Here is a 65,026-nt window from a genome sequence, read left to right as displayed (position 1 = left end):
AGCTAATAAGACGAAGAATCGGATTTCTAGCAAGAGAAAAAAAATACTGACTTGGACAATAATTGACACACAGCAATAATTCACTCCCAACATGTTGAATTGTTAAAAAATTAACCTATGGATTAGTGTTGCCTAGGATCGTGCATGCAGTAATAAATAAATATTCTTATAGCATTAATTTTTTCAACACCAAAAAAAAAAAAAAAAAAAAAAAAAAAAAAAATGCTGAAACCCACGGAATCCAAAACTTCAAGTGAATGTACGATTTTTTTTGATTCGTATCCTATGCTTTACACACCTATTTGATAAATAAATTAATAACACCTTGATCTGCTCCTAGAAACACATTTCCAATCGACTCTTTTTTTTTTTTGGGGGGGGGGGGGGGCAAAATTATGTTTTGTTGACCCAAAACTAAATGAGAAGTGGCAGTGCTAGTATTTTTTTTTTCTCAGCTCAGAAAAATTTTGCAAAAAAAAAGTGATTTCAACGCACTATAAAATGAAACTGGTCTTCTTATTGTATATTTTAATTTTGCAAATGTCCAAAAAGAAAAAAAAATAGTACCACAAATTATTATATAATTTATTTGCTACAGTTGTGATGTGATAAAATATGTATGGTGAAGAAAAAATGACAAATCTATATGTAAATGATATGCAATTACTCATAATTAAAGTTTTGGAATAATTTTTAATGCTAAAACCACTCTTTTCCAAAAAGTGATGAAACTAGTGCAAAAGGACGGTAGTAGTAACAAAACTGCCTACCAGAATTTGAGTAGCAGAAATCGATGTGGAAAGCTAACGAATCAGCCATTGTTTTCAGAGATACGCTAACATTCTCTGAAATGAAATGAGCTAATCACCTCCGGCTACAGTGAGTTTTCACTGAAATTCATGTAGATATCTAATACAATAATAATCTGCTCACGCACTTCAATTTTGAAGTCAATACCAATACATGCTCTCTTTTGCTTCAATCCAATCTATATAATAAGCTATATATGCACTCCTTGGAATACAAAAATTAGTACTTGTTTTTTTGGGGGTGAAAAAGATTGTAAACTTTCTCGGTCACATGCAACCTAGATGATATATGCTCTTACACAAGGTAAAATGGACTTTGGTGTGTCTTGAATTAGAGCAGGACTTAGGTACAGTACTTAGGTGCTGTTCTTTAGGTTCCCCTTTTAAGATTCTATCATGTGGATTTTTTCTTATAAAAAGAAAGTGTATTTTTTAGTTAAGTAGTCATACGGTTAAATCTTAATAGGAGAATTTAAGGAACAACATCTAAGGTACTGTACCTAAATTTTATTCTTTGAATTAATAGATGCCCTTAGTACAATCATTAATAATAAATTTTAAGAAAATTTTAATACAATTTTTATGGTAAATATAAAATGAAATAATTAATTGGTTTTTTTTATCTTATAAAAAAATTTAAAAAATATTATCTAAACCAATACCTTTAGACATTCATCAACTTGTCACTTCTTCAATTGATAGTGAAAAATGAGCGTGGTAATAGCATTTGTATCAACTCATGCAAACATTTATGTTTAGTTTAGTATAAAACCTAATTTACTATTTTTACACAATCACTCTTTAAAACCACCCATATTACTATATTAGATTATCTATTCTAAACATTTATTTTAATAAAATGTTTATTTTTATTATTTCCTTCAACATTTTCATTATTTTCTTCTAGAGAGAAGAATTTTAATAAAATACTCATTTTCCACCACTACAATAACTATATATATTTACACGATACTGTTGCTTTTCTATAATTACACATCTTTACATAGTCTAATATGGGTAATTTTTTAGAATTGAATTTGCAAAACTTAGTCATTGTGCATTATTATACATGGACTAAAGTGAGTGTTCAAGAATTTAGTTTCAACACTTTATTTAATTTATTATATAAGTGGTATATATTAAAAAAAAGTTATACTTTAGAAAAAAAAATGTACTTTCGTTATAACAATGAAAATAAATTGATGTTTCAAACAAGGCAACTTTAATAGAATACATAACTTACAATAAATAATTACTTCAATAAATTCCTTTAATGCCCAATAATTAGAATAAAAAACTTAAAGAAGAAGTTGCTTGTTTTAATTAAAAGCAAAATGCTTGGGATTTTTTTAAAGAATAAAAAGGCTTAATTAAATGAATTTTCCTTTTTTTTTTTTTCTTTCCATAAACAATCCATGTCAGTTTGACACATTCTAAAACATGGTACCAAAATTGAGTTTAATTTCTCTGGCTATTCACAAACCCAAACCTCCACTTGATAAATTGATTGCAGCAAACAGATATGGTTGGCTAAATGAAAATGAAACCCATTGTCCACCGGCATGATTTAATATGTCCAATATCAAATATGCATATTGCCACGAACAATGTAGAGGAGTTAATATATGAAGTGACACATCGTGCCCACGAAAAGAAAAAGACAACGTAACAAGTGCTTTATTAATTAAGGATATTACATTTTTATAAATAAAAAAATTAAGGGAATTACATTTGTTTTTCCATTTTCAGCCTAAAGAATATGAGTGTAATACACATGACCATACATGAGTTTTTAAGTTTATTTTAAGTTTTTAACCATCTTCTTCTAAAAAATATAAGTTTATTTTAATCATATGACTTTATTAAGTAATTTAAACAACACATGACTAATATTACATAATTCATTTGATCAAGAGCACATGTTTTTTCTAAGTATCAAAAGAACATTTGAATTGTGACTTAATGACTAATTAATGAGTAGAATATAAATCGAATTAGGGGGAGAAAATCTACCCATAAATTTAAAATGGATACAAGGATCTCCACGTACGTAATTGCATGATTATAATAGTCAACAGTAACTTAAGGCCACAATTGGCTTTTTTTCTTGACATTTTATTAAGTCACATCCTTGATTGGAGGGTCAATGTTTCTTTATTATTTCATTGTTCTAAAATTTAATACTAGGTAAAAAAAAGAGAACATAACAGAGGTTGAGAGTCCAATCTTGGCAAGGTCCTAGCTTTAGAAACCACTCTTCTACTTAGTGCCTGTTTTGGATGCACTTATAAGTCAGCTTAATATTTATTTTTCTTACTAATTGCTAGTTTAATATGAATTACCTACTTATTTTTCTTACTAATTGCTTGTTTCATGTGAGTTACCCACTTTGAAAGCCATGCAATTCTTAAAATAAGTAAAAACAAAACAAAAATGTTATATATAAAAAAAAAAAAAAAAAAAAAAAAAACGCACTTCAATTTTGAAGTCAATACCAATACATGCTCTCTTTTGCTTCAATCCAATCTATATAATAAGCTATATATGCACTCCTTGGAATACAAAAATTAGTACTTGTTTTTTGGGGGTTGGAAAAGATTGTAAACTTTCTCGGTCACATGCAACCTAGATGATATATGCTCTTACACAAGGTAAAATGGACTTTGGTGTGTCTTGAATTAGAGCAAGACTTAGGTACTGTATTTAGGTGCTGTTCTTTAGGTTTCCCGTTTAAAATTCTATCATGTGGATTTTTTCTCATAAAAAAAAAAAGTGTATTTTTTAGTTAAGTAGTCATACGGTTAAATCTTAATAGGAGAATTTAAGGAACAACATCTAAGGTACTGTACCTAAATTTTATTCTTTGAATTAATAGATGCCCCTAGTACAATCATTAATAATAAATTTTAAGAAAATTTTAATACAATTTTTATGGTAAATATAAAATGAAATAATTAATTGGTTTTTTTTATCTTATAAAAAAATTTAAAAAATATTATCTAAACCAATACCTTTAGACATTCATCAACTTGTCACTTCTTCAATTGATAGTGAAAAATGAGCGTGGTAATAGCATTTGTATCAACTCATGCAAACATTTATGTTTAGTTTAGTATAAAAACCTAATTTACTATTTTTACACAATCACTCTTCAAAACCACCCATATTACTATATTAGATTATCTATTCTAAACATTTATTTTAATAAAATGTTTATTTTTATTATTTCCTTCAACATTTTCATTATTTTCTTCTAGAGAGAAGAATTTTAATAAAATACTCATTTTCCACCACTACAATAACTATATATATTTACACGATACTGTTGCTTTTCTATAATTACACATCTTTACATAGTCTAATATGGGTAATTTTTTAGAATTGAATTTGCAAAACTTAGTCATTGTGCATTATTATACATGGACTAAAGTGAGTGTTCAAGAATTTAGTTTCAACACTTTATTTAATTTATTATATAAGTGGTATATATTAAAAAAAAGTTATACTTTAGAAAAAAAAATGTACTTTCGTTATAACAATGAAAATAAATTGATGTTTCAAACAAGGCAACTTTAATAGAATACATAACTTACAATAAATAATTACTTCAATAAATTCCTTTAATGCCCAATAATTAGAATAAAAAACTTAAAGAAGAAGTTGCTTGTTTTAATTAAAAGCAAAATGCTTGGGATTTTTTTAAAGAATAAAAAGGCTTAATTAAATGAATTTTCCTTTTTTTTTTTTTCTTTCCATAAACAATCCATGTCAGTTTGACACATTCTAAAACATGGTACCAAAATTGAGTTTAATTTCTCTGGCTATTCACAAACCCAAACCTCCACTTGATAAATTGATTGCAGCAAACAGATATGGTTGGCTAAATGAAAATGAAACCCATTGTCCACCGGCATGATTTAATATGTCCAATATCAAATATGCATATTGCCACGAACAATGTAGAGGAGTTAATATATGAAGTGACACATCGTGCCCACGAAAAGAAAAAGACAACGTAACAAGTGCTTTATTAATTAAGGATATTACATTTTTATAAATAAAAAAATTAAGGGAATTACATTTGTTTTTCCATTTTCAGCCTAAAGAATATGAGTGTAATACACATGACCATACATGAGTTTTTAAGTTTATTTTAAGTTTTTAACCATCTTCTTCTAAAAAATATAAGTTTATTTTAATCATATGACTTTATTAAGTAATTTAAACAACACATGACTAATATTACATAATTCATTTGATCAAGAGCACATGTTTTTTCTAAGTATCAAAAGAACATTTGAATTGTGACTTAATGACTAATTAATGAGTAGAATATAAATCGAATTAGGGGGAGAAAATCTACCCATAAATTTAAAATGGATACAAGGATCTCCACGTACGTAATTGCATGATTATAATAGTCAACAGTAACTTAAGGCCACAATTGGCTTTTTTTCTTGACATTTTATTAAGTCACATCCTTGATTGGAGGGTCAATGTTTCTTTATTATTTCATTGTTCTAAAATTTAATACTAGGTAAAAAAAAGAGAACATAACAGAGGTTGAGAGTCCAATCTTGGCAAGGTCCTAGCTTTAGAAACCACTCTTCTACTTAGTGCCTGTTTTGGATGCACTTATAAGTCAGCTTAATATTTATTTTTCTTACTAATTGCTAGTTTAATATGAATTACCTACTTATTTTTCTTACTAATTGCTTGTTTCATGTGAGTTACCCACTTTGAAAGCCATGCAATTCTTAAAATAAGTAAAAACAAAACAAAAATGTTATATAAAAAAAAAAAAAAAAAAATAGTAACTGAATTACGGAAAAATTGGGTTTCAGAATTTGCCAAGTTAGGCAAAGATTCGTAAAAGAAAAAAACATCAAAACAGTCTACGAAATTCAAAAATTAAGCTAGGTAAAAAAAAAAAAATTACCCCCCCTAGAAAATAAAAATTACGAAACTTACGAAATTGCCTAATGAAATTGTCCAACTAAATTAACCTGAGCTCCTCTCTCCAAATGAAAGACACCACTAGATCAGCTGCCTGAAATCAGGGCCCACGTGGTTGTGAATCAAGTAATCATCACCACCGTTGGTTACATCGAACACCATATTCTGATGATGATGATGAAGAAACTGTTGCTGCTGATGATGCTGATGCTGTTGATGATGATGATGATGATGGGTCCTCATCATCTCTTTCTGGCGCCTCAGCTCGAGGACCTTACGGTGCGAATTCGAATGCTTAGTCAGCATAAACGTTGGGCTCGCAGCGGGTCTGTATTCGGGTACGAGCCGACCCGACTTGTACCTCACTCCGCAAGCGTTACACAACGTTTTTGGGCCCATGGGCCCCGTCCGCCACTGCGGCGTCTTGTCCGTCGCGCAATGCAGGCACTTCCGCCCGTCTCCGCCGCTATCGACTCCGTCTTTCTTCTTCGAATACGCCGCCACCTTCACCGTTTTCTTCGCGACGGCGAAGTCTCGGTCGAGGTCCGAGTACGGCGGAGTGAGTGACGGCGACTGCGGCGGTGATGACGACGGGGATTGTTGAGAGAGAACGAGAAGGCGTGACGTCCAGTTGCATGGTGCCGCACGTGACCGCTTGCTTCGGGCTTTGGCTGGGACCGACATTTCGGGGCGAAATATCGGACTGTTGCTGTTTCGGTTCGACGGCTCGTGTTGTGGAGTCGTTTCGGACGTTTCGTCCACGGTTCGGGCTTTCATGCCGGATATCATTTGCAGTTTCTGCAAGTCCTCGCTTGAGAACGATTCCTCCACGAAATTCGATAGCCATTCCAGCTCAGCTAAATCGTCGTACTGTAACAACCACAACAACAACAACAACAACATTAAACATTAAAATTAGTCCCAGAATTACTTTTAAAAAAAAATGATAGCGTAAAGGGTTTGTTATTCTTTGATAAAGAGAGTGAATTAACTTATTTTCAAACATGTTGCTTTAGTTTTGCGTTAAAGAATTCAAATATGTTAGCTTTGGTTTCAAACATTAAAGTTAATTCTCTCTTCTTTTGAGCATGAACATAAATTACTTAACCCGTATCTTAAATTACCCAGCAACTAGTTCTGACGGGTAACTGTTATCTTTAAGTTTTACTAGTTTGAGGCGAGTTTAATGGGCTTTTCTTTACGTTATTAAAAACAATAATTCTGATATAAGCTAGTGAATTACCGGCACACAAAGGTCGCTGGCAAAGTTGGCGTCAGGGAAATTCCGGCAGCCAATGTCGGACACAAAATTGGGGTCACAGCCCGAAAACGAGGAGGAATTGCAGCTGTCGACAATGGTGACAGTGGAAGAATCCGTGGAGTTTCCGGCGGTGGTGGTGGTGGCGACTTCAAAAGGAGTGTCAGCAATGACTGCATCGTCGTCATTGGAAAAGTCGAGGAGGTCCTCCACCATGAAATGGTCTCCTCCTCCACCTCCGCCGGCTGCTTTATTGTCGATTGAGAGGCGCTTTTCGGTCACGAATTGTGTGCAAAACCCGCTCTGATATTCAGGTGCTTCCATTTTTGTCTTTTCCAGAATTAAAAAAGAAGAGGGGGCTATAAGCTAGCTAAGGATATGGGAGTTGTGTGTGAGTAGAGAGAGGAATTTAGTGCGAAAAAGTGTACGGGTTGAGAGGGAGAGAAAGAGAAAATGAAAGAGGTGCGTGTGAAGAAGTTGTGGTTTTGTGGAGTGAGAGGGTTTATTTGCGTTTGAAGGGGACAGGCAGACAGCTAAAATGGAGGATTTTGACGAAGAAAAACTAAAGTTTCGAGATATTAAAATAAAAAACTAAAAAAGAAAAAAAAGTTATAAATAAACTATAAAAAATATAGATATAAAGAGGCTTTAATCGTGTTAAAAGAAACGAGAGGGAAGTATTTTGAGAAGTTACTTCGATACCCTTTTTTACTATACACCTTTTAGTGTTTAGCGTGTGACAGATATGTTAGATATGATAATTTTTTAAATATTTTTTACAAAAGTTGAATTGATAAATTTTTATTTATATTAATTAGATCATAATATTATTTACCATGTTATTTATCATGCTTACTATAGTTTTGTCCTTTTAAGGGTTTGGGAAGTGAGAAATGGTAGAACTTTTATGATTGAAGGCCAATAGGATAGATTATGGGGCAAGTGTGAGAATGTTGAATGTGGTGTTATGGTCCACGTTATCTTTAGGCCTATAGCAATTTAATGAGCTTCTTTTTCATTTATTACTCACCCTATTAATGAAACCCAAGAGCTAACTTCATTTCTATGAAGTGGCGTTATGTAATTTGATAAAAACGCTGTTTAGGGGCATAATGGTTGTTGAATTAACGTAAATAAACATCAGCTACAGTACAGAGAGTGGTATATTTTCTTTTTTGGTTTTTACTATTTCTTATAACAACGACAGCTAGTTTAAGATGTTAGAGAAGGCGAGGACGGTAAATATACATAATTTAAAACTGTTAAGTAATGAAGAAGAAGGAAAAAAAAAAAAAAAACCATCAAAATCCAAAATAGGTAAAACGATGTGCTCAGTTTAACTCCTCCTTGGGAACCGATCAAAACGGTTGAAATGTTCAAATCAGTTGTGTATATTGCAGGTGAGTCTAATTTCGTAGGGTATAGAATTTGTATAGGTTTGTTAAGGACAACAAACCCTACACATTCTCCATTATTTAGTGGGGTCCTCCTATTGCGTCTTAACCATAATTTTTTATTTTTTTTTTTATTTTTTTACACACACCACACCACACGTGGATTGGTTGATGATGGTGATGATGATAGCCTATTTTGTACAAACAATAATCACAGCAGCATGCCAGCATGGATAAAATTTTAATCATTACTACCCAAAATGCATCATAATATTTTTGTACCTTTGCTTACAATACCAGCCATTGACAATATGAGCAATTATGTAACAAAAGTCTTGGCAAAATAATATTAGGGTAAAAAAAAATGTTAAACCAAAAATGTTTTATAAGTGAATAACTGGGTAAGTAGCTTACTAGACCAATAATTAGAGAATATAGATTAGATTATTAACATGTTAAATCAATAATAATGATAATAAAGTGTTCAAAATTCAACCCCATAGGAACCGATCTAGCAGGTTTGTCGCTGAGGCTTGTGCATTAGCTTCCAAGAGTTGCAGCACAGCCCGATTCCTCTGCTTTAATTTTCATCGGGAGACACGCAGTATATTTTCTTTTCTTTTTTTCTCTTTTTTTTCCTCTGAGTCTGATATTCACCTAATATTAAATTTGTTAAAATATTTTTAACCCACTGTTTAATTCTCTATTATATTCAAAACCCCAGTTGCAAGCACGATAGGTACAGCTCACTTGGTGGTAAGATTGCCGGGTCTAGATTTTCCCAACGTGTCCCCTCTTCTCAGACCCTGCCATTGCCATTTCAATTTTTCACTTTTCACCTTATAATTACTTATTAATTATTGACTATAGTACCACATAAAAAAATGCCACAAACCACAACTATTATATGTGTCAGTCTGTAACTTATTGCTATCACTTTCACATAAATCTTCTACTTTTTTTTTCGCTACTCACAATCTGTCATATAGATAGTTATAGCATAAGTTATGGTATTTTATGAGGTCTTAGAATTTTTGCTTTTCACCCCTTGCCACGTCGAACTAAAAACAAGTCTAATTTCATATTTCATAAGAGTAATGTTAGAATTTAGAACATGGAAATTTTTCAGAAAGTTTTTTTTTTTTTTTTTTTTTTTTTTTTTTTTTTTTATTTGCTTACATGTATTTTTTTTTAGGATTTTGATTGTGCAAAATATATTGTAGGGCCGGGGAGCTTATGATCCGGCCCACGCTCTATCCGGGCTCTGGGCCTGTGCCGAGGATGTAGTATGTCGAGGACGAGTGATCAAAGGCCGATGTATTAAGGGGAACATCTGAGGACGACCCTATCCTCGGCACTCCAGGACTTCGATGAGAAGAGCAACGTCTTGGTGAAGGCTATCCTCAAACAGCCCCCTGAAGGGGATATGAGTAGAATAGGGCCACGTAGAGGTACGGTGCAAAATTGGTTCAAGGAAAATACATCTCCTCCGCATTAAATGCACCTGCCAGTGTCCTGATCATGTTAATGAGAAAAGATACTTGGACGGTGTGACTTCGATCATCGCAACTAACAGAAAGCAAGAGGGGACAGCTGATGGGACGGGTACAGAAGTAAGCATCTGCCTGATCAACAAGTGGAGGGCTAAGATCAGCCAAGAAGGACTATATAATGTAAAAGTTAGTGCACCAAGAGGGGACTGGGAAAAATGGCCAAAAACCAGAGCCTCCCAGCCCGCCTCCACGTGAAAGACTCCTAGGGCGAACACGATTTAAACCATGTATGAACACCACGAAAAACCCGCTGTCTGGTGACCAAGGCTTAGCCTTTCAAACCCACGCTCTATAAATGATATTGTTTGGGCCTTTTTCACGTGCGAACCCAACACTGTTACGGGTCGTTACGAATCGTGTCCTTACATATATATTTTTCTTTGTCATCATATGTTAAATATAGATATTCTTAAAAATATGGACATATAATGTAAAAGTGTAAATATTTAGTGTTTGGAATGTACGTTAAAAAGTGTAAAGTAATAAATTTTTTTTTTTTTTTTTTAATAATATGCTCTATTGGGTTCTAATGGGGGAAGGTATTACGTATCATGAGAGAAGTGTGATATATCCCAGTTACATAAAATAAAAATCAGTCTAGCAGACTGTATTAATATGATAAAAAATAAAAAACAAAAAACAAAAAACAAAACCCTACCTTCTACTTCAATGTAATACTCAAATTTGTGTTAAGTATTAAATTCATTGAGGTAATTAAGCAAAAAGACCCTTGTAGCTTACTACACTTAAAATCTAAATAAAAGCATGTTCAAACAACTTGTGCACACAAAATTTAAAGCGTTTGTGCTATACCCTTGTTCCTTGCTTTTGTGATTTATATCTCGAAAAATTCTGTGACTTGAAAACAGAATTAATAAGACAATGTTCAAGAACAAAATTGTGGGTTGATCATGTCACAAATTTGAGAAAGAAAAAAAGAAGAAGTAAGTTTTATCAAATTCTTGTTGTTCAACCAATTTTTTAGAAAGCTAATGTTAATTCAAATGAAATTAGGGATAATTAAACCACTGCATACAGATTACAAAAGTTAAGGATTGTTTAAATCATCGTGCACCTTTGATGCGGTGATCACTCCACAAGTATAAATACTTGTAAGGTGTGGAGAGTAAGGACCGGAATTCAAGTCTATTGGAAAGAGTTTCACACACATTTTAAAGTAAAAATTTTATTTTGTAAAAAAAAAAAAAAAAAAAAAATGATAAAGATTGTTTAAAGTTTAGCTGATTACAAGTTGTTAAGTTAGGAACCTAGTCTTTACGACTGTCATGTGTGAGACACCCGTCGGTAAGTTAAACCCACTGTAGATGTCTGCCTGTGACACGTGTCAAACATCCAGTAGTGCATCTGATTAAGTGGGGCCCGAATTGATTACACCAATCCCTATGCAAGTCCTCTTAGAATAACGGATAAGGTGTTAGTGTACCTATTTATTACTACCATGAGATTTTTTCTCTTATATATATATATATATATATTTATATATACAAGTTTTTACTTTTTTTGCTTGAATTAAAAGGAAAGCCTGAAAAAGAGAGGGTACCTGGGTCGTTGCTTGGAGTGGAGGTTTTCATTTTTTCAGAGACTTTATTTTATTTTTAAAATTTTTTGTGGGTTTTATTTTTTATTTAGATTTTTACTAGTTGTTATTAAATATTGTAATTTTAGTATTATTATTATTATTAAAGCAATATTTAAGATGTACGGGTTCGGACATGCACGTGATAAGGTGTCAGGGAAGCATGTGAGAGTGGTTCACTCGTGTCAAAAGCCAAAACTGACGGTGGTCAAATGACACGTAGCGAGAATCTATTGGGCCTTTGCCTTTTTCTGGGATGCTTCGACGGGGAGAGGTGGAGGTGGTAGCAGCAGCCAGCAGATACATACATTGCTCTCTTTCTTTTTATTAGCTTTTATTCGATAACGTCAGAGCCCGTGCCCCACGCAGTCACGTGAGTTATGGGCAATGCACGTGCGTTCCTCTCCCCTCATCTTTGATGGGCGGTCACCACTCACTACTCACTAGTCTAGTCTACACCATTTATTCCAACTTTGAGTGAACAATGTCCCTAGTTTTATGACTTTACTAGTAGTAGGCCCACGTAATAGATATAAACTTTTATGTTGATATTTTTCTTTCATTCTTTTTTCATTAAATTTGATGGTACTTCTTCCAATAACACGACAAAGTTATCATCGTAAGAAGTTTGCATCGTGAAGTTTAATTTTGTCATATTAACTATTTTGATTATTTATATGAAAATATATGTTGTAGGGATAAATGACCCAGAAATGAATACTGGGTCATGGGCTGTGTCCAAGGACAGGCAGACATTAACAATGACATACAAATTGGTGGGTTATGGATGAAGTTTGGTAGTAAAGAATTGAGAGTGTAGTCCGAGGAGAAACACCTCATTGGCTAAGCAAAGTAGAGGTCAAGGGTTTGACCTCTCACCAAGATTAAGGCACTAGGCAATCATATTGGTAAGGATAGATATCAAATTAGGATAAGACAAAGCAAATCTAAGAAATATCTAAAAGGAAAGCTGCTACCACCACATTGAATGTTCCACAGCTAATTCTCTGGTCGCATTAATATGGAGGTGATATCTGATCAGTAACATTCAGCTTTACAGCTATCCACAAGAACCTTAGGAAGGGACTAATAGGACAAGTATCAAGGCCAACAATCTAATCTCCACATGTAAGGGGAAATATAAAGAGAAAAAATCTCATTACAAAGGGATCATAAGAAAATCTAGAGAAAAGACATTGTGTAATGAAGAACTGTAATTGTGCAAGTCCAAGTGAAATATATAAGAATTGCCTTTCTCGGACTTTGCTGAGGAGGATTTCCTAGCATAAAACTGTTTATTCTTACTTTCTAGTATCATTGAACCCACTATGATTGTTGTCCAACTCATAGAAATCCAGTTTCTAGCCCACTCTTTACAAATTCATTATATTGAGCTCTTTGGGCCTTTGTCCTTTTCACTTTTGGGCCTGAAACTCAAACATGCCCTACATATATGATTATTGTTTCTATAAAAAAAAATGATTATTGTTGTTAGAGAATGGAAATGACAAAGGAATTTCTATCATAGAATATTGAATAACTTATACATTACAAGATGAATTTCACATGTCAATAGAAAAAACTTTCATTTGGTCATGTTTCATCATAATTATAGCAATCTCCTAATTTCTATCTAACTTAGAAATTGGTTTTTACATTCAAATTGTATCATATCAAAACACTAAAATTGTGTAATTCACTCAAAAACTAAAATACTAATATCAAATAAGGGGGAAAAAGAACATAAAGAAAGATAATGACACAAGTCCTTATATTAAAAATAATAATATTACTTTTTATAATTTATATTTTATAATAAATTCATATTTAGAATGTGTACTCTTGAGTCTCAACTCAAACCCATCTTTTTCCATTTTTAAGTGCACCAAAATGGACTGAAGAGGACCAAATTTGACAAAATGGACCGAAGTAGACTAATAGACTGAAATTGACCTAGTTGGACCATATGAACTGAAGTAGACCGAAATGGACCGACATTAACTGACTGGGCCAAAGTGGACCGAGGTGGATCGAAATGGTCCGAATAGACCAAAGTGAACCTAATTATCAGCCACATCACTTTTTTTTATAATTGATTTGTTCTTCTAATTTTTTAAATAATATTAATTATATTAACTAATTTAATTTACACATTCATCTTGGATGATTTTGTTTCCTAATAATATCTTGGACGGTTTAATATATTTAATATTATCAATAATTTATATGAACAAATTAATATAAAAAAATGGTGATATGACTTAACAAAAGCGTAGCAACATTAATTGTTACACTACAACTTTTATATATTATTATATAAATTTCTCCCTTTTCGTAAAATTATTAGATATTTCATAGGAATATTTATTCAATATTTTATAAGTATAACAAGGTAGCATTTCACCATATCATATAATAGTAATTATAAGGACTCAATTTGTAACGACCCCAAAATGATGTAGGGTTCGCACATTAAGAGCCCAAACAATATAATTTGTAGAGCGTGGGCTTGAAAGGCTAGGCCTTGGTCACTGAACGGTGGTTAGTCATGGTACTCGTGGTGGACATGCAGAGACGAGCCATGGTTGTCCGTGGATCTTGCCCATCAAGCTTAATGTTCATATTCTTCCTTTTTCTATCTTGGACCCCCCCTCTCTTTGGCGCCTAAGTCTTTACATTATATAGCCCTTCACGGTTGATCATAATCCTCCATCTGTTGATCAAGCAGGTACCTATTCGAGTACCTGTCCCATCAACCGCCTCCCCTTACTTTCTGTTAGTTGCAATAACCGAAACCACACTGTTCAGGAGTCTTTTCCCATTAATATGGCCAAGACGTTTGTGGGCGCATTCAATGCGGAGGTGTCGTCTTTTCCTTGAACCACTCCCACTCTGTACCCTTATGTGAGTCCCATTCTACTCACTTTTTTTTCTGGGGGTACTTCGGAGGCTGCCTTCGACGACATGTCTCTCTTCCCTTTGAAGTCTCGGGATGCCGAGGACAGGGTCATCCTCGGCTGCATCTCTAGGCTGTTTGGTCTTTCACCACTTGTCCTCGGCATCTACTCTCCTCGGCACGGGCCCTGGGTCCTAATGGAAAGTGGGCCGGGTCATAAGTTCTCTGGCCCCACAATAATTCTTATTGATTAATTCCATTGAAGAATCCACTATTAAGAAGATGGATTAACATGTTGCTGTATTCCCGTGGTACCTAAAAAATTTTCCTTTACAAAATATAGTAACATGGTACTTCCTTCCAATGATAGATATCATCATAAACTGGTTTAGTATAACTTATCATTATGTATAAGGAATGATCGTTGTTTAATAAAATTCAATCTTGCCACCAATGCAATTAGTGGCAAAATAAGGGCATGACATTTTTTTTTTGTTCGTAATTCGATAGTTGAAGGAGGAAAAATTTGAATCCTAGATGTCTGATAGAGAATAGAGGATAGAAAATAGAGAGAATAAAGAGTAGAAAGAAGATCCAAGAATGAGAGAGAGAGAGTAATGCACTTTCTTATTTTAGATATCCCTCTTTACAATCAATTCTGGCTACTTATAGTACAATTCTGTTACACCAGTAACTACCAAGGTTTTCAGACCCGGACCGTTTATTGAACCGTAAAAGGGAGAGGTTTAAGGTTTTTGAGGTCGAACCGAAATCGAACTGGAGTCGAACCATGATAACGTCATAATTAATTTAATAATTAATTAAATCCTAAATATAGATATTAAATTTATAAAACTAGCAAAATTGACTAATATATCTATATATGTGAGGGAAATTCAATGACTTTTAAGCATATATTTAATAAATAAATAAGAAAGTTAATAAAATAAAATAATAACCATGAAAACATTAAAATTTATGATTAATTTTTGAAATAAAGTTGAATATCTTTGAAGGATTTTAATTATAATTTTTTTTATTCCTTGTAAGAGATGGATAATTTAATTAAGTAGAATAAAATTGTGTTAAGTTGTTTTTTTTTTTTTTTAAAGAAAAAAAAAATTGCTAAGGGGTTGGACCGCACGGTTCTTACCACCAGTTCGTGCGGTCTAACCCCAGTTTTAGGGGTTTATGAAATTGCCACATATGCTCGGTTCTTTATGCTTAAAAAACCGATTTTCATCCCGATTCCCGGTTTTCACAGTCCAACCTCCCGGTCCAGTCCGGTTCTGAGAACTATGGTAACTACTCCTAACTAACTAATACCAACTAGGCAGCCAACTCAGCAATTAAGGCCAACTGCCAATATAACTAAGTAACTACCAATGCTTATCACACCAGCAAGTGATTATCACTTCAGCTTATCATTCTACAACCTTTATCAATCCTTCCCCCTTAAAAGACCTTGTCCTCAAGGTCCTCTTATCACCCTTCCCCTCTTTAAAGAACCTTGCCCATAAGGTGGGGAAACTAGTGTTGAAGCTTGAAAAGGGAATCCCATTCCATAGCTTGACCCTACCACTGAAAAACTAAGAACTTGCTAGAATATGAATATGAATTGTGAAAAAGTAAGAATGGTGAATTGGAATAGTAGTTGTTGTAGGCCACTTCAAAGGGACCTAGACCTCCACACACACACACACAGATGCACTAAGCAATTGGTTTATTCTTCATAGATATTTAATGTTGAATTACAATTGTGTATTTATAGGAAAATAGCTCTAATCTCATTGGTCTACATGGCTAAAAATAATTGGCTAGTTAATTCAACATGTGCTCTATAAATTAAGCCATGTGTTAGATGAGCTACATGTGCTCAAATCCTAACTAACTCATCATAATCTCAACTTAACTAACTAAAGGGATTACAACAACTATGAGGAGATTACAAGACATATGACATAATTTGGGGTTCGTGTCATTTCCCTCCCCTTTAAAACACCTTGCATGTTCACAAGGTGTTGTTGTGGTTGGCATCTTCATCAAAGGAGATCTTCCAATGGATCAATATCTTAGTGACATTTTAATCACCATATTCATGCACTTCTCTTTGACAAGCACCCCCGTGTACATGAAGGTTCTTTCTTCGTAGATCTTCAAACTCTCAAATTATTGAGCCTTCAATGGTTCTTCAATCTTCAAGATCTCATTGATTCTTTGGACCTTGAAATGTTCTTGGATCCTCAAGACCTCATTTGATTCTAGAACCATTAGAATTGTTGGTGCTTGCATATTTGATTATTGGATCACCGACACTTGGATTGCCAATTCTTAAATTGTGGATTGTTGAGTGAGAACCATGATTGGTGCATCAAGAATTGGTTTTTGGTCCTCTGACATGAAATTCACGGGCTCTTGCATCTTAGATTCTTGGGTGGTAGTCTCCATTGATTCATTAAGGATTGGTGCTCAAAACCAATCTTGTAGGGCGCATATGAAATGCACCCAATTTGTGCACAAACTCGATGCCTCCACATCTTGGAATTATTCCCATGCTTCTCCTTCCATGTAACAAGAGGCAATGGAAACCATGCGATGTGATGGTTTTTTTCTAGAGCAAAGAATTCATGGAGCTTGACAAGCTACCGAAAAGGATCTTCGCATTTGAAATAAATCTCCATTAAAGCCTGATGAGTTGCAATGGATTTGGTCATCTCAAGATCGATGACTCTAATACCACTTGTTAGGAACCTAGTGGTTCCTAATGGAGATGGATAGGAATTGTAGGAAATTGACTTAATTCATGGTAGTCACTCCATCCCCCTACAATTCCTACCCATCCCCACTAGGAACCATTTCTAACAATATCTCTTTTAGAAATACCAAGAAGTGCCAATCAATTAAGTTACAAGGCTTTTACAGTGACATTAAAAAGCATGAGAAACGCAAATATAAAAATTATCCGACACAGTAGTTATTAATTTCGGCAACAATGCCTGGAATAAAGACAAGTGGAATCAGAGCACAAGAAGCGAAAGCCACATGGATGGAGTAAACCATTGATAATTGTCAAGCCTCAAGTAGATTAAAAGGTCTTGTGGGAGGGACGAATCTTTCCCCAATCAGGTATTGTTCGCTTTGGGAATGGGCTAAGGGCCGATGCCACCCTCACAGATTTGCTCAATCCCACATCAGGGAGATCAGACGCCTCCCACCCTTGCCTTATAAGCATTGAGCCTAAGGAAGGGTGTACCAATCATGTGTAGTCTCTCTCCGATGTGGGATTGAGCAAATCTATGAGGGTGGCATCGGCCCTTGGCCCATTCCTAAAGCAGACAATATCTGATTAGGGAAAGATTTGTCCCTTCTGCAGGTCTTACTTTCAAGAAGAGGACACAACTCTTCATTGAAAAAACCGTTGATATATAGATTACTATCTTGTTATTGTATTTTTTTTTTTGGTTGTAGAATCCTCTTATTTTGTAAAATTTAGGAAGTTCTTCATGCAAGTAAGTAGTTTACTTCTAACATGTTACCTTGACAGACTAACTTGTTACCTTGTTAAACTTGATTAAACTAGGTTTTTTTTTTTTCAACTTGATTCAAGTTTTTAATTTTTAATCTTGTTAGATCCATAGTTCCTTATTATCGATATTATTCCACGTATAAGCTATTTACTTTAGCATCAATGTGCCGTATTTGCATTATGACCCAACATAACTTTGGTTTACTTAGCTTCCTAGTAGTTGATAACTTAGAACTTCAATCAAATTTCAGTTCTCAGTACTTGAAAACTCAAGATCTTAATTATTATTTAGCCATCTGCTTTCAATTGATAATTGTTACTCACATCATCTTCAATAATCACATCAATTTAAAAATTCCTCTTGATTGAGGCATCGCATATTCCTTTTGAAACGAAATCAAATCCCCAAATTTACATCTTAAGCAAAAAAATCAAAGCCTAGCAATGGTCATCAATACACCTATAATCACACTAATAAGAAAAAATTAAAATGATCTTAAACAAGTATCATGTCACTCTAATATGTACCCCTTATCCCTGCAATTTTATTATTTTGGATGGTTTAGGCTGTGTTTGGTTCCCGTAAAATATTTTCCGGAAATGCTATTTTTGGAAAAGAAAAATATTTTCAAGTGTTTGGTTGCATTATGAAAATTGTTGTAGAAAATATTTTCATGTGTTTGGTTCTATTCTGAAAATGCTATTTTCCTACAAATTTTTCACATTTTCTCAACTATTTTCTCAGCATCCAAACAAATTTTATTACAGAAAATTTCAAAATCACAGCCAAATCCCAATCCACATAACAAATCACAGCCAAATCCCAACACCACACACCACCGAAACTCCAATTCAACCCACGGCAGCAAACTCTGACAATCAAAAGCCACAACCACCTAAACGCCACTACCACACCACCACAACAACAACAAAAATCAAAATCACAGAGAAAGAGAGATCGGTGGGTCGAAGGCGAGATCGCGCGGAGGTGAGATCGAGCGGAGGCGAGATCGAAGGCGAGATTGAGCGGCGCGGTGCTGCGATCGACGAGACCGATGCAATTTGGTGCGTGCGATCGTCGAACTGGAGCTCGAGGTTCGCTAGCAACGTCGAAGGTGTGATCTGGGCTCTCTCTTCTTCCTCTCGCTCTCTCTCTCCCTTGGTCCGAAAACCATTTGAAGTGAAAATAGGAACGGAAATGAATTTCAGTGGTCAAAGCTTCTTTTTTACGGTCAAATGAAAATGATTTTCGGAAAATTCTATTTTCAAAACCAACCAAACAGCCTATTTTACGGAAAATGATTTCCTGAAAGCGTTTACCACCAAAACAAACGCACCCTTTGTTAGGGTAAATTACAATTTATCTCTTGTAGTCTGATCCTTTCATAGCTTAGTACTACAATTGTATGGTTTATTGTTGTTCAAACTTTAGGGAATAAATCATAAATGTGAAAATTGCAATTGGAGGTTGGGCACTTTTTTTTTTTTTTTTTGCTTAATGTATGGGTTAGGCACTTACCTTCAATCTTGAAGCAAATATTATTGGGGTTTGTTAAGCCCAGCTTTGGGCCTATGGATGGTCATCGAAATAATGTTTGTAACTTTGGGCTGACCTCACCCCCGCCGCCCCACCAAGAAAATGAATCTAGAGAAATCAAATTTTTCACATTTGTCTGTACAAGCTATTTGATTTTTTTTTTTTTTTTTGGAGAAATAAACTGACAGCTAAACACACACTTAATTACATAGTAAAAATGGTGCTAGTGGTGATCCATGCAAAAATAATATTGCTACAATTTTTTTTTTAAAATTAATTAATTATTTAGTTAGAATAATAATAAGGGAGGGAGAATTTGAAGTTTTGAACCGTAATTTTCCTAATTAAGAGAGAAGACTTTGTATGAAGTTCATTCTTCATCCTTACACTTTGAAAGCATTTTAGTTTATGTCCATCCATGAACTAACTTTAAATTTTATCCTATTTATCCTAACAACATTAGATAAAACTAGCCTTTAAGCACGTGCTCAGAGGTTCTTCAATTTTTTGGTAAAGGTTAATAATTTGTATTCATTATAATTTAGAGTATTTATTATAATTTGGGATTACTACATTTTCCAATTACAAAAAAAACCTAGGGGTGATGAAAAATTATGTAATATTGCATGGCAGGCACTAAAAAAATTAATCAAACCCAATAACCACAAAAAAAAAAAAAAAAAAAAAAAAAACAAAACAAAAAACAAAAATATAATTCATTCCCACTCTTTAAAAAAGAGTCATTAATTAGAGAAAATATTAAACAATTATCAAACTGACCAAATAAAAGAAAAGTGTAATCCTATTTTGTACGCAGTATTTTTGTGGAAGTTAAAAGATTTTTTTTTTTCTTTCAAACTCTAAATTACATAAAAGAATAAGGTTTTTTTGTTTTTGTTTTTGTTTTTTTTCCTAAACTCTAAGTTAGCGTTCAGCTAAATATTTTGTTGAAAAAAAAATATCAAAAAGTAATTTGAGTTCAAGTAGAACTCATTTTTTTTCTTTGAAATATTTACGTTTAGAAATATGAGTTCAAATATAAAATTCTCTTTTAGAAATATAAGAAAATTCATGTTTAAAAATATGAACTCATATTTAAAAATTTTAGTCCAAATAGAAATCAAATATTTTATATTCATGTTTTCAATATGAGTTCTTGTGGTTGCACGATTTTCCTGGCCCAAATTCTATTGATCAGGCCTTGGCCCAAGGCGCAACCCACAATAAATACTTGTAGAGGATGGGTCAAAGAACTTAGCTTCAGTGAGCCTATTCGATCTGATAAATGGACAATACTGTTGCAGAAAAATAAAAGCACAAGAATGGATCTCTAACGTGTGATTCTATTTCTTCAGTTCCGAATACAGTTTTTCGTCCCCTTTCTTTGAGGTATTCCACTACATTATATAGTTCTCCTCTTCTCATCTCAACCTTACACTTGTTGATCATCTAAGCATCTACTTGAGCACCTGTCCCATCAGACGCCCTGATCACTCCCTTTGTGAGTTGCAGAGGCCAAGGTGGTACTGTTCAGGGGTCTTTTCCTCATTAATGCGGCCAAGAGGGTGGTTGGGGCGCAATTAATGTGGCGGTGGCAGCTTTCCATGAGATATTTTGGATTTTATTCATTTTATATGTTGGGAGGATGAACTGAAGTGGTTGGGGAGAGTTCCTCGTCTGGGCTTCGTAATGTCCGAGGAGGAGTTACTCCTCGGACAGGTTTCCTTGGCGCTATTGGACTAAGTAATGCTTTATCTGTGGTTTCTCTTCGGACAGGACGCTCCTCGGACGGGCATGAATTTGGACTAGCCTATTATTTTTGGGCCGGGCCCCACAGTTCTAATATAAGTTCAAAAAAATTTCATGCTAATATGAGTTATATGACTTCAAAAGGTAAATATAAGAAGTTATATTTGAACAAAACAATAGGAATATAAGAAAGTGTGATGTGAAAGTGTTTTTTTTTTTTTTTTTTTTTTTTTTTTTTTTTTTTTTTTTTTAAGATAAGATAATGATATGGAAAGAATAATGATAACAAAGTAAGAAAACCAAATATAGAAAAGCAAATACTAAATGACAACTCATAAAAGCAAACGTAATAGAGAGAATTCAATACGCATGAGGCGTTCTAAGTAGAGGTCATAAAAGATACTTACATTTTTGTTGTTGACTACACTGCAAGTTCAAAGGCCAAATAGTTCGTTGGAGATGGAGGACAAAACACACGAAAATCTTGAAGATCAACACCCCAGTGCATGTTCCTTGAAGTTATACCAAAATCTTGAAGATAAACACCCCAGTGCATGTTCCTTGAAGTTTAAATACAAAAATCTTAAAGATAGGCACCCCAGTGCACATTCCTTGAAGAAATATGTGAAAGAAATTAATAATGGTGAGGTTGAAATATGTGAAACAAATATTTGATTTGTTTCCAGAAAATAAGAAGTTGTTCATGAATTAGAAAATCAAAATAGAAAAGACCAAAGTATATTGACATACACATACCGTTGAGCAGAAGTAAATTTGAGTAGAGCAAATAGAAAAAATGATGATAATGGTGAAAAGAAGACTAACAAAATTGAGAGAATTGGAGAACTGAAGAAGAAGCAATTTGAGTTTGAAAATCAATGTGAGTGTACCGGGAGTGTGGTCCTATTTTGTAGATAGTGTTTTATGTGGGAGTTTCCATTTAGAAAAATGATCCAACCAAATTGTGGTGACACGGTTAGCAATTTGAAAACTAACAGGAGAGTAGTAGTGTCTAAATTTAAGGGATATGGATGAAAAGTTATAGCGATAGTTTTATTGTATGAAAAATAAAGAAGAACCGTTATAATTAAAAAAAAGAAGAAGAATTGTTATAAAAAATAATAAATAAAGAAGAATTGATTTGAAAAAAAAAAAAAAAACGTGGAGGGAGTATGAGTAAGGGAAACTTGAATTCAAAAGAGAAAAAAAAAAGGAAAAAAAAAAAAAGAGATAACGAAAAAAAGAGTGAAAAAAATAAAAAAAAAACCCACTTAGGGGAATTGTTAGACATGGGTTTAAAAAAAATGAAATAGATAACAAAAAAAAAAAAAAAAATTAAAGGGTAAACCTTAATAACAGGGTAGATAACTCTTTTTTTTTTTTTTTTTTTTTTCAATTAGGTTTTCTAATTTAATTTTTAAAAAGAAGTTAAGAAAATAGTTTAAATAAATTGTAATATATATCTATTTAGTTTTTTTTGGATAAACTTGAGGATGTTTAAAAAAAAAAATTTTGATTTGAAGATAACTTTTTTTAAAAGGAAAAAAATAATAACAAAGGTATAGTTGCTTTAAAGAAGTGGGTTAGTGGGAGAGTGATCTTATTTTGTAGGAAATGTTTTAGGTGAGAGTTAAAGATATATTTTTACTTTGTTATCCTCAAGTTTTGGTCCTGCTTAAACATAGGCTGTAGGGGTATTTTGAAACACACAAAAATCCAGTCCAAACAGGTGCAGCCCCTTAAATAGTAGTATAGATAACGTAAAGCATTTCATTAAAAAAAAAAAAAAAAAGTCACAACACATTGCACTAAATAATTGGTTACGACTCACACGTTGTACTGGATGTAAATTGACACCAACACCCCTCTCCTTCAACGCAATCGGCCCAAATCAACCAAAAAAACAAGTTTTTCTAGGGTCACACCATTCAATGACAGCTTTAGGAATTTTTTTTAGGGTGGATATTAAAAAAATTTAAATTATACAAAGTCTAATAAAGAGATAACTTGAATTAAATATATTAGCGTCACAAAAAAAATAAAACCCATGCAAATACATAATGTATTACAAATTTTCAACTAACAAAGAGAAAAGAAAAGAAAAGAAAAAAAAAAAGGACTGATAATAGATAAAATGAAGACTGAGAATGCTAAGATGAGAGTTCTAAAGTGAGAGAGAGTTTGAAATGATAATAGGGAAGAGAAAAATAAAGAGAGAGGAGGGGAGGGGGGAGAGAGAGAGAATATTTATTACAACTAAAAACCGAGTTGCTAATTAAGGAGAGCAAAATTGTTACAATTGCAAAACTAAAGAAAACATAACTACCATTACTACCAAGGGGAACTCACAATCATAGAATTTCTCATGATACCCTTTTTCAATGAAAAACGAAATTATGAATTATTTTTATTGAATTGGTGTACGAGTTACATATTTGAATATTATGGGTTTTCATCTTTTTACTTTTGAATAGGCTTTTTGTTGAATAAAAATTTTCACTTGTTATTTGGTCTAAACTTGTTTTTATTTGGGTTATTTTTGTTATTATTTGGACTAATTTTTATTGATGTGATTTAAGCCTTTTTAAGGGGTTAAGTATTATGTTTGGGGGCCAAAATTATTTTTGAAGTAATGCTAGGTCCATAACATTTTTTAATAAATTTTACGTGAAAAACTATTATTGATGGGTAAAAAAGTGATGTTAGTATTTGGTCTAAATTAGAATTAACAATAACTTAACACATATGATTTGTTGTAAAATCAATGTGAAAATGTTATGAATGTAGTATTGCTCTTATTTGTCTTGAACCCAAATTTTTGTGATTCTCAAATAAGGGTATTCAACATTTTTATTATAATTATCACAATAGGTTAGTTTAGTATGTATATATATATATATATATATATTGTAAATGTACATATACATTTTTTTTATAAGTTAGATTGTTGGGTCCTGTGTCCACTCTCACTTAAACATAAAGCCGCCCCTGACACCATTGGTCACAAGACTTGCAACTTGATAAATATGTACCAATTTTAACTACATGAATCCATCACACACATGTCAAAATTATGACAAAAGCTGTATCCATAGACTTAAATAAATAAATAAATAAATCAAATATGAGTTAGGGCTTATTGCTTAATTAAAACCTCTAAATCCTCTTATGTAAAAAAAAAAAAATAAAAAAAATAAAAAAAATTAAATAAGATGAATAAGTTTACAATTTTTATATTTGGTTTGGGTCAGCCCAGCTCAGAGCATTCACATCTCAAAATTCTATCCTATCTTATTTTATCATCCTAAAAAGTTACTTTATCAATTATACCATACCATTTTACAATACTCTCGGCATTCTAACTTTTATTTTACAGTACAACATATTAAAATAATATTTCTATTCAATAAAATAATATATCCCAAAACCCAAATAAAAATAAAAACCAAAAAACCGATGAGAGAGATGATAATTGATAAAGTAAGTTAATAAAATATTGTGGGGCCAGGGAACTTATGATCCGGCTCACGTTCTATTAGGGCTCAGGGCCCATGCCGAGGAGGGTGTGTGCCGAGGACGAATGATGAAATGTCGAGGTGTCAAGGGGGGCAGCTGAGGACGACCATATCCTCGGCACTCCAGGGCTTCAAGGGGAAGAGCAACGTCTCGATGAAGGCTATCCCCAAACAACCCCCTAAGGGGGATGCGAGTAGAATGGGGCCCACGTAGAGGTATGGTGCAAAATTGGTTCAAGGTAAACACGTCCCCTCCGCATTAAATGCACCAGCCAGCGTCCTGACCATGTTAATGAGAAAAGACGCCTGGGCAGGGCGACTTCGATCATTACAACTAACAGAAAGTATGGAGGGACAGCTGATGGGATGGGTACAGAAGTAGGCACCTGCCTGACCAACAAGTGGAGGGCTAAGATCAACCAAGAAGGGCTATATAATGTAAAGGTTAATGCACCAAGAAGGGGGTTGGGAAAAATGGCCAAAAACCAGAACCTCCCAACCCGCCTCCAGGAGAAAGACTCCTAAAACGAACACGATTTAACTATGTATGAACACCACAGAAAACCACCGTTTTGTGACCAAGGCCTAACCTTTCAAACCCACGCTCTATAAATGATATTGTTTGGGTCTTTTTACGTGCGAACCCAACGTTATTACGGGTCGTTACAAATCGTGTCCTTACAAATATTATTATTATTTTTTTTTAATTGAGCTACAGTGCAAATTTATCTTTAGAATTGCACTGTATTACTATTGCAATAATTGATTTTTAGAAGGTAGAATTACACTATAGCACTATTGTAAAATTTTTTTTGCAATAATTAATTTTTACAAGTCCGGATAGGTGAGAGTTTTAGGCTTTCATACTAAGGGAGTGTTTGGTAGAGTAGTTTGAAAAAAGTTGTTTGTAAATTTTTAAAATACGTGTAGGTAAAAAAATGTGTGAAAATATATGTAATGTTGTTTAAAATATGAAAAATGTAAGATCAAGATTGTCCACCAAACAGGCCCTAAATTTTCCCCGACATATGCTGTTCCCATCGTGAACGCTCTTACAACCCTGCTTTCCGGTTATGTTTCGGTTGGAAATACCGAAATAGAAGACGCTGTAAGTGAACAACAGAGAGAGTCTGAAAGAGAAGTGAGAACGATCGAACTATACAGAATCTCGAGATTCAAACAAACACTAGCAATCAATTTCAGAAGAAAAAGACTGCTACTTCTAGTGTCATTGAAACCCTAACAAACCGACAAAAAAACTCAAACAAATCCGAGAAGATCTATCAAACACAGAGGGAGAGAGAGAGAGCGAGAAGAGAAGTGTGGATAATAAACATTCAATAGTGGAAAGATCCGATGGAATGGCTGAACCAAATGGTGTCAGAGCCCTATTATCTCTCCCATTTCCTCACTTTCTTCTCCTACTTCATCCTCCGCACCTCCACTACCTCCCTTCTCTCTCCTCACCTAACTCATCATCTCCTTCATCGAGTACTCTCTCTCTTTCTCTCTCCATTTTTTTTAATGGTGATAATTACTTGTGCTTTGGATTTTGTTAATTTCTTCATTTCTCACCGTATAGGAAATTCAAGCGGTTCTGGCATTTTCTGTGTTGGCTCTTTTGAAGGTATTTATATATATTTTTTTACTCTGCTTAGTTGTAAATAGTTTATATTACTATGTAATGTAACTCACATTTTTGTCAAATTCATATATTGGATTAAGAAAGGATGCACAAAATTGGAGCTTTCTCTATACAAATTCTGTGTACAAATTATTCTGTATTTTTGTTGTGAAAGCCTTACAAAATATTCTGTACTGACTCTCTGGATATGCTTGATAAAGCCGCTTCATTGTGTACACAATATTTGAAGTGGCTAGGATTATAGGAAAGGTTTATGTGTTGTTTGACATGTGCATTGTGGAAAGTTCATGTATCTTCTGTTATAGCCACTTTTTTGACTGTATTAGTTTCGTAAGGTTTTTAATTCTTAGCTTTTTTCGTGTTTGCAACAGTTGGTTAGACAAGAAACTTGGGAGGCCTTTATTGCTGACATGCTGTTTTTTGCAAAGGTGTTCATCTCTCACTGCCATTTCCTGGTTTTGCTTGGTTCTTATAATATATGCAAGCATGACTGTTAGTTATCGAATCATTGATCAGATGTGAATACTTAAACTTGTATTTGTACCAAATGCATGCTTCTGCAGGAAGAATGTATAGTTTTTAAGTATATATTTATGTTTATTTTCAATGTTGTACTTCTTGTCTCTTATTTGTAATCTCAGTTGCATTTTCTTTCAGGTTTTTCTTGTCGCTCTTGCTTTGGTAATTGATTACCACCTGGCTCTTTGGTACTTGGGGGCATTTTTTGGTAGGTACCTTTTTTCACGTCTTTTGCTTTTGCACATTAACTGGAGAAAATTTGTTGACATACTAATAACCGGGTTGCTTTGTTTTATTTAAATGTAAGGTTTGGCCTCATAGTTTTACTTAAGTTTGTAAAAGTTATTTGAATTTATTATGATAGCAGTCTCTTGCATGTTTCTTTATGATATGAATCTTCTCTCATTTGATAGTATGCCTTTGATAACAATATGGTATTATAGAATATTCATCTAATTGTCAATGAACTCTAGCTCAAATTGCATATCCTCCCCTTGAAAGAGTAAAGTGGAGGGTGAGGTCATGAGTTCAATATCTTCCAGGTGCATGTCTAACCAATAAAAAAGAGTTTCTTCATTTAATTGTAATGAAAAAACATAGCTGAACATAAGCTGTTTGATGAGTCAAATTTTCTTGGATACTAATAGGTTTGATCATTTTGATCAAAATGCTTATCTGGTGTGGTGTTCTCTTTGCAGTGATATATATTCTAACCCAACAGCCTGCCTACCAAGGACTAGGTAACAAATGAATATAGATTTTTCATTTGTTATTATTATTATTATTACTCTGGGTCAAACTTCTTGTTGATAAAATGCACTTGATAAATTCATGAACGCTTGTCTTTACAATTCAATAAACCTAAAATATTTTCTTTTTCTTTTTAATCAATTCTTTAGGTACTTCAAGTAAACTAACACCGTTGCAGTTGGAAGCCTTGCTGACAGAGGGAAACATATCAAGATTCTGGCTGGTTGGTTCTAAATACTTTTTTCTCAAAATTCATAATGTTTAACAATTTCAACTTTAGAAGAAATTTTCCTTTTATGTCAATTAATAGGGAGACAGGATTTTGAATCCATTTCTTTACTAACATCTACCATGTATAGGAAAACTACCCAATAATTGTATGCAAAATATAGGCTATAAAACCTTAGTTAGGAGATTAAAATCCCAAGGTCTAAGGTATGATTGAAAATGCAATTGAAGAGGAGTGCAAAATACAATATCTCCCCCATAATATAAACCAACCAAGGAAAGCGACCCTTTTTTGGTTTGGCCGGAGGGGGTGGGGGGGTGGGGGGTTGGGGAATAATTTTAGCTTTGTTCTGTTCTCTTCAGACAAGGCTTGCCATTATGCCAGCTATGGACATACCTATTCCATTACCAGCAAGCCCTTTTCTTCACAATCTTTTTGTAGGTTTCCTTAGGTGTGCAGTGCTAGGCAAATGTCCAGTTGGCCCTCACTTGGTCATTTGAGGTACTGTCTTGGGGCATGAGATGCTTCCTTGCTAGTGCTTTTTAGTTATGATGTGCTTACTATTACGATGGGGTGACAGACTGACATTACCTTCTTTTCAATTTTCAAGCAACCCTGGAGTTATTTGTCTTTATCAATAAGTTCTAGCTCAAAATGACACTTTCTTTTCCCATAAGAATGGGTGGAGGGTAAGGTTGTGAGTTTGTCCACTTGGTGTGTGTATCTTACCGATCAAAATACTTTAATTCATTTTCTGCACTTGTATATAAGTATCCTTCCGTATATGTGTGTGTGTGTACATGCATGTAGACATGTTATATGTAGTAAATTTATGAGACAAATTTGTAAAAGATAGATTCTTCTGTTGTTTATATAGGCTGAATAGTGATGCACATTGTTTCATGGTTATTATTTTTGTAAGACGACATGTATGTTCAATATCATTGGTACATTCCTCAATTTAAAGAGATGATAGAATGGGTGGCTTAGGTTCCTGCATGGGCCTACCCCTCATGTTTTTCAATCCCTTATAAAACTCCATTTTCCATGGATTCACTTGACTCTAAATAAATTATGCCTATATTAAGGCCCAAAATTATATAGAGTTTGAAAACGTGCCAGTGCTCATTAACAGTTAACCTCACAAGTAATACTCATAGTCTATATTCATTTTGAGATTGAATGACTCATTTTTTATTTACATTTTTTAAAAATATTTTGGATGATTAAAGAATTTACTTTGGCAGGTAGAATTTCGTGCATCGTGTTCACCTGCTAGCATATGCACAAGTCGGTGCTTTCCTGAGCTCTCAATTACGTACGTTTTTGCCTTACATGGATCTTGAACTTGATAAAAAGAACAAAACAATAAGAAAAGATTATTTCCCAGCAACTTGTGAGTTGTAGAACAATAGCGTTGCCTTTATTGCAGTAATCAATATAAGCTGTTATTACCAATTTTAATGTGTGCCTGTGCATTCCTGTGGCAGGTATTCAAACAAAAAATTATCTTTTGGAATAGTTGACCTTGGACTCTTCCCAAATGCAGCTGAAAAATTTGGAATATATCTTGGTGGTAAAATATCATTAGTTTGGAAACTGTTCAAGTTTATATCTCAGTTTCACTATTATACATGTATTTTTAGTTATTTGTATGGGGATAATGTACTTGCAGGGAGCATGGGTCAACTTCCTACATATATCTTATTTGAGAATGCAGCTGAGGTTGCACGTATTCCACAGTTGGATTTTGAAGCGAAATCTTCTCGTCCTCCCATAACTAAGGTTCATTCTTTGTTTAATTTAATTCTTGTCAATTGAAACCACCCCATCCTTCCATTCCCCCCCCCCCACCCCACCCCACCAAAAACCAGGTTATGGGATTGTCAACTCCTGGCTTCTTACAGTTTGTTGTCAATTTCAATCTATTATTTGGTACAGGTTTCTTTTATTTATTTTCAATCTATCATGACCCACAAATTTTTGGTACTAAGACTTGGTTGTTGTTGTAAGACTTACTCCTTGTCCATAAGGTTGAGGTCATGAGTTCAAGATCCACTAGGTGTGTAACTTACCAATTTAAAAAGACGCCATAAGGGAGTGAAATCCTTGTTTTAAGCTCGTTTCTCTTGGAAACATAATTTTTTAGCAGGGGTGATCACAGGTCAGTTTGGGTTGGATTTCATATAAACTCGTCACTCAATATAATCATGTCGGGTGAAGGGTCCTTGGACCCGTAGTAATAAATGAATAAGAATGTTCACAAATTCTTATAAATTGGATCTCTAAATTATATCCACAAACAGCAAGAAGAAAAAAAAAACTTAGATCTACAAAATAAATCTAAATCTAAATCAGTAGGGGAAAAAAGATACAGCAAAATCTGTAAATTATATACACAAATAGGCCTCCCCCCCCCCCCCCCCCCAAAACACACACACACACACAAAAGAAAAGGAAAGATTCACAATATCCCAATTGGACCTCAACCTTAATTTCATGCTCAAGGCGACAGCCGATGGGGATGTAAACGACAACTGAGAACCTAAACTCAAGGACCCCCATCTTCCCTCGACTCAACTGATAAAATAAGGTTGGCAAGGCAATTTGAAGGTAAGGTGACTTTTGCTCAAACGATGGTTATTCGACGAAAGGTGACTTTTGCTCAGGTGATAGAGGTTCGATGGTGATGAGTTTGTGAATAATAAGGAGAGCCTTGAGCTTTCAAGTGAGAGAGACAGGTCCATTAAGTGAAAATGTAAAAGAAGATAAGAGATAAGGTTGCATTTGGCCAATTAGAATCCTCCATGTGTGAGGATGAGATTACATGCATCCAATAAAAATCAAGTCATGTTGCAAGTATGTGTATATTAAATTCAGTCAGGGTGAGTTTCCTCAGGTGGACTTCAGTAAAACCTAACATCTGCCCGAATTCACTTTTTTGTAATTGCATGACCTGTTGCCGACTGAATAAAACAAAGGGCCTGCCTTGTCTGTCTTCTGATCAGCCAGGTGAGCTAGGTCTTTGATCATTCCTACTTTTTAGTATTTTAGGTAGGGAGTAAGGTCTCTGACACCCCTAGCATGAGAGCATGAACTAAAAAGAGTTTCTCTTTTGTTGATTGCCCACCAGCCACTCCAACAGATCTCCACTGCTGTTGTCTGAAGGCAATCTTTGGAGATCCCTTTTGTGTAGGGGGAGTCTTTCAGCTCAAGTCAGTTCATCAAATCTTTACAATCTTTCACACTGTTGTCTACAATTCACCAATGGCCTAGTGGCATGTCCACCTTTATGGTGGTTCAACGTTTGGGGTTCAATCCCCAGTAACTTCACCTATAATAAAAATCTAGTGTCTACAATTCACCATGGATGGATCAAGCTTCTTTTATATTGAATCAAATTTGTTTGAAGTCAACGTTTTGGCTTTTTATCTATGGAAGAGGGGGAAATGTTTTAAGATCAGGGGCAAGGAATTCATTGAGACATATAGCGGTATAGGCAGAGGGATAGTCTTTATGGACACTGCTTTGGGGAAAATTCTTAGATTAGATAACTTACATAGAAGAAGGAAATAAATTGTTGTGGAATGGTGTTGTATGTGAAAGAAGGCTGGGGAAACTGTTGATAATTTACTGCTACATTGTGATATGCAAACCATATATGGTCTCCAGTGTTGTGTTTGTTTGCGGAGCAGTGGGTTATGCCTAATAGAGTGGTTGATTTGCTAGCATGTTGGAAGGGGAGATTTGCTAAAATACTGTAATGGTGATATTTGGAATGCAATACCTCTGTGCATTACGTGGACTATTTGGAGAGAGTGCAACAATAGGCTATTGGAATGATTGAACGAACTATGAAAGATCTTGTGATGATCCTTTTATGTTCTTTGTATGAATGGATGGCTGCTTTAACTGGCCATTCCTGCTTTAATATGAAAATTTTTTACTTACCATTAAATTATTGCTAGAATATGGATCTAATATATTCGGACCGCATTGTGATTTCATGAATGAGCCATAATGTTATTTGACACTGAAACTACCATGCGACTTAAAATTGACTTAAAACTGTCATTGTGATTTCATGAATGAGCCACTATGATTTAATTATGCTTCCTGTTGAGGTGACATGAAATACTAATAATTTGCTCCTGGATAACATCTGTTGCAGAGACTTCTTTCTCGATATTTTGAGCTTGATCGGCTCCTCCTTGAGTATATAAAGGGTAAATAGTTCATTCAAATTGCTGTCTGACATATACCCGACAGTTTCAATTATTCATTTCAATCATATTCTTAAGTCTTAACTAGCCTTGAGAATTGAGATGTAAAGAACATAATTTGTTACTTATAAAAACAAGTAAAGAACGTAACAAATTATATAGTTCAGTTTTTCTTGTTGTATGATATTTTTCCCATGTAATGGTTTGATGAGTTTGTTATCCTCATTGAACCATCTTCATTGGCTGCTTAGTTGTGGCGGCAGTTTGATTGTATAAGATCATATTTGAAGGAAGATAGAAGATACATTTATCGAGACACTGACTGCTTCAATGATTTTTAGTGGCGCTATTCAATAATTCATGCATTTAAATTTTCAGACTGGAGAGAGAGAAATAGATAAAAATAAGAAGTGGAAAATGTAGTTAATGCCCTTAAGGTTTGGGCTAATTTCAACCAAGTCCAAGACTTTTCTAAACTGACTAACTTGATTCTTAAACTGAACTTAGTCCCTAAACTATTACTCATTTTCCTCACAGTGATTAGGACTAAGTTGGTTAGTTTTGAAAAGTTTTGGATGTAGCTAGCATTAGCATAAACCTTAGGGGCGTTAATTGTATTTTACCCATTATTAAGAAAACTAATCATTGACGGAAAACTGTGCTTTGAGCTGATGTTTGGATGCTTTCTATGCCCTGGGTTCTTTAAACTAGTTGGGTCTTACTTAAAATTCTGGTCCATTTCCACATTAGTATAGTGGGACATGTCCAGCCCAAGACTAAACTTGATTGGGGTATGACCCACTTCTGCCTACCTAAATATCAAATAAAATGTTAGGCCAGATATGTAACCTTTATTTCGTGGGATCCAACTGAGAAAGCTGGCTAGGTTCCTCGTGCTTCAATAACTTTTCAGCCTCCTTCCCTTTTCTAATGTAGGCTTTTATCCAAGTACTTAGCTAACTCTTTAATCATCTCAACTTTACCTCAGCTTTATTCAGGCTTCCCATTGTAATATATTGGCAAAGCCTTGGTTCACGTCAAGCTCGGTTCGAGTTGGGACCATATGATAATTCACAAAGATTGGGCTTCATGGGTTGAGCTAAAGCTTAACTAATGCCTCTGAAATATAGTGCGCAAACTTTATCCTTTGTCAAAGCTGCATTCTTGCAGCTCTAGAACTTAGAAAATGATAACAACTCTAGCCTTTCTTAGCTTGTAGGCCCATAAGATAGTATATAGTACTAATTGGTGGTATCTTGAGCATTTCAAAAAGAATTTCTGGCTCCAATAGTGAGAAAGTTCTAATCAGATACGACAATTTGAGCATTTTAAAAGAAAATGTAATGAATGATCTAAATGCATTTGTTTATGAATTATTTTAAGAAATTTTTTGTAATTTTTATAAAAATGGTATTAAAATTTTTCTGGATAATTAAAAACAAAACCCATGTCAGAGCCGCATGATGGGACCCACGATTAACACTTTAAAAATTAAATTAAAAAAAAAAAAGAAAAAAAAAAACCGAGATTTGCGTGACACAAAGTGCCGCCGCCGAATATTCTCCTTTGAAAATTTAAAAATCCAAAATGAGGGAGAAGGGGGGGGGGGGGGGGTTGTGACCGTACCAAATCATTGACAACCCAGCAGGGCCTAATAAGGTGGGCCCAATCTGAAATTCTCTATTTCCACGCCTCCTTGTAGGGCCCTCCATTTCGTTGTCGGCCCACGCTGAGGCCATCCCCCACCACCACTGCCACTTTTCTCACTCCCCCATTAACTTGTGCTTCGCGATGTATAGCCTTTAAAAAGGATATATAAAACTTGTGCTTGGCGTGCCTTTACCCCCCCACCTATAATATTATTTTTTACTTTGAGGTCAAAATTTTAGTGAGAGGTCTTGAATGAGTTGAATCTTATCATCTTATATTTCTTACTTCAATGTATTTATACTATTATTTTAGAAGTTGTAACTATACTTAAGGAAGTTTATTAATTGATCCACAAATCACATGATTCAATTTAATTTGATAATTTAAAATACAACACCTAATTAATTGAATCTTCTTTTCTTTTCTTTTCTTTTTTTCATCATTTTTAGTTACTTATATGAATAGTCTGAAAGATATTTATAACTCATGCATCATGTGTATGTCAATAATGCTTCTATTTGGTGATGTAACAACCTCTTCTAGCACTTTCCTCAATGACCAATTGTAGAATGGTTACTTCAATCCGACAAATAAAAAGAAAGTAGGATGTGTTCTTTTTAGGATCGGTCATTTTCTCACAATTCTCTCAACCAATAAGTCTTTATTTACAGGGATGAAATTAGAAATTTTTGCTTGAGGGAGCCAACTCTTAATTTTTATAGGTGATATAAAAATGTTTAATAGTTATATAGGTAATATAAAGGATTTTTAAATTTTGTTGGAGGGATGGCCCCCACCTTGGCTATAGTTCTCTCCCTACTTATGTTTACTAGTTACAAATAATGCATGAGTTATATAGATAGGCACTATATTGGATTAAATTTTTTTTGTTTTTTTGGAGAATCGAATTGGATTGTACTTGATAATAATTTTATATTTTTAAAAAGAATTTTGTTTGTTTAATTTCAAAAAAATAAGTGTAATATAAAAGAGGGGGAAAAAAAGAAGACATGTATTTTAAGGCATCCTAAAAATTTAAAAAAAAAAAAAATGTCTTAATTGGAGAGGGGGGGAAATTACTAATTAGCCTGAGGTACTAATGAAAGCAAAGACTAGCATTTTGGGAGTCCTTAACTACCCCGTAGAGTTATTTGGTCATGATGTAATGGATGTTGCTTATTCCAAATTAATTTCTTGGAAGTACAACCCCCCCACCCCCTCAAAAAAAAAAAAAAAAAAGAGTTCTCACACTCACACATGACATGAGCTCCAATTTTATTCATGCATGGCATGTGTATCAGAGTCAAATTCTTTGAAGCTCACATACTGTTACTAAAAAAGCTGACAGCTCTAAAACAAGTAAACATATATAAATGTAAGAAACAATGATGTTCCTTGCTCATTAAAAAACAGAAGGAGGAAAACAATGATGTTTAAGTATGCATAATCACTTAAACAATGATGTTTAAGTATATGCATAATCACTTCTGTTGGCGTTTACATAATTACTTCTATATATTGGCTTCTACGTCTACATATGCTTCCTTTTTCTCTCTTGAAAGTTGAAACACTAATAAAATTTCATATCCGCTATTCACTGCCTTTTATCTGCTCTAATTTTCTTTTGTACACGTAACGCAATACTGGTGTAGGGTGATAAGTACTTAGAAAACGAGAAATGGTCAATGATCGTTCACCAAATCACCAAAACAAGTGCATTGATTCAAGGACAATCTCATCATTAAAATGACAAATTTTTTCTTCCATACCAGTTTTTGATACTTTTTTTTTCAACAGGAAAATAGTCTCCCCAACTGTTTAAGATGGAGAGAATATATAATAGAGTAAAGATTTGATAGTTCACAAATTTAAAGGTGAATATTTAGTCAACAAAAAAAAAAAAAAAAAAATTAAGGTGAATATTTTACGTAATATGGCATCATGTGCACTCATAGATTCAAGGAAAACAAAAATCGGAACTATTAAATTGTTTCTCTTTATTTTGAGGTAAATGGAGAGCATCTTAATCCAAGTAGTAGATGATGCATTTAGTATGGAAAAACTTGTCCACATCTTTCATCATTTAAGTCTTATTAGAAGGACGACCATACTTGGTAGGGACAAATCGGAAGTTTGAGGAGTTCCTTGAAACCAGTAATGATCTTCTTATGGAAGAGTGCAATACTTGGGAGCCTGGGACATGCATCCTAAATTTATGGGATAGCGATATAGATCCTTGGATCTATGCCTTCTAAGTAACATGCTAGAACTTTGATCACGAACATATGACAAATACTATATTTGACTTAACTAGGGATAATTGTCGAAACTATAAGAGGAATCATGTAAGTGTGACTGTCAATGTAAGCTGCCAACTCCAAGATTATGAGGTATGGGAGAAGAACCATAAAAGAAGCTACTTCTTCCATACAAAATAAACATGTGAATATTAACTTAAATATTATAGAAGTTTAGGTCGGTTGTCCATTAGCTCGACATGGACAAATGATAACTATTTTCTTTTTCCCTTTTCATTATCATCAGTATTATTAATATTTATATATATATATATATATATATATTTTTTTTTTAATTTAAAAAATGGAGTCACTAGTGTAGACTTATCGGCTCCATGGCACGTGGCAGCAATTGATAATATTACGTATACCACCAGAACCTTGATGAGACTATGATGTTGTGGAAGCTACAAGAAAACCAACACGCTGCTTTCTGAATGGAAAAGAAACTAAACATGTTAGTTTCTGAATAAAAACCTCCAATTCACAAGGGGTTCCTTAAATCCACAAAGTGATAGGGTTCTGAAATTCACCAAAGAGAAATAAACAAAGTCTGTATTTTTATAAATCTGAAAACTGAATTGCCTTGAAGGCTACAATATGTTTAAATAGTAAAAGAAACTCTAGGGTGGCTATGAAAACGCCCAGAACTCCTAATCTGCGCTAATCTAGTAATTAGGTGGTAAAATAGCTATTTTTGCCAAATACAGCAAAATTTAGATAATTACAGAAATTGAAAATAGCGTCTCTAAAAGACGTTCCAAAATAGACGGGACCTTATTCTAACTTTTAAAGTAAAAGTTATTGAGAAAAAACAAATATTATCATAAATAGCAAAAATATGTTTTCAGGGCCTTAACGACGGAATTTGCTTAAATTTGGGTGACACACGAGGGTTTCGAGTTTGGAATAGAATGTCATTTCTCTTCAACTTGCCAAATCTCATGCAAATCCACAAAGTGATAGGGTTTTGAAATTCACCAAAGAGAAATAAACAAAGTCTGTATTTTTATAAATCTGAAAACTGAATTGCCTTGAAGGCTACAATATGTTTAAATAGTAAAAGAAACTCTAGGGTGGCTATGAAAACGCCCAGAACTCCTAATCTGCGCTAATCTAGTAATTAGGTGGTAAAATAGCTATTTTTGCCAAATATAGCAAAATTTAGATAATTACAGAAATTGAAAATAGCGTCTCTAAAAGACGTTCCAAAATAGACTGGACCTTATTCTAACTTTTAAAGTAAAAGTTATTGAGAAAAAACAAATATTACCATAAATAGCAAAAATATGTTTTCAGGGCCTTAACGACGGAATTTGCTTAAATTTAGGTGACGCACGAGGGTTTCGAGTTTGGAATAGAATGTCATTTCTCTTCAACTTGCCAAATCTCATGCAATTCCGACATTATTGCTCTGATGGCCTCTATTGGCACCTCGCTTGATCTTGCGTTGTAACTTCTGACGCCTTTGCTGCTCTAGAAAAGCTTGTGCTGTCTGTTCTACCTCAGACTATCTTTGTAAGAATAAAACATTTGTTGAAGTAGTAATACTCAAACTTCTCAATTCCTGTCAAATATAATGTAAACTAATAAGAGAACTTCTACCACCGAACCACACTCATACAGTGGTAGAATTATTAATAATTTAAACGAGCATCTAAGTGTGCTTAACTAGGATAATTGTCGAAACTAAAAGGAATCACGTAAGTTTGACTGTCAATGTAAACTGCCAACTCCAAGATTATGAGGTATGGTAGAAGAACCATAAAAGAAGTTACTTCTTCCCTACAAAATAAACATGTGAAAATTAACTCAAGTATCATAGGAGTTTAGGTTGGTTGTTCATCAACTCGATATGGACAAATGATCACTATTTTTTTTCCCATCATCATTAAAATTATTAATATATTTTTTAAGTAAAAAAAAAAAGGGTCTTTGGTATGAACTTATTGACCTAACGCCACGTGATGGTAATTGATAATATCATGTATACCATCAAAACTTTAATGAGGTTATTATTGTAGACATCATATGAAGTAATACGAGAACTTTTACCACCAAATCACATTCTCGTAATGGCCAATGGTAGAATTATTAATAATTTAAATGAGTATCTAAGTGTGTTTTAATTACTTTTATTGTCATGTATTGTTGTAACAAATAAAATAATTTTATCTAAATTATCATAGTGAGACTCAATGAGTTGGAGTAGCCTTTATCCAAACCAAAATTCAGAATAAAATTGGTGTACTTTTAATAATAAAAAAAGGGTTTGTTATTAGGGTGAGAAAGTGAAATTGAGATACGGGATTGGGACATAAATATATTGTTGTTGGATGAGAGAAGAGGAAGAGACAGAGGTGTGTGGTGTCACAGTAAAGGAAGGCGAGAGGAGAGAGAGAGAGAGAGAGTGTGTTTTTAAAAGGTAAAAAAGCTTCGTAACGTTGACGAAAGGAAAACACAAAACACAAACACAATGCGAATTTACCACGCTTTCCAAGACGAGAATGTCTACTCTTTTGGCGCGGACTCTGTCACGCCGAAAGAAAGTGACACGCGTTCCATTTCTAGTGGGTCCTCATTAGTCATTTCACATAACATATATATACCTCACCCTTCTCTTTTGTTCGGCGGAGGAGGGGGCTGTGTTTGTGTGAGAGAAGAAGCACCGTAAGTAAGTGGTCCCCACCCTCCTTCCTTTGTTTGCTCAGTTTGTCTGTCTGACAATAATAATACATATGATTCTTTGGGATGCGTGTCAAAGTATGTTTTGTTTCTCAGCCATATCAAACACATGCTGTCCCGTCATCATTTTTTCTCTCTCTCTTTTTAAATTTACTTACCAAAGTTTTTGTTCTAATCTCTCAGTTCTCATATGGATTGGTCGAGTTTGTCAAGTTAAATTAAAGTGTTAAAATCTAAGATAGTGTTGATTTATCTGAGCCACTTTGATGGGAAAATTTACCCAATTGTTTGAAATTTTGTTTTTGGATGAGACTGGGTCTTGTTTCTTGTCCAAATTCAAATGGTTTGAAATGTTCATCTCAACCACTTCAAGCACGTAATGGGTTCCTTCATTTGTTAGATAATGATACATGTACCCTTCTATGATACATAAAATGGGTGAAAAGGAATTTGAGAAAACTACAAAAATGTACGAGGTTTAGAATTGTCGGGAACCTTAGAGAGATATCATCCAACCAAACTTCATACACTCCATGAGTTTCAAGATTAATAATTCATGATGATGTTGATGTAATTAAGTGATCAAGCTAAAATCAAAGGAACTAGATTGTTATTGTGGTCAATTAAATCTCCAAGACGTTATTCAGGTCGGTTAGAGGTTTTGATTATAAACTATGGGTGTGCCGTTTGTGGATTATCCATATAATTGAACAATTCAAAGATTTTTAAGCAGTAGATAGTTTTGACAATAAATTTATCTACCAAATGGCAAATAGAGGTTAGGATTAAATGTTTTAATCTAGATTGTAAAATTTTTATTATTATAGTAGATTGCTTATTTGGGATACTTTACCCTGTAATGATTTTTTCTTTGGAAATGTTTTCCTTGAATTTTCCATTTTGTCACAATCAAATCTCCAAGATGTTATTAACGTCGGTTAGAGGTTTTGATTATAAACTATGGGTGTGCCGTTTGTGGATCATCCATATAATTGAACAATTCAAAGATTCTTAAGCAGTAGATGGCTTTTACAATAAATTTATCCACCAAATAGAGGTTAGGATTAAATGTTTTAATCTAGATTGTAAACTTTTTATTATTATAGTAGATTGCTTATTTGGGATACTTTACCCTGTAATGATTTTTTCTTTGGAAATGTTTTCTTTGAATTTTCCATTTTGTCACGATATTGCTTGTCCTTTGCATATTATGGTTATCTTTTTGCAATTGGTGATAGCTTATGTTTAACATTTTAATTTTTAAATATTAAAACCTTTTTTTTTTTTGAAAGCTTAAATATTAAAACCTAATTGGGCAATTGGCTGAAGTAAATAATATGCTTCATAACTTGGATCTAGTCAATATAATTTCCAAAAGGTCGGCCATTCTAAGATAGTGGAAAATGGATGGAAGTCGTATTCAAACGTATTTAGGAGCATTTGAAGAATTTGGATAATCAAGCATCATCATGTAACAAATTAATTTGGCATTTGTAAGTCCATGTTTTATTTAATGGCTAAAAAGATTTTTTTTTTTTTGAGAGAGTTTTAACCTATGACGTTCGCTTTTGATGATAGCTTTTTATCAAAAGACCAAGACACCAATCAGTTTTTGGTGTAGACGGGGATTGAACCCCAGATCTCTCAAGACACCAATCAGTTTTTGGTATAGGCGCGGATTGAACCCCAGATCTCTTATACAACTATCAGAGACTTTACCAGTTGAGCTAACTAGAACCCACGCTAAAAAGATTCTTTTGATAATAAAAAGACTAAGAATTTAATAATATATTGTTTTAATTGAAACAATGATGATTTCCTTTTTATGAAATAGTAAGAACTTTTATTTATGAGATTTGTATTTTGAAACAATTATGATTTAAAAGGGTATGATAGAATTGTCTACACTCTTGTGGAACTAAAAAGTCAATGGCTCTGCTCTGAAAACAGAATATGGAAGTGAGATTCCATGTCTTGACACAGTTTGGTGGTGGTGACTTGTTTTTCAAGACAAGCATAGGGCTGGTGATGTGATTTAGAATTTCTAGGAGTAGAAAGTGCGTTTGGTGGGAAAGAAAAACAAAAGAATTGATGACGGTGGAAGAAAAATTGAAGACACAAGATAGAAATTAGAAGCAATGTTTTAATTTACAAATTGAACCATTTATAAATATATATATATATATATATATTTATATAAAATTCAAAGATTAGGTTATGTTTTGAAGTCAAATCGGAGATGTAAGATGGTAATGATGTCATAATTCATTTAGTACTTATCTAAAAAAAAATTTTAAAAAATAAATCTATAAAAAAAAAAAAACAGCAACCTTATATTTTTAGAAAAATATATACTTCTATCTACAAACAAATTTAAATGATTTTGAAAGGTATTTTCACAACATATATAAGAAATAGAGAATAATAAAGCATAAAAAATTAAAATATAATTGATACCAGAAAAAGAATAAGTTGTAAGTTTCACATTCAATCATGTCAAATACATAAATTAACAATAAATGTATATAATTTTTGTTATAGTATTTCTATCAAAATATTATATATATTTATTTTTAAAAGACATGTCCTTAGTAGTTGGCTTGAAAATTGGACAAATATATTAGTTTTTTTGAATTTAAATTAGTAATTTTTTTAATAATTTGATAGTTACAACAATAAAGGAGGGAGAAATCAAACATTGGTTAGTTGTTAGTTAAGGTGAGGAAAATAAGCCACTAAGCTACATGGCTCCTAGCAATTTTAAAATATTACAATTTAAGAAGAAAATGTAGGTTAGTTGTTAGTTCGTAAGGAAAATTTGAGTCACTGTATTTTGGGTTTAAAACTTAACAATCAAAATATCAGCAAAATTTTTTCCAAACAAAGTGTGAATCGGTTTAACGATGTGACCAATTTGCTATAAATCTGCATATTCAATTTGGTTTATATAATCTAGTTTGGTAATAAGTTCGAGTTTGTGTTTAATATAAGGTTAATGAACTAATTTTAAAATTTTAATATTAAGCTCGACTTTTTTACATGTCTACAAACACTTATATGAAAAATAATACTAATATCTTTGTCCATTTCTTTCTTCATCTTATTTATCTTCTTCTTCTTCTTCTTTTCTTTTCTTTTCTTTTTTTTCCCCCTAAAAGCATTCAACATAATTTGATTCTCACTTTTTTTTTTTTGGGTTAAATTTAACTGACTTCCTCCTACTCCTTATTGCATTAGCCTATCTACACAATAGCTAAAATTTCTCATTATTCATGTAGGGAAATAAATTTGCTATTGTTTTAGATATGATATTGTGGGGCCAGAGAATTCGCGGCCCAGGCCCACTCTACATTAGGGCCCAAGGCCCAAGCCGAGGAGAGCCTTTGCCGAGGATGACCTCATGCTCGGCACCTCACGAAATGCCTGAAGAAAGGGGCAAACTGAATATAGGGGCAGGGCAAGGAAAAAAGCTGCCAACATCATAATACAAAACCCATTATCTGACAAGCCCATACTCTAAACCATGCCCTTTAACTTTCCCAACGACCCCAAACCACTCTAGGTATGGGTTGACAGGACAGGTCTGCACCCCAGAAAAGTGAAACTTACACGTGGACTCTAAAGGGGGAAACAAACACTAGTATAAAAGGAAAAACCCCCCAGAAGAATGAAGGACGCCCCTCCCCCGGTGAAAGGGAGAAAGGGAAGGATATAAGGCTCCTCGGACTCCGTCTAAGGACTTAAGTCCTACAACCCGTACTAATGGAGGGCTTAGCTCGTCAAGCCAGGCCCGCCCATATAAAACTTCCATAGAAGCCACGATTAAACCGTCCACCTGTGCCCAATGTCATGCCTTTCAAGCCCACTCTCTACAAATCATATTGTTGGGGCCCTTTGCATACGAGCCCAGCGTCATTCATGGGTCGTTACAAATCGTGTCCCTACAGATATGATTTGAACTTATTGTATCATCTTCATAATTGTTTCTCTTTATCATTAGACTAAGATACTAATGGGTTTCTTTTCGATATAAGTGTGAGATTCAATCCATTATGTGAGTGATGGCAGTAAGTAGGATTTTCCAAAAATTCGTTTAAACCGACCCAGCTGCTTGACTCGGGCTAACTTGTAGGGATTTGAGTGGTTTCGACGGCAAGAGGTAGTCAATGAGAGCGGCTTGAAATCTTCAAAAACCAACTAACACAGGTCTCAAAGGGCTTCCAAACTAGGCAAAAATATAACAAGCTCTATCAAGATATGGTAGAGATACCCATCGCCCTTCGTTGTACATCATTGTTTAGCTTCAACTGACTTTGACCACCATACATGGGGAGATCAAACAATCAAAAATGTGGTTCTTTGCAATCAATGACAGTTTTTGCTATTTTCCAATTGATGTAATTGAATCTAGTTGCAATTTAAGCCCTAATCTCACTCAACTCAACCCATGGATAGGTCTAGCTTTGAGTGGTGTAGCCTGTAGGTAACATTAAAATTTTGGTACACAGGTCAATGTGAAAAATGTGTTAAAAAAAAAAAAAGTGAATAAACTTTTGAAAGGAATTTACCTTAAGCAATGTGAATGCTGAATGGTAATCAACTATAAACAAAGTTTAAATAAAGTAATAAAACCAATATGGCAAATTGGCTGTTGGCACAGCTCGGGTGGTGAGGAGCACGTTGTAAAGTAATGGACACAGGATCACGCGTGCGGGGGCCACAAAAAAATGTGAGCCCACACGTATGGACCACACACAGATATGGTCCGCTGGCGTCTAGCTCACGCTACACAACCCAATACCCACTTGTCATTCTTTCTAAAGCTCAAACCTCAAACTCAAAAAAAAAAAAAAAAAGTTAAAAATTTATTGGTGGTACCTTTTTCTATGCTACTAGCGGGAGTGGCGGGGTACGCTGGCACTTTTCCCGGCCCACATCTTAATGTCACCGCTGTTGACATTGTTAAAAAAACAAAATCAAAAATTACACTCACTAATCAATCTACAATTCCATTTCTTTTCCTTTTCCTTTCTTTTCCGAGGGACACTTTCAAATTCACATTTTGCTTATATGTTAATTTTTGGTTGAATTTTAGTTTTCTTTTAAAAGCGCATGTTATAAAAATATTGAAATTCAATTAAGAGTTGACACATAAACGTGATATGAATTTGAGCGTGAGGCGTGAGCATGAAAGCGTGTCCCTACCATTTGCTTTTTTTGTTCTTAGTTTTTTGTCTTTATAGTGATGGCATTGATGTTGCATGCCACCTTATCTTTTAAGCCAGATTAAGACTTTGGTAAACCACTTTTTTAGGCCATTGGAAGAAGTAATATAATGGGGGAAAAAAAAAGAGGCACAAGATTAAAGGGGGGAGGTTATAATTTTAAATCTAAAAACGTGTATTTGGGTCTATCTTTGGATGCGGAACATCCAAGAATCAAAGTCCACCTAAGTTGGTCTGCCACTTCCTAGTTTTTAACCAATAACTTTGCAACGGATACATAGTATTTAAGCCTTTTTATTTTCATGGTGGTCATATTTGAGAAGAAGACGAGGGAGGGTACAGTTTTGGATTTTGATGTTTGTATAGTAGATAGTTGAGACGACCTTGCATTGACTTGTATTTTTTGGAAAAATAAGGAAATTGACCCATTTGAGTCTTCTTCTGAACTGTTTAAAAAGGTGTACCCCTATGCTACGGTCTTGAAATGGAGTTATAATTAGGCTTTCGAAAGTTTGCGTATGCTGACTTTTACTTGGTGTCGGTTTAACATTTTATGATTTATTTACTTTATTTTTTAAAATAGGGTTCCTTTTAATAAGTGAGACTTGAATAAGCTGTACACGAGCTTTAAAAAACTTATGTATTATATATAATAAACCTAATTAACCACATATTCAACTATTATACAACCAGATTACAAAAGGAAGTATACCATTAGTTAGCTCAATTAATAAAATTTCTTATTCTATATTTGTTTTAGGTGAAAAACATATACAAAAAATATTTTTACACCTGATAGAGTGTTTGAGTGGATCAGAAAATACAGTCAAACTGAAATCAATTTCAGTTTGAAGAGAGAGAGAGAGAGAGAGAGAGGCTCTAGCCGAGACACCGTCTGGCGTATATACATATTTTCTAGTAATAATTTTAGATGCAAACCAAACTTTGGAAACCATTTTTCAACGTATTTTCCAGAACACAACCAAACAGTTGAAAATATTTTTTTCTTTCCATAAAATATTTTCACTTGAAAAAAATTTACACTCAAAAGCATTTTACATCAAGCCAAATCCGACGTATGTTTGAATTCTACGTACATTATAAACTAATTGGTGTCTTGGTCTAATGATAAAACGTAATAATTATAATTCATTAATGAACTCTCAAAAAAACCCTTTTACGTCTGAGATAACATGTTTCTTATTAGGCTTAAAAAACCGTAGTTTACCCAATATTCCACCATTTCGTTTCTTTTATTAGGAGTTATTTTATTTTATTTACAATAGCTAAGGATGGGAGACTTTTTCTTTTTTTTTTTTTTTTTTTTTTTTTTTTTTTTTTTTTTTTTTTGAGAAAGAGGATGGGAGACTTGATTCAAAAATCTCCTCATGGAAAGAATGAGATAGTACCACTTCAGCCACTATACGGTTGGTTTCTTTTTATTCATAATGAAAAATATTCTATTGATGCCAAGAATGTTATAGCCAAATAATATTATCTCCTCTTATTTATAAAAAAAACAAGAGTTTGAGTTCTCCTCTTTCATCAGGGGTAGAACTACATGCATCGATGACCCCAAAATTTTAAAAAATACATTTATATTATATATAAGTATTAACATTTGAAAGGATTGAACTAAAAATTTAGGAGCTCCCCCCACTCCCTCAAAATATCCAATGATTTTTTTGAAGAAGAATTGAGCAATCAGCTCAATGATTATAGAGAGAAGCTTTTTTTTTCCCCTCTTTTCATTCTTTAATGTCAAATTTACTCTTATATTTGCTAAAATTCTGGGAGTTTCTTGATTTTGAAGACTTCATTGCTTCCATTGTAATTTTTTTATTCACTTTGGTAATTTATGATGAAAATGAAATTTTAAAAAATTTCACTTTAGAGATGCATGATTATAATTGTCATTGAGCATAACTTTGATAAGAGATAATAAGTGTGTATATATATATGTGTGTGTGTGTACGCACACGCGTTCTTGTTTGCGCGGAATTTTTGTCTTGATTACCATAACTCGGCCCCCTAAAACCTAAATTTCTAGTTTCATCTATATCTTTCATTATTTTAACTTTCGAATAATGATAATAATAAAAAACCTTTGTTGATGACAAGGAAGGGAATGATCCTTTTCTTTATGGAAAAAAATGAGTAATAAAATTCTCTAATTTTGAACAAAATAGTAGACTTGATCAAATGTCTTCAAATTAGTTAACATTGGTGACAAAGTTTGGTAAATTAGTTTTGACTAAATGCCGTGTGCTTAGTCTTCAATTGAAGTTGCTATCTTTTGAAGTGAATTGGAATCAGACTTCGCTTTATTTATTTCTAACATTTGAACTGCAGTCCAGCATCACCTGTTGAAAAATCGAATACATACTTTGTTTGTATCCTATGCTATGAGAACGAAATTCTTTTGCTTAGTTAACTAAAATCTTTGTGGACTGAAAGCTAGGGTATAAACTCACATCATACATATATATATATATATATATATGGTGGAATCTTATGAAAATGGAGGTGGAAGAGCAATGGTGGAGAGAGAAATGTGTAGTGGATGAGGAAGAGAGAGCAGAGAGAAAAATATACCTAATTTTGGGATTAGAAATAAGTATGGAATGTTATAAATAAGGATAATAAATGAGATCTTTATCAGAATATTAGCATTAATGAGTGCATTTTTTTGACTGTTGGATCTACTTAAATCCAATGGTTTAGAAAAAATGTGTAGGTGTAACTTGAACCCATATATATATAAATATATATATATATATATCCATTTCCACATGGCAATAAATTTTTTTATTTAATGTTCTTAATCATATTTAAATTAATTTTTTTTTATAGATATGATAGAATTTGAGAAGAAAGATATGATAGAATTTAAATTTATGATGTTTACCCAATGATGATTAATTTTTTACCATTAAACTTATAGGGCACCACCTAATTTTTAGTATAGGCTGTATTTAAACTTAAGTCTTTTACTAGTTAAATTATGGAATCCACATATATTTTATTCTAAACTTTAAAACTGCATGCAAATAAGATTTATATTTTAAGTGTAAGCAAATTCCTCAGGTTTTCAAGTATCTAAAGCTCGCGAAGAGTCTCGTGATTGATCAACTGATAACTCTTAAATTTTTAATAAAAACATCTAAGGTTCAAATCTATTTTCTCATTATAACTACCGAATTATAAAAAATAAAATAAAATAAAATAAAAATCTAAAGCACAACACTTAATTTTGAGACATCTAAAAAAAGCTGCATGCCAATGCAGCCTCTGCAGGTTCCATTCCCTAAATTTTCGTTTTAATTTAAACTAAGTTATGAAACATGCATATTAAAACACAAAATATATATACAGGGTGTATATTGTGAAAAAGGAAGGCCGTTCTGTACTATCTGATCATGAATTTTCATGTGTGTACTGTAAGCAGTATATGCATGTACCATATGCTTTAGGGATATAGCTAGGAGTGACTTCTCGACTATGACAACTGACGAGAGAGGAGAACCGTAGTGTTGGGCGTAAAAAATAAAGGCCGCATGCAAAGTTCTCATTATTCTGTCTCTTACAGACTTGCAGTCCCCATTCCCACATTTTGGCATGAATATCATTTCTCTTAAAAGATTCCTTTTAAAAAAAAAAAATTTATTTTACTCACTGGGCAACGAAGACATACTTTTGGTTGGGTTGGCATATCTCTTTATACCAAGTTGCGTGTTATGATTCGTGTACAATAAAAGTAAAGTCAGCTATAATTTTATATGAAAATAATGATAATAATGCTGTATTAATTACAATTTGTCATCTCAAACAAAAAAAAAAGTGAAATTTGTTGTATCTTTTCTTATTAGTATTATTTAAGAAGAGTCTTCTTTTTACTCAAGTTTGGAACTTGTTATTTTCCAAAAGGGATTATGGAATGCTTATAGTTAATCAAGTTTAATTAATTCAGGTCATATTCTGTTTTTGATATGATGAATAGAACCATCACATTACAATGAAAATGCTACTGCACAATATATAAACTATACATCCCTTCAGTTATTCCGCAATATTTTCAAGACAAAAATATTGACCATTAAGGGTGAGTGGTCCATTGACAAAAACTCATTCCCATACGATTTGATTGGGGTTTTTAACTTTTTATTAATGACTAAGTGTACTTTATTATTATTTTTTTGATTGGACTTTATTATTTTTTATTCATAAAAAGGAAAAGAAAATTCTATTACTTTTTTTTTTGGTTAATGAAAATTCTATTACACAATAAACCAAAGATATGTTTATTATTATATTATTTTAACATTAATTTTGTCACGATGACGTTGAAACAATTGTATGAGATTTTTTTTTTTGGAGAACCAGCAATTGTATGAGATTACTTTCTCATAACATGTAAGACCATTCATGCATAGTACGAGTACATCTCACAAGCGCATCTTATATAAGATATTTTTTCTTAAATCGTACCGACTGCTTTATGAAAAAAATAGGAAAAAAAAAAAGAGACAAATTTTCCATAATGTGTTTCAATTGCTTAACTTGCACTGCTGTCCTTTGAAAGACCCGTAAAATTGGAGAGTTTTCTTCTTCAATTTTGAATTTTTGATAAATGGAATAATTCAAAGTCTCAAAGAGAGAGAGAGAGAGAGAGAGAGAGAGAGAGAGAGAGAGAGGCATGGTTGATGAACTAAGTGGAAGGGCATTGCGGTCCAACATGCTCAAATAACAGAATGCACGCGCTGAGAATTGTAGTCTGAATTCTCTGGATCGCATTTGCTACATTCCTTCACAAGACTCACACACATTCCATTTACACTTATAATACAGCATACACACACAGTGAGAGAGAGAGAGAGAGAGAGAGTTTGAAGTGTTGGAAAGTGCGAAACAAACAAAGCGCATTGGCAAGAAAAGCAACAGCAGCAAAAGAAACAGGCCACAAAAAAAAAAAAAAAAACGCAAAAAAGAAAAAACAGCTAAAACAAAAGCAAAGCAAAAGAATGATGTGAAAACGAAAAAATATGGTCTTTCCTCATTCTGTCTGGTATTTGGGGTTTGTCTTATAAGCTTCCCAATCCCAATCCCAATCCCAAAACCCAAACCCAATTATTCCCACCACCACCCACTCTTTCACTCTCACTACTCTCATTCTCTTTCATTCTTTTTCCTTAAAAAAAAAAAACAAAACATCACCACCTACCACTACAAAACTCTCTATTACTTCACTGCTATTGCCTTCACCTCCATGCCTCTACAACTACACAACTCTTCTTGATCTTCCTCTTCTCTCTTTTCGCTTATTCTCATAAGCGAAACCACTTCAAAGGTAACTCTCTCTCTCTCTATATATATGCATACTCTTTTGTGTATGTAATATATATCAAAGAACGAGTTTTTCTTCTTCTTCTTCTTCTTCTTCTTTTTTGTTTTTAGAGTTTTGGGTTCTGACTATTTTTTTTTGTTTGGTGAACATGAAGTGGGGATGATGGCAGTGAGTTCATCCTGCAATAAGCTGCAAATGGATAACGGCAAGTATGTGAGGTACACGCCTGAGCAAGTTGAGGCTCTTGAAAGGCTCTACCATGACTGCCCCAAGCCAAGCTCCATGCGCCGCCAACAGCTTATCAGGGAGTGTCCCATTCTCTCCAACATCGAGCCTAAGCAGATCAAAGTTTGGTTCCAGAACCGAAGGTATCATCTTTTGCTAATGTGTTGTGCAAAATTACAACTGAGTTTTGCACAAGATTACATCCTTTTTTTCTGGTTGTAAATTTTTTAAATATGCATTGCTACTTTATTATGTTCTTTTTTGGATCTTCTATGGATTGCCAAGAGCTGCAAAATTCACCTCAAATTAGCAAAATGGTTGCCAAGTCTTATTACCTCTCCCATATCCCACAAAAGTGAGAGCTTTGTGCAATAAGTACGATCTATTTCAGACCTTGTGTTTGGCTGTTGTGGAAATTGAAGACATCTAAAAGGAAATCTATCAACTTTTCAAATTTAAGTGTGTATGTGTGAGCGATTTCTTTTGATTTTTCTTCTAGAACTATCATAAACTTGTATCAAACTAATTAAGGTGGGTGATTTGTATATTGCATTTAGGATATGTGTTGTCAAGTTTTTTCATTTATTAGGCCTCCCAAGTTAAGTAATTAATATTAAGCAACTCATTTTTGTTTCCTTTTCTTCAATTTTTTTTCTGCAGCCATATGAAGCAATCAAGCTTTTACTGATGGACTGATTATATATGCTGGTTAACCCATGTGCGTTATATGTTTTTATGTTTGACACAGATGTAGAGAAAAGCAGCGAAAAGAGGCGTCACGCCTGCAAGCTGTGAATAGGAAGCTGACGGCGATGAATAAACTTTTAATGGAGGAGAATGATCGGTTGCAAAAGCAGGTGTCACAACTGGTGTATGAGAACAGTTATTTCCGTCAACACACGCAAAATGTAAGGAATTTCATCCACTTGTTATCATTTGCAATCTGTTTGGTTGCTTAGAAAATCAAGGAAAATATAATAGACAAAAATTTGATCAAAGGTTCTTGTTTTTTTGGGGGGACTTATAGACAAATGGAATTCACCACTTAATTGAGATTGAATCTTGTAAAGGAGATCAATTTTCTCAAAATTTAACTATTTTTGGTCTATTCTTACACAATTTTCTCAGCAGCCAAAGAAAGTGCCCAGTTCTATAATAATTAAACGTTTTACAACATTACTTGTATTCTCACGTTTTGTTAAGTAGAAATTTTGAATATGTTTCCTTGTCTTGCAGGCAACCCTTGCCACCACAGACACGAGTTGTGAGTCGGTGGTGACGAGCGGTCAACACCATCTGACACCTCAGCATCCACCAAAGGATGCTAGCCCTGCAGGGTTAGTGTGATTGCTGCTTCTTGTTAGTCAGTTTCTTTTCTTTATGGTCTACAATTGCCCTGCGGTTTTTGTATGGCTTATGAGATTGTGTTGTATGTTTCCAGACTTATATCCATTGCAGAGGAGACTTTAACAGAGTTTCTTTCGAAGGCTACTGGAACTGCTGTGGAGTGGGTCCAAATGCCCGGGATGAAGGTTACTGCTCACTCTCTTTGCTATCATTATTCATTTTGAAACTTATTCCAATTATTCTTTGTCATTTTCAAGAAAAATTATTAGAATAGAAGAACTTGAGTAATCTTCTAAGTTACATCTTGCATATCCAAATGATTTTTTTTTTTTTCACTAAATTCCCCCTTTTTCTCTGTTTAGTTTTTCTTTCTAAATATTTTCTTCTTCTTGGGGATTGCAAACAAATGTTTTTTGCTATATTAATCTTTTTTTTTACACCATCATCTATAATTTAGAAAGATGTGGGATTTCAAATTACTCACTTAAACAAATCTACAAAAATTTTCCTCCTTCATCTAATCTTTTGTTCTGACTTGAATTTTTTGTAATAAAGATGAAGTAGAAAAATAAAGGAAGTAATCATCCTATCTTTCTTTTGAGGCATCACTCAAACATGATTATTTATTCCCTGGCAGACCAGAAAATTCTCTCTCTTAATATCTCACGTTCTATTGTTTCCCTTTGCTTCTTTAAGACAACAAAACTTGATTTACATTTTTATCACAATTCATAAATGATTAGTTCCAAATTCTTGCTCCTTATGATCTCCTTCTCAATCTGTGCAGCCTGGTCCGGATTCCATTGGAATCGTTGCTATTTCTCATGGATGCACTGGAGTGGCAGCTCGTGCATGTGGCCTTGTTGGTCTAGAACCTACAAGAGTAAGTTCTCCTGGTTTTGTTTGAGGAAATTATTCTAGTCCGAGATTTGTGGAAAGATTAACAGATTAATTTATACAGGTCGCTGAAATCCTCAAAGATCGGCCTACATGGTTCCATGGTTGCCGAGCTGTGGATGTTATAAATGTGTTGTCCACTGCAAATGGTGGAACCATTGAACTGCTTTACATGCAGGTAGGCACTAGTAATTTGTGGTTGTCGTTTCTGGTGTAGTTGTAATTATAGACTTGTCTAACAAAGTTTGGAATTTCATTGGCTTCATTTAGCTATATGCACCCACAACTTTGGCACCAGCTCGTGACTTCTGGTTGCTGCGCTACACGTCTGTTTTGGAAGATGGTAGTCTAGTGGTATGTGACTCCTACTTCTTCTGTTACAAGTAGCAATAGTTATGGGCCTTATGGCATTTTTCTTGGTTTCCCATTCCTTACTGTCTGAAAATTACACTGTGTTTGTGTGTTACAAATTAGGTCTGTGAAAGATCACTTAACAATACTCAGAATGGACCAAGCATGCCACAGGTGCAGCATTTCGTGAGAGCAGAAATGCTGCCAAGTGGGTATCTGATTAGACCTTGTGAAGGGGGTGGATCAATTATTCATATAGTTGATCATATGGATTTAGAGGTATGTAAATTCCCTTGAGCTATATGCTGAAGCAAACTTATGCCTTTGCATGGTATACTTAGTAATTTACTTGCTGTTTGCTTAAACTAGCCTTGGAGTGTACCTGAAGTGTTGCGCCCACTTTATGAGTCATCAACTCTACTTGCTCAGAAGACAACAATGGCAGTAAGACTTTCTTTGTTTTTCCGTCTAGTAATTTAAAATTCTGTTGCTATTCTATTGAATTGGATCAACAAAATGTTGAGATTTGTTAACTGAGTGATTTCTTTGCTATGCCAAAGAATGATGCTTAATAGACAAGATATGGGAGGGATTGGAACTGTGACTTCAAAGATCTCGTGATCTCACATAACTTTTTCATTTTCATTTAGGCATTGCGACATTTGAGGCAGATCTCTCAAGAACATTCTCAGCCAAATGTCTCTGGTTGGGGGAGGAGACCTGCTGCTCTACGTGCACTTAGCCAGAGATTAAGCAAGTACGTTCATTTTTTTATTCAAATTTTCCTTGGATTAATTGATTGACTTTGATCTTTGGCAGTCTAACAAACTCTACTGTACAGGGGGTTTAATGAAGCAGTTAATGGGTTTACAGATGAGGGATGGTCTATGTTAGAAAGTGATGGTATTGATGATGTTACCATTCTTGTGAACTCATCTCCAGCCAAGATGATGGGTGGAAATCTTTCTTATGCCAATGGATTTCAATCAATGAGCAATGCAGTTCTATGTGCCAAGGCATCCATGTTATTACAAGTAAGGATTACATATGAATATTGACATCAAGGAATTTACTGGAACTTAAAATTAATAAGAAGCCTTTTGTTGTTAAAGGTCATGACCTTAACAAAGACACATTAGATTAAAGAATATATTATATCGTAAGCTTGTAAAATCCAACAAAAGTTGCAGGTATGTAAAGAAAAAATTCTTTATGGTGAATGGTTTTAAATTTATTAACATCCAATTGATTTGAGCGTGATTTTGGATATTATAACTAAGACTGATTATATGAGCCTCGATTCCTTTTGTGGATCATGTCTTTCTGGGGCTACTGTTGAGGTGAAAGTGAATGTGGATTCAAGCTCTGAGAAAGGGCGTCCTGGCCCTGATTATAAGACTTGAAGTCATTCTTAAGAGATTTCCATTGGTAGATCAGTCTGGTGAAAAACAATTTATGCTGCCAATTAGTAAAACAAGTTGAAAATGTAGTTGAAAAGCTAAAAATCAATGACTAGGGCAAGGAAACTGACTCTGAGTATGTGATCTACATTGTGTTGACTAATATAGGGAAATTTCATTGTCAATGTAAAACATCATTTAGTGATCATCCTTGTATTTACTTTAGACTCATACTTCCTTTCTATTCTTGTAGAATGTGCCTCCTGCAATACTTCTTAGATTTCTGCGAGAACACCGGTCTGAGTGGGCAGACAGCAGTATTGATGCTTACTCAGCAGCTGCCATTAAAGCTGGTCCTTGTAGCTTACCTGGAGTTAGAGCTGGAAGTTTTGGGGGTCAGGTCATTCTTCCACTGGCTCACACAATTGAGCATGAAGAGGCAAGTGATTTAATACTAAACTAAAGTCACAGCTCACGACATCATCACCATTTATCCCAATCCCCACCCCCCCAAAAACAAAAAAAAAAACTGCTTTTCTCTTTTGGAATCATTATTGTGAAAATTTTCATCATGATTTGCTGTTATCCGTTGCCAATTTGATAAGCTTTGGTTGTTTGAGAACAGTTTATGGAGGTCATTAAGCTTGAAAGTATGGGCCACTATCGGGAGGACATGATGATGGCTGGTGACATCTTCCTTTTGCAAGTAAGCCCTAGTTTTCTTATCATGTGTCTTGTTATATGATGTATGTGTAGATTATGATTTTCCTGTACATAATTATCAATCAAAAAACAGTTAAGCTTCACCATGTGCTTGTGTGTTAAAAGGTTTCTGCTTCTCTTTAATGCTGATTAAAATTTTGGTTGGTTGCATTTTTCCCCAGCTTTGTAGTGGAGTGGATGAGAATGCTGTGGGAAACTGTGCAGAACTCATCTTTGCTCCCATTGATGCCTCGTTCTCTGATGATGCACCAATTATACCTTCTGGTTTCCGCATTATTCCTCTTGATTCTGGAATTGTAAGTGTTTTTATCTTATATGATATAATCTATTATCTTTTCTTATGCCTTTTTTCCCCTTATCATTGAGTTAATATGTTGTTCTCAACTTTATTTCATTTAATATGATGCAGGATTCCTCTAGTCCAAACCGTACACTTGACCTTGCCTCTGCTCTTGAAGTTGGACCCACTGGAAACAGAGCATCCGGTGAAAATTCTGGTCAGTGTGGGAGCACCAAATCTGTGATGACAATAGCATTCCAGTTTGCATTTGAAATCCACCTTCAAGACAATGTAGCAGCCATGGCTAGACAATACGTCCGGAGCATTATAGCATCTGTGCAGAGGGTGGCATTGGTGCTCTCTCCTTCTCATTTTGGTTCTCATGCTGGTATTCGGCCGCCACCTGGCACTCCTGAAGCTCACACGCTTGCCCGGTGGATCTGTCAAAGCTATAGGTGCGTCAGTTGAGTCTTTTATCATGCATTCATATTCTTATTATCTGTAGTTCTAGAGTCTGGACCATGAATAAGTTCTTCGTTTGGTATGGAACTTTGGCCTCCATGTTATACGATATAATTCATGAACAGCAAGTTTATTTAGCAGTAACGAAACTGATTTCAGTTCTTATCCAAAATGAGGAATTTAAATTTTCCTACTTTGAATTCTCAAAAAACTTTGCTTTAACAGCCAAAGACTTTGGAATATTTTTGCCGCTTCTTCTTACAAACATAAGTTTCTTATATATCACATGTAAACGCCTCTCTTCCATATAGCAGTTTACAATGCTTCATTTATGAATAATTTTCTGGAACTTGGATATCAAATTTAACATTTTTAGCTGTGGTGAAGAAGGCCCTCAATTTTCCCCTTTCAATTCTAAAATTGAAAAAAATACCAGTGCATATTCAATATTTTGATAAGTCCAGAGTATATTAAATGTTGATCTTCTTTACAGGTGCTATCTAGGGGTTGAACTACTTAAAAGTGAAGGAAGTGAATCCATTCTCAAAACTCTTTGGCATCACTCAGATGCAGTCATGTGCTGCTCTTTGAAGGTATTTTTTTTCTCCTCCCCTTATTAATCTAGAAATATTTTTCTCTCTCTCTGCATTTACTCAAGGTTTTGCACTAATGCTCTTCAAATTTCCAAGCTTTTTCTTTCATAAGATGTCACCATTTTCCAACAGCTTAAGCTTTTAGGACAAGTGGTAGTTTATCAATATAGTATCGTTACACTCTTCTTGAGCATGTAGCAGACCTTGGCAGAAGTGATGGTGCAAAGTTCTGCAAGAATTTGATCTTAATTCTTGTATAAGAACATAAGCTTTGAGGAAATACATTACTAAGAAGCTGTAGTGCCTTTATGAGTTAATTTTTAAGGAATTGAGCATCAAATCTGGGGGAAGTTGCCCCTTGCACATTATGCTATTGCATGGATAGAAAGTGGTGCCATAGATGTGCTTATTGAGGGGGAGCTCTTAGCAAAGCATATGATATTTATTTCTCGATACTTTTACTCACAGAAACCTCATAAATCTGAATATATAGAAAATTTGAGTTGGTTTAATAATTTTTCACTTTCACTTAGGAGCTTAATAGAATAATTTTATGCTTGGTGAGGGGTTTTTCTCCAATGAAAATGTTGCTTCTGTCAGTGATGTCTTTCTTTGTTATATTCAGCAATCTTCATGCCCTTTAATCACTTTCTATATTTTGCTCGTCTTCCTTTCTGTTATTGTGTTATATATTGTTACTCATAAAAAAAAAATGTAATTATGTTATGATATTTCCTCTACTTCTTCTTCTTCACATTGTTGATGCTCAAGAATTGTAATCAATTTTATAATATGCAGGCACTGCCAGTTTTTACATTTGCAAATCAAGCAGGTCTTGATATGCTTGAGACAACCTTGGTTGCACTTCAAGACATTACTTTGGAAAAGATTTTTGATGACAATGGAAAGAAAACCCTATGCTCAGAGTTCCCACAGATAATGCAGCAGGTAGGGTGCTTTGAAATCCACCTAAAAATCTGGAGAAGGGTTATTTTACTTAACAAAAAAGAAATCCACCAAAAGGCATAATTATATCAACAAGACCAAGATAAAAGATAATGTGTAAAAGAAATAAATCTCCATTAGGTAATGGGAGATGCACATAAATGGGACTGGACCATAGTTATCAATTCAGGATGCTAGAGGGAATATGAGAATACATGGGCAATAGAAGAGGGATGCAATCATTTGGATATGACTGAAAACCCAAAAAAATGACTAATGTTATAATACCTATTTGGCATCACTGTGAAACACATTGTTGGACCTAAAAAAATTTTACCTAGATGTTTACAGACAATGAAGACATGTTTCCTAAAATTCTAAAAACAAGAACATGCATTGCAGATATTGTTGCCCTTCAAAGACCAAAGAGAGACATTGTTACTTAAAGTGGAGATATTGTTATGCTTTCTTTCTTTGGAAATAGTGGATTAATCTGACACTCTTATCTTTTCTCTTTGTCCATCGAGCAGGGTTTTATGTGTCTTCAAGGTGGTATTTGCTTATCTAGCATGGGGAGGCCCATCTCCTATGAGAGAGCAGTGGCGTGGAAGGTGTTGAATGAAGAAGAGAATGCTCACTGTATCTGCTTCATGTTCATCAACTGGTCTTTTGTCTAAAACTTTCAACTTAACATAGGATGCAGGAAAAAAAAAAAAGTATAGATGTAAAGACAATCTCTTCTTTTGGTATGGAGAAACCGTAAATTGACTTTTTATGCTGTTATGAGCATGCTGCACCGAAAGGCATCTAGGGTCCCATTTTTGGCTATTCTATATTTTGCTTTATGCTATATTTATGAACTTAAAATGTTCTGCCTTTTCTTTTATCCGCTCTTTTTGACATTCTGTGAGATACCTAATCGTGGATGTCACATCACTGCCTCTGATCTTTATTTAGGTCGGGCACTTCACTTCAGGAATAGGCATTACTTGGTTTAAAATCTAGCTAGTCATTGTAGAAGTCCCTTTTCTCCACTCATTCTTTTGTTCATTGTATTAGAATAAGTGCTTTGTATGTCCCAATGTAGTTGAATGAACCTAATTATGTGCTAGAAATGCACTGTACTCTTCATCTTAAAGGAACCTTATGCTTATTCTTCCTTCTAGTGATTGACCATAGAGGCTATCTATCAATCAGAGCTTGGGATCCTTAACATAAAGCTGATAAATCCTTGTTTGACTAGTTGCACATTGCTACTGGTTTATGTGCATTTTTGTTAAGATGGGGGGGGGGGGGGGGGGTGTGGTTGCTTAAAAGGTGGCTAAAATCTGTTGGCTTCTAATGAGTTGGGGACTATCCATCAGTACATCTGATTGTTCAACCTTGGGCTTCTGTATAAAATTATCTATCCATGAAGGAATACCAAATTTATTGGCTCAATGCATAATAGTAAGGAAAAGTGCCATTACACCCTATGAATCTTGGGGTAGTTATACTTACACCCCTTGAACTTTTATTTTAGCCGTGAGGAAATCTTCAAAGGAAAAAAAAACACTAGGTGTACCCAACCTTATAGGAAATTCATTATAAAAACGTTTACAATAATTAGAACCTTTGTAACCTAAACTCTATGCATCCCTAGCAAACGACTCGTTTGCCTCTCACTGTGACCCAAAAACTTCGAAGTTCTTCTACATGAACCTTCTCCATGACCAAACTCGTCTACAACCACTCGGTTTTCTGAAGCTCCAAATAACCCTTTGGAATGGAACAATGAACTCATTGTCAAGGGAGCAAACTCTATAGTTTTAAGGAGAATCAATTTAAGCTCAAGGTTGTATAATCACAAGGGCGCTAAAAATCACGGTGCAAAATCAAGAGGTGCTAGTAGAACTCATCGGGATAATTGTGTCGAAATTGCATGAAAGTTGAAGGGTTGAAGGGAAATGGCCTTTTGATCAAGACTCTATGCCTCGAGGTTTGCCCCAATTTTGGTGAATTCCTCCGTCAAGGCCTCAAAAACAGTGATTTTGATAATTTTAGTAATATTTGTTTTCCTTAATAACTTTTAGTCTAAAAGCCAAAATAAGCTCTCTTTTGTTTTGAGACATCTCTTAGAGACAGTAGTTTCAATTTTCTCAATTATCTCTATTTTGCTATTTTTGGTAAAATTTACTATTTTGCCATCTAATTACATGATTAGTGCGAATTAGGATTTTTTGAGCTTTTTCATAGCCGTCTTAAGTTTTCTTTCTACTTTTTAAAAGTATTGTAACTACTAGATAATTCAATTTTTGAGATTAATAAAAATTCAAACTTTTGTTTATTGTTTCTCTAATAGATTCTAGAACCTTATTACCTTGTGATTCAAGGAACCATTTGTGGATTTGAGGATTTCATTCATAGGCTAACATGTTTAATTTCTTTTCCATTCAGAAAACAACGTATTTATTTTTTTGTAAATTCCACGACATGATTTTGTCTAGGCAAAAATAGAAAGTAAACTCAAAATCAAATTTTTGTAATCTCAATGGAGCGATTGTCTAAAAAACTTTCTATCTAGTATTAATAATACCTCAAGCGAATCCTTATTTCTCTTGATCCAATTTCATGTCCTCAACATTTTTCAGCAGCTCCTTAACAAACTTTTTGTCTAAACTTTATGACATTAGATATATTTAATTTGTTCAAACAAATTTATAAAACATCAATTTAAATAATTATTATATGTAATTATATTTACGGTGAATAGTATTGCATATATGAAGAAAAAAAACATTTATTTTCTTAGTAAAAATAAGCATTTAATATATAATTATTATTTAGTTTATCATAGTTTCTCGCCACTCATATATTTTCATGAAAGAGAGGAATAGACAAAAGGGAAAAAAATTGAATAAAAAATTGTGTGTATATATATATATATTTTTTTTTTCTTTTTCATTTTTCTTTTTTAAATGAAGGGAGAATGAGAACTATATTTAGGTTTACTAATACTAATTGAGGTTAACTATATGTTAAATGCCATCCTTTCCCCTATAAGAATAAGGTGGTAGGGTAAGCTCGTAGAATTAAGATCCAATAGCATGTGTCGTTAAAAAGAAAATATTGAATGAAGTTGATGATTAGTTTTCACCAATCCATTAATATTGGGAACCTCATAATGGAGACCATATTTGTAGAGGAAATAATTAATAATGGACATCAAAATTAAGTCTGTCCTTTCAAATCCATCTTTTTACTTTCAATGAATAAAGCTTTTTTTCCAAAACCTGGAATCCACCACGGAGATCCCTTTAATACTCCACCATTCTTTCTCTTCAATCAGGAACAGCAAATACCTTAAATGGTAAGAGTGTCAGTCATGTTTTCAAAATCATATTCAAGGAGTTTCTTGTTTTTGGAAATAAAATAAGTAATCTTTTGCCCCCACCATGGTCTGTCTCTCTCTTTCTTCTCCCAATGTGGTGGAGCACGTTACATCTTTCTCTGCTTTGTGCACTAGGGCAACCATCAAAATTTATAGATAATTATATATATTATGGGGATGAAATGTTCCACAACCTTCTAATTCTTAGGTTTGATCCAAAAATAGTTTGGATGGTTATACTTGAACTAGTTGTGTGCCACACCAACTTTGTAGCACGCAAAATTCTATTTCTCCCATGATGAATTCTATTCCTCCCATGATGAATTAGTCATATAAGAGTGACAAGTGACATTATGTCACTAGCACTAAACTTTTCTTTGTCATTGAACTATTAGCTAGTCATCTTTCAGTATAATTAAGTTATTCCTTATCAACCTTTATAATAGATAATGAATTGAGAGTGATGTTTCATTCAGAGCACTCAACCTTCTACTATTTGTTTTATATAGAGCTATAGTTTCCAAATTGTTTTACCCTACTCCATAATTCCATCTTTCATTTTCAATCACAACCCACTTAATAATATATCCAAATCCCATGTCACTTCTTTAGTGATGATATGGAACAATCCAAATCAACATAAATTTTCATTCCCTCTGTTCCAAATGTCAAGTCTAATTATTTGTATATCTGTACTTTAGTGCCCAAAACTCTCTCTTTTTGTGGTGTACCTTATAGCTGGAGTCGAAAACAAATTAACCCAACGTATGCAGTGAATAATACAGCTAACTGTTTAGTGTATAATAGCCTACAGATGATTTCTGAACACAAATTTTGTTTTAGATGACTTATGAATATTCATGGGCAGGTGAAGATAATTGGAGACCTTTCCAACAAGTATTTATGCAGGGCACAAAACTATGTCAAAAAACTCTTTACACTCTGTATCCAATAATTCCAATCTCAAAGAAGACAAACAAAACACAAGCGCCTTTAATCTCTTTGATGTCATGACGTGTACAATTCAAGTAACTGATGTATCAATAATATTATGTATCCCCTCTTGTTGTAGACTTGCACTGCATAGAGATGTAGTCATTTAAGTATAATTCCAATATATCAATCAACAATATAAGCTGTTAAGTTATGATTTTTCTCATAATATTAGTGTTGGCTTATTTCATGACAAAAAGTGTTATAATTGCATTAATTTATTTCCTTATATTTTTGTGGGATTTATTTGTAATGGGTTTAGTATTAAGTGGTAAAAATTTGATCAAGACAGCTAAAAGTCACATGAGAAGCACATGCAGGAAGGTGAACAATTAGGCCAGGTTCCAGCTCAGTACAACCTATCTAGGAAGGTAACTCGCAACTTAGATTCGTGACTTACACCAATCGCGAGTGACCCACGAAATCCTTTAGTTTTACTGAAAATTGTGACTTTTCGTATTCCCATCACTCATACTATATATACCCTCATTACCCACAAAAATTGTAAGGAGCCTATTAAGAGAAAAACCCTAAGAGAGGTTTTTACAACACACCCACCTTATTAGAGAGAGAGCTACTCATTCTTAGAGAGAAATCTTTATAGTCTCTTCTCCTTTCCTCTCCCATTATTATACCTATTAAGAGAAGATTTGTACCCAAACACAACCCACACCCATTTAGATTGTTGAGAATGTTTTTGGAGTTTAGGAAGTATTGGAAGATGCCAAGGATGATGGATGCAATATGGAGCTTATTGTGGGATCCAGAAAGCTAGAGAAGACACGGTTCAGCGTAACCTTGTTGGAGTAAGAAGCTTGGAGAGCTTAGCTGCATCGGGTAGATTAGGCTTGGAGGGTCTATTGATATTCATGTATCCCAACTGATTTTCTAGTGGATCATTTTACCACTAGGAGGGCGGCGGAGAGGTTTTTCGCCGAATTCTTTAGTTTTCTCTTCGATAACACATGCCGGTGTTGTCTTTGTATTTACTTCTCTCTTCCCTATTTTATTCCTTTTAATTGTTGTTGTGTTTGTGCTTAATTATGGTTTAGAGTGTTTTGCCAATTTATCTTTCTGCACATTAGTTGTTTGAATATAAGCTTTGTATTGGAAATTTGTTTTTGGGGGTCTAAACATTCACAAGTGTTTTACACACTAAGTGAGTTTTCATAAGCAAATAAGAATATGCTTTGAGAACATTCATGATTAAAGCATATTTGCAACCCTAGTTCTTTTTATATTTGCATAATACATACTGGCGGCATATATTCCTTAATTATGACAATCTCAATTTGACAATCCATGTGGCTCACCTAGAATAATTTGTTGAAAATTCATAGCGAAATTCAAATTTTGGGACTAAATTTTTATTGTTTATTGTGCAATAGTAGAAGCTCTAGTATCAATTGGAGTAGTTTGGGGCCAGTGAAAGTATATTCATAAGAACAAGAAAATAAAACATCTACAAAAGATAACAATATTTAATGTAGTCTGACTAAAGGCAACGCTAACCAAAATCCACTATCAACAATATGAATTATAATAAAACTTAATCAATACTCACAACTCACATAAATAACACTTATAAACCTTACCATCATAAACAAAACCTCACAAGTCCAAAGCCATAATAAACCCAATAACTCTCTTACACTCACAAAACAAATAAACTCTACATGTAATAATGAGTAATCTTCCAACCCCAAAATTTACTAAATTATTCTTTGAAGAAACTCCCTCATGTTTATACATACATACACATATATATAAAAGAGTATTCTCCTCTCTATTTATAAGGCTTCAAATCTATTCCTTGAAGGACAAAGAATTTTCAATTACTTCTTTCACAAAAAAAACTTTTTTCCTTCCATATTAAAGAGAATTCTTGTCTTCCACATCAAGAAAAAACTTTTCTTTCCATGCTATGAAAATCCAAATCAAATATAATTAGGAATTTTGAGGCAAGTTTCAACATTATTGATGAATCTGCTGGCTATCCAGCTGAGTATATACGAGGACATATTTTTGTTAATAAATCTATTGTTATGCATGAAGCTGAGTATATGCAAGCTGGGGATAGCCATGGTCATCAGACTCATCACCCAGCAAAATTAGCGCACGCTTTTCTCCACTTCAAAGTTCAAACTCCGTATATTTTGTGTAAGCGGCTGTGGATCGTTATTGCAATATTTCATGGGTTGCACGTGTATCCAATTATTATGATTACAGTTCATTAAAATTCGAAAGAAAACACAGCTGTCTAAAATGAAAGAAGCAGACTCGAAAAATGTTTGTAATATGAAACACAAATGAGTAACCAAGAAAAAAAAAGAAAAAGTAAACAATGAGTTACATAAAAGATTGAAATAAAAAAGGACCCTCTTTATCATCCCTTGAATCGAAGAACAATATTGCTTGAGTGACAAGAGAAGAGGAGGTGGGGAGAGAAAAGAGAGGCTTTTTTGAGTAAAAAGAATAAGCCAAAGAGCCTTTTGCATGGTCTCCAAGGACTATGATTAAAATCTTGAGGCTTTTGAGACGAAAACATGTCAAATATCATGTCCTTGACAGCAAACTTATTGCTCCTTATAATGTCAGCTAATTTATATTATATGCTTAGACTGGTCTTTAGAGATGGAATCTTCTAACTTTGTAAGCCCCCACAAGTTCTGATTGAGCAAAAGAGAAAAAAAAGGGTGATTGTCAATCCCATCATTGCGTAGAGGGAATAGAAGAAAATTGAAAAGAAAAGGCAAAAGCCCTAAGCACAATCATTATAACTCAGAAGGATAGGTGGGTCACAAGAAAAGGTTGTGGCCAGGCTTGATTGGAAAGATCCCCATTTAAACATTCTCTTTTAACCCTAATTAGCGTACGTTTTAGTCCTTAATTCGCACATATTATATAGATCATTAGAAGTTTATTAAACTACGTGGGTGCTCTTCCTATGCTTTTTGCTTCTTCGTTTTCTATTAATTTGAACTCTGGTAACAACCTAGTGTTTGTTTTAGAAGGAAAATATTTAAGATAAAAATCAGAGTCAAGTAAGCAACGATGAAAGGGGAAGTATAAAAAGAGAGGAGAAGCAAGTTTAGTTTGTTGAATATTATTATCAACGCCATGAACTTTGGAAACATTAACTGCTTTGAGTTGTGGTCCTATGCAAAGCACAAACGATGATTTTGAGTAATTTAAGTTCTATAAGAAGATAATAATGTAATGCTTCACTCTATGTTCAATCATCCATGTATTCAAATCTTTTTCATGATGTATAAAAGGAAAAAGATCCCAAGGAAGAAATCTAAATAATTCAGCTTTGTCACTCCTATTGACAATGCAACTTATAATTGTGTTATACACGTCACCAACACTATAGTTTGTATTTTAATTAGAAACATTGGCAAATTATAATAAACTTATAATTGGCTCTTTGTTGTACACACTCAAAATTGCACTCCATAGTAGAACGTGATTGCATAATTAGGTCACAGCTAAACCAATTGATCATGAAGAAGATTAAAAAAACAAAATAAATAAATAAATTAGAAATCCGTTCTCACAATAAAGTTTCTTGTTATGCCAGTTAAGATTCAGTGATATAATGAGTTTCTACATTTTAATCGTTATTGTAAATAATAGAACTATATATAGGTAGTAGTAGGAATCTAGATCAAACTGTTTTTAGTTTCCAATTTCATTTCAATATATCTTTAAGTCAGTGAAGCAGGTTATTTTCTCGGAGAATGAGATTGTACGTTTTTAGACCCCTTAAAATACAAGTTGCTTAACCTAGTTATTTAGCCAAGTGATTACTTAGGTAAATTATTCAAGTCTAGGTTAACACAAGTAAATCATATCAAGTAAATAATACGGAAAATAAAGAATAGAACGATATGATAACCTAGGAAAACCAAACCGGTAAAAAACCTAGGGAGGATTTAACCTAGCTATTCTTAAGGTAAAACAGATCCACTATGAAAAAATTGAAATTTTACAATAGCGACTTAGACCACTAACATCCTATTACTATCTCGAGTAGAAAACTTACTACCACGACCACGTGACAGTTCCAAGTCCACAAAC

At 33.8% G+C, this 65,026-nt stretch overlaps 3 protein-coding genes across 3 annotated transcripts; 2 read left to right on the top strand and 1 right to left on the bottom strand.

Annotated features, from left to right (window-relative positions):
* Window positions 1-5,632: 5,632 nt before the first annotated feature.
* Window positions 5,633-7,545, bottom strand: LOC115971799 (GATA transcription factor 12-like). Its single transcript, XM_031091840.1, has 2 exons — window positions 7,009-7,545; window positions 5,633-6,635 (listed from the first exon to the last, which is right to left on the bottom strand). The coding sequence occupies exons 1-2, from the start codon at window positions 7,345-7,347 to the stop codon at window positions 5,847-5,849; spliced, it is 1,128 nt and encodes a 375-aa protein (XP_030947700.1). The 5' UTR covers window positions 7,348-7,545; the 3' UTR covers window positions 5,633-5,846.
* Window positions 7,546-25,785: 18,240 nt separating this feature from the next.
* On the top strand, window positions 25,786-32,474 carry LOC115972101 (thioredoxin-related transmembrane protein 2). The gene is made up of 10 exons (XM_031092251.1): window positions 25,786-26,281; window positions 26,373-26,417; window positions 26,807-26,863; window positions 27,093-27,162; window positions 27,653-27,694; window positions 27,854-27,927; window positions 29,181-29,251; window positions 29,424-29,509; window positions 29,609-29,718; window positions 32,105-32,474. The coding sequence occupies exons 1-10, from the start codon at window positions 26,147-26,149 to the stop codon at window positions 32,165-32,167; spliced, it is 753 nt and encodes a 250-aa protein (XP_030948111.1). The 5' UTR covers window positions 25,786-26,146; the 3' UTR covers window positions 32,168-32,474.
* Window positions 32,475-48,995: 16,521 nt separating this feature from the next.
* On the top strand, window positions 48,996-57,466 carry LOC115971385 (homeobox-leucine zipper protein ATHB-8). Its single transcript, XM_031091278.1, has 19 exons — window positions 48,996-49,360; window positions 49,512-49,725; window positions 50,331-50,490; window positions 50,819-50,919; window positions 51,024-51,114; window positions 51,717-51,812; window positions 51,891-52,004; window positions 52,097-52,180; window positions 52,301-52,456; window positions 52,547-52,621; window positions 52,828-52,934; window positions 53,019-53,211; window positions 53,831-54,016; window positions 54,203-54,283; window positions 54,462-54,596; window positions 54,710-55,035; window positions 55,536-55,635; window positions 56,434-56,583; window positions 57,111-57,466. The coding sequence occupies exons 2-19, from the start codon at window positions 49,517-49,519 to the stop codon at window positions 57,255-57,257; spliced, it is 2,511 nt and encodes an 836-aa protein (XP_030947138.1). The 5' UTR covers window positions 48,996-49,360; window positions 49,512-49,516; the 3' UTR covers window positions 57,258-57,466.
* The last annotated feature ends 7,560 nt before the right edge of the window (window positions 57,467-65,026 follow it).

This window comes from Quercus lobata, chromosome 12 (genome assembly GCF_001633185.2).
Source record: "Quercus lobata isolate SW786 chromosome 12, ValleyOak3.0 Primary Assembly, whole genome shotgun sequence".
NCBI lineage: Eukaryota > Viridiplantae > Streptophyta > Magnoliopsida > Fagales > Fagaceae > Quercus > Quercus lobata.
Note: the sequence above shows the minus strand (reverse complement) of the source record. Positions and strands in the feature narration are given on the sequence as shown.

Bases quoted from the DNA above. Each gene is read 5' to 3' on its own strand.
- LOC115971799 (XM_031091840.1), bottom strand. From the start codon at position 7,347: ATGGAAGCACCTGAATATCAGAGCGGGTTTTGCACACAATTCGTGACC. The intron at 6,636-7,008 runs GTAATTCACTAG...TGGTTGTTACAG, and splicing joins CCAGCGACCTTTGTGTGCCG to TACGACGATTTAGCTGAGCT.
- LOC115972101 (XM_031092251.1), top strand. From the start codon at position 26,147: ATGGAATGGCTGAACCAAATGGTGTCAGAGCCCTATTATCTCTCCCAT. The intron at 26,418-26,806 runs GTATTTATATAT...TGTTTGCAACAG, and splicing joins CTGTGTTGGCTCTTTTGAAG to TTGGTTAGACAAGAAACTTG. The intron at 27,928-29,180 runs GTTGGTTCTAAA...TTACTTTGGCAG, and splicing joins ACATATCAAGATTCTGGCTG to GTAGAATTTCGTGCATCGTG.
- LOC115971385 (XM_031091278.1), top strand. From the start codon at position 49,517: ATGATGGCAGTGAGTTCATCCTGCAATAAGCTGCAAATGGATAACGGC. The intron at 53,212-53,830 runs GTAAGGATTACA...CTATTCTTGTAG, and splicing joins AGGCATCCATGTTATTACAA to AATGTGCCTCCTGCAATACT. The intron at 55,636-56,433 runs GTATTTTTTTTC...TATAATATGCAG, and splicing joins TCATGTGCTGCTCTTTGAAG to GCACTGCCAGTTTTTACATT.